Here is a 72,089-nt window from a genome sequence, read left to right on the forward strand (position 1 = left end):
CCAGAGTAAGTGGCAAAGTGAAGAAAGCAACTTTTAGGTCCAGAACAGAGTACCAGGTGTTCTCAGGATTTGGCACTGTTGGGTATAGACTCAGAACTCATTTATTAACCTCTCCAAGATCCTGTACAGAGCGATAGTTATTTGTCCCTGGCATCAGTGACTAGAAGCAAGGGCATGTTCCAGGGAGAGACACAAGGAATGAGAATATCATTGTCTCTTAGCCTCTGCATGTGGACTTTAAATCTCTTTCTGGGCCTGCAGGCTTATCAGGCATTGCCACAAGCAGAAGGGGCATGCTTGGGGTAAGAGCTCCATCAGAAGGGGGACTTGGCTGACTGCTAGCCCTGGAGGATTGTCTTCTGCCCAGACTTCTGGAATCTCCTGATTCCATTTGCCCAACAGTTTTAACTCTAAGTCAGTTGTGAGGACTCAGGTACGCTGGACAAATTTCCCAGTAGACGGTAATTTTTTTAGTTTTAAAAGACCTTTGGTGCTATCTCTATCAACTGGCTGAGGGGCATTTTTTTTAAAACTCTCAAACCTTTGTAATCTTTTTTCTAACACGTGGGGCCGACTGAGTTGTAAAGAGAACAACTGGCAATACTAGGGAAACCTCCTTACCTGTGGATATCCAATCGGCTTGGGACAAATGGACAACGTGGTTTTGGCATTCCATATCAGAGAGCAGGCTTTATCTGGATGGCACACCACCTTTTGTCCCAGGGTGCCACCTGGCAGGCCATCATTTTACTGAAATTACATACTTAACAAAAAGAAGCTTTTTCATAGGTAACAAAATTGTGCCATATAATCTCCCAGATGTCCACAGCACATGTAAGAACTTATATCTTATCTCTATTATCATCTATAATCTCATATTAATGGAAACACTTTGCAGCAAAGGTTTAGAATCTTATAAATAAATCTATCAAAACTGATCCAATACTGTCAAACTTTGAACACATTTACTTCTTGTCAAACCTGTTGTCTTCAGTACTATAAACCAAGACAAAATTTATATCATCTCGAGCTTTCTATAACTTACAATATACCTCCAAGTTTTATCTTTATATTTTGGCATAGCCAGACATTTTTACTTGAAGACAAACCATTTTCTCTGTCCCTCCTTTTTACTATCACCAGTCAATTACCTTTTTTCTCGCTTCTCAGACAACATTAAAACTCTCAACAAAACCCTTGAAATCACCTTCTAGTAGTCTAAAACATATTTAATTATTTTATGTCTTTTTATCAAATTGAAATGCTGGGTTTTTTTAAACTATAACCTTTTAACTGGCTCAATTACAGTATGACCTGGTTTTTACTTAGTAAAGTTGATATGATTCTTAAAAACCATAAATATACACATATATGTGCACATATGTTTACTTTTTAACCAGAAAGAAAAATACTCCTTTTAAAAGGCATGCCGAGGTTGCAAGCAATCAATTGAAGACTTACATATTAAACAAGGCGCTACAACATTAAAGACACAAACAAAGGGTGCTTCTTGCACAGTTTGGTGAGCTAAAGGAAATAATTTTTCTTATTATCTGAATCTAATAAGCCATATGGATCCTGCAACAGAAATGGGCAACAAGCCCCTAAGTTAGTAACAAATCCAAACAGGCAAACAATTTTAAAGAACAAAAACAGTGCACATCAATATCTAAATCCCTTTGTCCATTCTGGGCTCGTAGAAGGGGTTCCTAGGAGAGAATGTTCTGTTAGATTTGGGGTAACCAAAAGGAGAACAATTAGAACAAATGGACAAACAAACAGACATACAAGACGAGACAAGCTGCAGCAAAATGGCCTTTGCTCAAAAATTAGTCAAATTTTGGGATCTGGAGGAATTAACAAATTAACCAACAGAGTGGTTCCCCACCAGGGGCAGAGTCACAAATGGCAAAAACCAATTGACTCTGTCCTCGGGAGGTTTCACTCCCCAAATTAAGGGCGTCCCCTTCCAAACGGAGCGGTTCCCCACCCGGGGCAGAGTCACAAATGGACAGAATTTGTCCGACAAACCAACTGGCTCTGTCCTCGGGTGGTTCCCGCTCCCAAATTGAGGGCGTCCCCTCAAAATTACAAATTGACCACGGCCCAAACAAAACCTCCAGCGCACTTACTTTCAAATGTTCAGAAATGAGTCTGGGGTCTTGCTTCCATCCAGGGCGAGCCCCCAACTGTTGTAACTTGAGCCCCGGTATAAAATCTAAGGAGGCAAGAGACTGAAAATTTAGTGGCAAAGGCTTTATTTCCAGGCCTGGTGACCAGTCTCCGGGAGCCAATTTGGAGACTGTGTCTGAGACTGAAGGGAGGACTTTAAAAAGAGGCTGGAGGAAAAGGCAGGGGGAGAAAGAAACAAAGAAACCTGCAGAGCCATCAAACTTGTTGACCCAAGTCTGGAAACTGTATTGTTGTCTACTTAGCTCTGACAATCTAGGGAGTTTCTGGTGTTTTTTAAAATTACTCCCATCCTGCAGACTGACATTATCTCAGAGTGGCACGTCTGCAGCAATATTTGGAGAAGAAAGTGGAGAGTTAATTATCTCAGGACAGCTTGTCTTTGCTTGTGAGTGCGAAGGGGTCACGAGTTATGAGACGCTGGAACTTAAGTTTTACAAAGGTCTGATATCTAACTCATTTGATGCATACAGAACAAAAGGAAAGCACTGATTGGGGTTTGGGCCATAGTATTACCCGGTAATTTCTTTAAGCTAAGCAGTTCTTAAAATTGGAGCAGGCTCATTTTATGACAGATCATCACCGGGTCGGGGAGAGGTCACCAGAAACCCAAATTCTTTATGGCCTAGATAGATAGGTGAGGGGAGAGGGAGGCAATAAGGCATCATACAGAACAGAAAATGGCGGCGATTATGTGTCAGGGTCAGGGTAAAGGGTTAAACTCATACCTAAATCTCTCTGCACACAAGCAGGTTACCTTAAACAAATGTAAATTAATTGTCATTCTAGTCTTTTTTAGCTCTTTAGCAGAGAATATAGGTGCCTAGCAGTGATTAACAACCCTTGTTAGCTTGTTTTAGCACAGCTTCTGTAGTTTGTAGAGAGCAACAATGGTTAACATATCAATTAGGTGAGATTCTTACAATTCTTTACAGAGGAGAGTGTTGCTCAACAGATCAATTAGGTCACTTAACATATCAGTTAGGGAAAAAGGATAAAACAAACACATTTAGTAAGCCACTTTACAGGTTTGCTATAATACACATATAAGGAAGCTATTTTCTTAGAGTACAACACCATATAGCCATGCACTTTTAAAATTTGTTTTTGTTTTTGTTTTAAATTTGTTTTTTTTTAATTTTTGGCACATGGTCTAAATAATTTACTCAATTCCCCAGGTTGGGATTAAACTTGTGATCCTCCTTCCTTAGCCTCCCAGAGTGCTGAGAGTACAGGTACAGGCTATCTTTACTTAGAAATTAACAATAGTTATGTTTGTTTATGTGATAAAATGTACTTTTGATCTATGGCTCCTTTGTAGAAAGACACAATCTAATATATCTACCACCTTCCTAATCTAAATTCTACCACAGTGACTGGGAGTACAAATCCCATTGTTTAGCAGTTTTGACTGTCCTTCTTATTAAATATAATCATCATACAGTTTAGCAGAGAATTGAAAATTTCAACTCCTCCATGACTGGGATTTTCTATTCTTGGGTGAACATCCTTCTTTCCCCATCCCTCATGGAACTGATCATTTTTAAAGTCAAAGTGCCCAAGAAAGGTGTGAAGGTTCAAGCTACTTGGGGCACACAGCTCTTCAGAAAGACCAGGCAATGTTATTCTGCAGCTCCTCACATTGCTCCCAGTTTTTTTTGTTTTTTGTTTGTTTGTTTGTTTGTTTTTCCTTAACAGAATTCTGGGAATTGAATGCAGGGCTGTCTTAGCTACTTTTTACTGTTTGCTGAGAAAACATACCCGATGCCAAAAGTTGGGAAAGGAATTGTTTATTTCTTAAGATTTTTGGAGGTTTCAGTCCATACTTCATTGGCTCCAAGGAAGGCTGTAATGGTGGGGCTGCAGTTCACGGTGGCTGCAAACAGCAAGGACAAAACAGGCAAATGAGCAAGACAGGCCTTCTTCCTGCCATTACATCATATCCTGGCTCCAACCCTAGACCAGTGTAGCACTCACACCCCTAACTCAAGTGCTAAACAATGAACCAATCACAAATGCATAATATAAATGCATGAGGCCTGGGTGCCACAGACATAAACCATGACATTCCACCCCTGGACCCCAGGACTCATGTACATCCTTTATACAAAAAGCATTTGGTCCATCTCTAAGACTTGGCAAAGTCCTATCAGTTTCAGCATTGCTGAAAAGTCCAGGTCCCAATTCTCCTCCAAGATCTATGGCAAACTCTTAACTGTAACCCCTTGTACAAACAAAACAAGGTTAAACATTTCTGAAATACAAAGGCACAACATAAACATTACCATTCAAAATGTTACAAGCAGGGCAATATAAAGCATTGGAAACAAAGCAAGTCCAACATCCAGCAGAGAAAACATTAAGTCCTAGAGTGTCATGCTCAGCATTTGAAGCAATCTGACTTCAAGCTCCAAAAGGTTTGGATGATTTCACCCCCATGGCACTTCCCGGGATATCAGCTCCTGAAGCTTCTCTCTTATACCCTCTCTGCTCAGTTCTTGCAGCTTTCCTTGGATGATACACTCCCCTGGATTTTGCAAACTTTTAGGCTCTCCACTGTACATTTGGCTTCACCATTACATCTTTATGAACTGCCCTCTCAGGGACACACTGCTTGGCCTCGCAGGCCCTTTGCAATGGAGGTGGAAGGCATTTTACCTCAGAATTTGTACATTTTCCTTGCACATAAAATCATCACCAGGTGGATGCTGCTGCCAAGGTTTGCTGCCAGCTGGAGCAGTAGCCAGCCTTTTCTCTCTCTTGTCTGTAGGGGTTGATTGCTTGGATCATTGAGCTCTGTGAATCTGATTTTGAAGAAAAGCTTCTCTATGTTGCCACCATTCTGGAACCTCATATGACCTCTGTTGCCATTTTGGAGCATGGTGCTCTTCAGCTTTCTCCTCTAAGCAAATTTGCTTTTGTAGTTTTGAAGCTGCAAAGGCTGAGGACCTTATGCTTCCCATGGCCATCTCTCTTATCTCTCTATTTCTCCTCAGCAATCAAAGTCTCAAACCTGTCTTTACAATCCATAGCTTTCCTAGAATTTTCCTTCTGATCAAATTCACAGAATTGTATATTATCCTGCTCAGCTATTTGCTCTTGATTTGCAGCATAAAACTGCCTAAAAGCCCCAACAATAGCCATGCCACAGCCTCAAATTTCCATTTGACTGCTTTGAAATTTCCTTTTCCAGATTAATCAGTTCATTGCCCTTTCTCAGGCAAAGTCACTGCGCATGAGCAAAATGCAGACAAACTTTGTGCTAAGCCAGAACATTCACTGTGTGGAGTCCAAGAACCAATGTAGTCTTTCTCAGAGGAAACTTCTCAAGCCTGGTCTTTAGCATCAGGCTTTCTATCAGCCTTCTGGTCTCCTGACCTCTGACCAGAATCTCATCTACAGAACAGCCTAAGCTACTCCAGCTTTATGAATCCAGCGACATGTCCCACCCTTTCCAAACTCTACCCATGAGCCATTTCCAAAGCCTCGCAAAAACATGGTCAGGTATAGTCACAGCAAATGTCCCCACTCCTAGCTAGCTATATCTGTGTTAGTTAGGGTTTTACTAGAGAAAACCAGTATAACACAAGATATACAGATGTAAAAGAAGTAACAAGATTGGCTTAAGATGGTCAGCCACAGTCAGATGAGGAAGCTTGCAGAAGGTGTTTACACACTGGAGACTGAAGGATTCAATCCAAAGTCTGGGGTTCACCCCAGCGTCTCATGCAAGTCCATACCTGTAGGGTGATGGGTCTTTGACAGAAGGCCAAAGGCTCTAAGATGAAAGGCTGAAGAGTCTATGGTGGAAAGCTGAAGAGTCTGTACTGGAAGCCAGGAGACAACCTCCAATCCAAAGGTGAAGAATGGAGCTTCTCCCAAGAATGGAATGCATTTGTCTTTCCTCCTTCCTTTTTATGCCTCCAGGTGATGAGCCACCCTAGGGTGGGTCTTCTTCATCCTTGGGTGTAGAGCTGTTAAACCCATTTATTTAATCTTCTAAATGTCTCAGATTGACACAGCCATTCAACCACTATATTCTTTAAAAGAAATCTTGAAAAGCTATGTAGCTCTTTGTGTGGGACAAACCTCTGGTCTTAGCTCTGACAGGTCCAGGGACCCCTGTGTAGAGTTCTGATGGGAACTGAGGGATGGCACTCTGTTCTGCCCCCTTGATCTCTGAAGTGCTGTTTAGCACCTGCCTTAAAACCGGTCATGGGATAGGCACACATAATACCCATGGAATGTATGCTTGCATAAATCAGCATTAGGAGTCTGGGTGTTTTCTGCATTTGTGGATCATGTGTGGTGATTCTTTTTTGAATTACATGAGTTTGTCATATGTCTCACAAAATAGACACATGAGACCTCTTTTATACCTGTAATACAAACCATATATCTGCATACTTCTTTAAGGAAAGATTTTCTGTTGTGGTTTCTACATTAATCTTGCTTCAGTTTTTAAAGCAGAATCAGCCCTGCCTATTTCCCTTCTATCACTGAAATTAGGGAAAATCTTTTCCAACATAGAAATATGAGTGGACCCACAATGTCTCTACATTTTCCCTGTAGACTGTCTATCTGGGGTTTTTTTCTTCTAACAAAGGGCAATAGCCGCCAGTCTCCTCCAGTAACATTTGGCCAAACAGAATCTGATGCAGTTACATGAAAGATCCAGAGTAGCATATCACAGTGAGAGAAAGGTCAGAGGTAGGTGGGGACTAGCAGGAGAGTACCAGAGTATGGATGGGTTCAACACTGAGCAGAAAGCTGGAACTTGACAAATGTGAAGATTCTACAAATTGATGATGTGTTTAGGTGCTACTGAACTGAACGTGTTGAAACTAGGGAAATCTTACGTTTTGATTAATATTATCTTAAAATTTGGAGTTGGAGCTCAGAATATCTACTGTGAAGCCAGCAGCAGCCGCAGCTCTAGAATTCATGATGACAGGGTACCTGGCCATAGTTTTCACATTGATCCTAGAGCATGTGAGGTCCCTGGAGGTGGAGCTGGCACAAGACCTGCAAGGAGAACATGAGCTCAGTCAGGTTCCAGCCCTGCATCAGCAAAAGGAGAAAAGTTCACCAACTATCCTTGTTCCTTGCAGGCCCCAAAAGGTCCCAGGCCCTGTCCGAGACAACTGTGTGCAAAAATCCAGCCCAGCAAAGCTTCCCATTCTGCCCCACCCCTACTCATTTCTACATGCTTCAGAGTTGCCAGAGGCCCCAAGTCTGGGGGTCTTTCTCTGTGTAAATTGCCCTGTGCCCTCCCCAGAGACCGACAGACTCAGGGCACTGTCGTTCTCAGATTCAGTGAGCTCAGATTGGTCTGACACAGCCAGGATACTTTGAGCAGGGTGTCCCATGTCTCTCAGCAGCACCTGCTAGGAGAAAAAAGGAAGGGTCTGTTCCATGGAGGACAGAAGTAAGCAGTGCAGGTCTGGCCTGCTTCTCAACTGCCCACCCGGAAATCCTGTGGAGCTGGAAACCAGACTCCTGTTCCAACTGCAGAGAGCCCAGCCCCAGCATTTTCTTTGTCTTCTTTAAGACTGGTCCAGGCAGCCCTCACCTGCTTACAGAAGTCTCTGGATAGTGCTGTGACCTCCTGCCCTCCACTATTCAGGGAAGCCTGAAGCATATCTCCCTTTTGAGCCCTCATTGCATGTTCTCTCAGTGAGAAAGAGACTGGAGTCTGCAGTGTTACTCTACTCATGGGTACTCTACAGGGTGCTGCTCTATAACTATCTGAGAAGTGAGTGGACAGAGGGAGTGCATCCTGCCTAACTTTCCTCCATCTTCAATTCATATACTGATGCATCACCCCATTCTGTGTACCTTCCAGGGAATCCCTTTTCCCTATTATATGTTCACATGCACAGAGGCCACAAACTTAGGCACATTCACTCTAACGAGGATAGTACATGGTGTGCTCTCCAGGGTGATTGTGTGGCCTGAATAACATGAAATCACAAGACAGCAGTGGTTATTTCTGCACTGGTCATTACATCATGGTCAGTGCCTGCAAAATTGATGATTAAAGGCAACAATCATCTCCCTTTATGATGTCTGTTTGGAGCAGGTCCTCTGATTTCCCCAAGAGATTCCTGCTTGGGGTACCATAGAAGCCCATGGAGTGGGCTTCACAAAAAAACAGCACAGCTTCATCCAAGTGACTGGCCTCTGGCAGGAGGCAAAACTTGCCCATGAGTAAAGAAAAAAACAACAGTAGAGCCAGGGTCCCAGCTCTGTGGAGGAAGACCTAGCTTTAGACCTCACTTTACACTCAGATTTACTCTATAAATCTAGACAAAATACCATTCTTCTCAGGGCCTTCCAAGGATGTCCCCGGCACTACAGAGGTCATCCTGGCATCTGCTTGCTAAGGACTTCATCAGTGGTGTTTGATGATGTTCGTAAAACCTGTGGGCTGGTGTCATGTGCACCAGAGGTGAAATCCAGAAAGGGCTGGTATGGAGGTGAATACCTTGCATGCAGACCTAGCTCCTGCTGTGTGGTGGTGGAAATGACAATCACCTTCTGGACCTGTTTTCCTGGAGGTATCATGAAGGGGTGGAAGTTCATCAGTTCAGCCATCCTTATGTTCCCTAAGCATCACAATTTCTTTTATGCATTGTTGTTGTGGCCTTGAGTCAGGACCTTACACAGCAAGCACTGTGGATGGAGATGCACCCCCAAATCTACTGGCATTGTTTCTAGATTTATACCTGTGTGAGTCACCACAGCCATGACTTGGGCTCTTGCTCAATAGCTGAGAGCTCGACTTCTGATGGCCACATTCTGAGTAAAACTTGCCTTGTTCCTTTAAGTATGGATCTCAGTTATTATTATTATTATTATTATTATTATTATTATTAATTAGCATTAGCAGTGCTGAAAGTGAGCCCAGGGCCCCAAGCATGGTAAGCAAGTGCTCTACCCGGAACTTTCTCCCCAACCCCTCAGGCTTCACCAACAGAATATGGCAGATGGCATGTGATGTGACCTCTAAGGTCCACACATAAATAACTGTCACCAACCTCCTGCTGGTTCCCTCTTGTGTTCTTTCCTGCATTCTGAAATTTTGTCTTTCATTTTGTTTGTTTGTTTGTTTGTTTGGTTTTTATCACTCTCTGGATCTCTGGCTTTGGGATGTCACTGCTATCTATGAAGCTTCTCTGATGAGAGTCAAGGAGCCTTGAGTGACAAAAAGGAAAACAGGCAGAGGAGACACCAGGCATTTGTCCTGAGTCCTGCTTATAAGCAAGGGACAGAGCCTCAGAGCAGATCCTGCTACAGTGATGTCTCCACTGAGTCTATAGCTCAGTTCAGTAAGCTGTTACGGTAGCAGCTTCAACAAAGTCTCCTGGATTCCTTATGCACAGCACATTTGTAGTTTGTTTTTTCTTTCAGCTGATATTTGATATTTATATTTCAGTTCTCAGTTATTGGGAACAAAGTTGATGTGACTATCTTGTAAAATTCTCTGTATTAAGTAGAGAGCAGTGGATGCACAGAATAGTAAGCTAGACAAATGTGTTACTCATAAATTAACTGATAAAATGATGTCTGAAGTGAATGTACCACTAGCAAGGCAGAAGGAATCTCCTTCCTGCACTTCCTCACCAACACCAGTGTGTTTTGACCTAAAAGATAAAGTTTGCTCTTCAGTGCTCTTCCAAGATAATCACTGGTAACTCCTTGTGGGATGAACATTCACTCACTTGGTAAACTGAGAATGATAGGAAACATGTCTGAGTTTATTTTTAGTCTAGTTGTGTTCCTGGGTGAAATATTTTCTCCAATTCTCTTGCCTGTGTTTTCCATAATTTGAAATTGACTACTGTTGTGTTTCCTATTCTTTTATGGCATATAAGGAAGTGTTTCTCAGATACATCATCCAAATATTTTATGTCATTCTATCAATTGGACTTTTATTTTATTTTATTTTATTTTTATATCAGGAATCAATCTCCGGACCTCGCACTTGTCAGGCAGGTGCTTGTGCCACCAAGCTATTTCTCAAGCTGTCTTTTTAGTCTTGTAACAAGCCTTTTATGGAGCATTTCATAATTTCAATGAAACCTAATTTATCATTTTTTTGTTCTGTTATGGATCATGTTTATAGTGTTGCTCATTGGAATTTTCTACCTATCCCTGGAGTAACCCAATTTGTTCCCATAGTAATGTGTATTTGTTATTTACACATTCTTGGGGTGTGATACCCAATTCCACAACTAAAAGTCAGAAGGTTTGTATGGGCTGTCAGTGGTGTTAGTCCAGGTTTGACTTCAGGGCAGGCACTACCTAGTAGAAGTGGTAGAGATGGAAATATGTTGACCTAATGGCACAGAAGCAAGGTAGGAAGTGAGGCACCAGGAGGGAGGGTGATACTCATTTTCCCTCCTCAACCCCAAACCCACCTCCCAGAAGAGCGACATTAACAACTCCATCCCAGGAACTCTCCATGGGATAAACCCATGGAGAAACATAGAACCCCTATGATAAATTCACCCTCTACATACAAGAGCCTTTGAGTGAAAATTTAAATCTAAACCATAATCATTACTGTAGACTTATGTTTTGGTTCTGCTCCTTGATCCTTTCTCATTTTTCAGTTAATCCTGATATGGTAAGAGATAAGGGTAAAAAACCTCCTTTGTATGTGGCTCTCTATGGACCATACACACATCTGACATGTGTACAGATACACTTATCATGGAAGCTGCTCTTCTTCCACCGAAATGCTGTGGAATTTTCAAGAAAGTCAATTGCCACATATGTGTAGTACCATGTTTTGTCCTTTCACCTATCATAACTGTTTCTTTTTAAAAATATTTAGATTTTATTTTGAAGAGAATAAAACCAAGCAAGATAAAGCAGAATAAAGGCAATGAGAACAAACTAGTGTAAGTGACACAAGACTTCAAAACAATAGGAAATCAATTAAGTTGCCTTAATGCCTCTTATCTTCTTATCTGCAGATACCTTCAGACATGGTAAAAATCAAACAGAGAAGAATAGAACCAATAAAAACAAAACAAAGAGTGCAATAAAGGACTTCAAAACAAGGCAAGAGTAAATCCAAAAAGGCTACCATAATGTATCTTGTTATTTTTGAAATAGCTGCCCATGCCTTCCAATGTAAGAAAATCCAACAAAATGAAATAAAATAAAACCCAACCAAACAAAATAATGGAAGTAATACAGGGCTTCAATACATGAGAATATGGAATTTAACTATGGTACCACTTTCACAAGGAGAGGCCCCATAGATGTCACACTGCGTATCCTTATCCTCTGAGTAGATAATCAGACCACTGGCCCTACACCTGTAAAGTCAGTGAAACACCAAACACCACAGGGATCCAAATGCAATTCACCTCATTAGATCTCATCACAGCCTGTGTTTCTCCAGATTGGCCAGTCCCTTACTGGTGGTGGTGGTTGTGGAGTGGCTGGCTCTTCTTGTTTCTCATCACACATGCCAGAAGGGACGGAAGTCTGGCTGTCTCCTCACTGGTGGCAGATACTTGCACATGGAAAGTTTTGCCCAGAGGACTTGCTTCTTGGTGAATTCTTTTTCTCTTCCCCCACAGTTCCATGAGTGGCATTGACTCATGGGAAAACCATGGGGTCTGAAGGTCTGCTCCTTTATCCCCTATGGTGGCAGTGTCCTGTGCACAGCACTTGTTTACAGGGAAGGTTTGCTTCCTGTTGATTTCTTGTTCTCTTTCCCCACAGTCTGCAAATGGTGGTGACTCATGGTCTTGCTGTGCCCCTGGTGGTGGTGTCCCACACATAGTGCTCGTTCCCAGGGATGGCTAGCTTCTTGGTGAAATCTTTCATTACTGTTCCTCGAATATAAACAATTTCTCCAAATCTCTTTTCAGTTGCTCTTAGAAACTGGCTACCTGTTTTATGACCTCAGCATTATACCATACATATCTAAGTATGGCTGAAATAGATTTTGTAGATCTCTATATGTTGGGTAAAACTGGGATTATTTCCTACAACCACACAGAGTAAAATGAGATAGAAAACCTGCATATATATTATGCAGCCTAATGATCTCAGATTCATGCTGCTTTATACCACAAATAGTTTCGCACAGAGGGCCTGGAGAGTGCGGTGTGCATGTGAGGGAAGAAATCCTCAAACATCTTTCAGGGAATGTGAGGAAAGAAAACCAAAGAAAAACAAAGGAGCAGGGCCCACATACTTCATGGTCTTCCGAATGCAATCAAGATGGCAAACCTAGTTTACCCGCCCTTTGAAGATTGGGTGCCAGAATGCAGTGTTTCACAAATTCAGGCACATTAAATAGCTGATTGATCTAGGGTTTAGGTCAGAAGGTGCTGCCATGTCAGCTGAGATGGCATCATGAGAGGGACCCTGTGTGGCAGACATCTGGGCTGAGTACAAGGAGAACACAGACAGGGCACCTTAGTAGAAATTAGAGTCCTGGCCATCTAGACGGCTGTGTGTTTAGCCAAAGTAGGCACCATCTGAGACCTGAGCAGAGGTATTGAGCTCTCAGATGAGCAGAGAAGGCCCTGCACAGGAAAGAATGCCTGGTAATGGCCAGTAATATGGGGCAAACAATAATGATACTTACCTGATGTGTTGCTACTGTGGGCTTTGCATGCTTTGTGATCTCTGGGGACCTCACCTGGAAAACCCCCCTTCAGCCTCACAACCCAGACGAGTGCCATAGTCAGCAAGATGAAGGGAGTATCCCCTTGGAGACTCTGTAAACAGCACCTCACAAGGGAAAACCCCATGGGTTGTAGACAGGCTTCACCGGGGCTCCTGCTGTCAACCATAGGTATCTTTTTGGTGGTGCTGGAGGCCCTTGAGACTGGAAAGTGATCCATCTGACACTCTGGGACATGTTGAAGGCCTTAGAAATGATAGACATGCAAATGCCATGGAGGACTTGGAATCATAGCTGGCTCCTAAAAAATCACACTGCATGACGCAGGGAGCACCGCCTCTTCCTGAGGTTAAGGCCCTATGACCTGAACAATCCCTATGTGAGTTCCTTGATATTGCAGGAGAGGCCTACTACTTGACAGAAGGTGCAATACAAGGAACCCCCAGCTCAAGGAGGGGTACTCTACCTGTAACACATGTATGCAGTGTACATGGCCAGGAAACATGGAAACTGGTGAAACAATTGAAGCAAAAGTTGAGTGAAACTGTCCCAGTATGGCTATTACAGATGTGGGACAATTGGCCTAATAACACAAGGTTGAGCTCACAGGAGGTGTTGCAAAGATTATCCCAGCCAGCAATGCCACTAAGTGACAAGTTCTACAGAACTTGCACAGGGCAGCCTGTGAACAGATAAGCAGACTTTGATAAACTGGTTGATGGCAGCGGCCTGGGATCAGAGATACCAGGCCATCAAGGTGCTGATTTGGAGGTCATGGTTACACCACAGGGACTGGGGCCTCTTATGCACAATGGCTGGGGTTGGGAACCAAGGAGCATAACTGGATGCAGCCCCTCTGTATTCAACAGGCAAATACAGAATTGGGGCATCCCACTGTGGAATAGGGACCACTTGAGCTTGCAGACATATATCATTGATAAATGATAGAAACACTTGGGGTGGCAATCACTCACCATCGATTGGCTAACTGTAGAAGCCTAATAGGTCAATGAGCTTCCTATGAATATGGGCCATGAGCGGCCTATAAATATCAGACACTGACCAGGGCACTACACCTGAGGATTTCCACATATCTAGGACACTATTAAACCCATCATCACAGACACATCGCCCTATTGGGACACTGTACTATAGGTGCCGCCATCATCAACAGGTGCCGCAATACTCTACAGGAGGCCTGGTTGTTTTATCTGGTGGCTGTGTTGCTACCAGGACCAAGTGTTATAGACCCAGCCCTCCAGCTTGAAACTGTTGGTAACGCAGGACCAAGGCCCTAAACCTCACTTGCCAGGCTTTGATGTTGCTCATGGATAAATTTCTGAAATGCTAAAACACATGACCCTAGCTTTGCTAACCTTCAGCTTTGCATCTGAAGGAGGTACTTGGGCCCTCTTGCATGTAGAATGTGAAATGGATATCCCTAATCACCAGGGGCAGGAACAAGAAGCCTTGCAAGAAATGCATGTGGAGTTCTCTGCCCAAGGGAACAGTAGGATGTACTCATCAAGTACTGAGAATCTTTGGGATCCACCTGGCTCTAGATGGCCATAAGCCACACTGTGGTTGCATTAGTAGTATTAATCAGTTATCTTTATTGCTACCGTGGTCTTTGTGTGCATGAGTCCACCTGATGGGTCGCTTACAATAAGCATAATTTCCCAACCTTTGAGGGTGTGGGATGTGGGAAACCATTTCACACTGCTTCAAACTCAGAGGGTTGGATGACCTGTAAGGATATGTCCTGAACATTTACCATTAGCGCACCATTGTCACAGTTATATAAGCAGTAGTTAGCATAGACAACCATGTATGCACTCAGACTTGTGACAGTACACAATAATGTAATGCCTGAAAATGGCTGATATATATGGGCTGGATAATAAAGATGCTTGTTTATTGATGCTGCTAATGATGGTTGCATGTTGTTTCTTCTCCATGGCAATTTCACCTGCCAAAATATACCACTTTACCTCCCCAACTCTGAGAAAATTTCATTCCCCAGACACAGGGAACTTCAATAACCAACCAACACATAGGCCTGTTCCCTGTCCCCAGGCACTCATCACATCCTAAAACCCAAATCCCTGGTGGGCACAATTATAGAGAAGAGACTGAGTTTCATTCTTTTGCCCTGGTGTCATTTCCTAAGCCCTGCAATGTACATTTGCATCAATTCCATACCAGCCCTGTGCCCTGCAGGTCACTGAGTGTCTCAGGTGTTCTGACCTGGACTGGAACATGGTTCTCTAAGCAGCAGATGTGTGGTTCCCCAGCTTGCTGCTCTGTTCATAGTCTGAGAGGAGTCATTCCCGGGCTAAAGACCCAGGGCAATAGCATCTCTTGGCCCCACTTTGACACATAGCAGCCAAGTAACTGGGAATGTTGCCTCCCTTACTTCCTGAGCCTGACGAGAATCACTTGAACTGGTACAGTGGCACATGGCAAGCTGAAGCACAGGATTAGTACTGGGAAACATGGAAAAATCCAAGTCCCCGTGTGTGGTTCCCCAAGTGGAAGCTGAGCACCGTGTGTGGCAATTTGAGACCTCTGACTATGGAGCACTCCAGCGGTGATGTAATGTGTGAGTCCCTGTGTGATACATGAGTAACCTGGATACGTGGGGAAACAAATGCAGATGCTGCTGTCTGGTTGAATCTAAGTAGACACAGTACCTTTGAAATGACTCAGAGCATGGGCAAAATGGAATCAGGCCAAGGACAAAGGCTGGGTGAACCAGATCATGAAGCAGGGCCTTCAGATCTGGACCACACATTGAAAAGCAGTTAAGTAAGGGAGCCCCAGCCCAACTGCATCTGGGGACAAATTCCTACACACTGGGGCCATGCATCTCTGTCCTGTCCCAAGACCAGATGACTGTTTTTAAGGCTTGGCAGTATAGTCAGCATGTTAGTGGCATGTCTCTGGGATGTATAGCACCTGGACAGGAGATGGGCTCAAGGCCTGCCTGTGTAAAATGCACACATGGAATTTGCCTCTGTCCCACTGGCTCTCCCTCAGGTGTGCTGGTCTAGAACAATGGAATGAGTTCTTTTTGTCTGGCCAGCTAGTTGCCAGACTGCCGCTGTGTTCCCACCTTTATGCCCTCTGGCTACACAGTCACAGCACCTAGGACCTGGGTCCAGGTGTTCAGTGAGGCTTTAAATGAGTGTGGTGGGTAAGGCAAGTATCTGTGCAATCAACAGTGGGCTGGCTGAGTTTGAGTGGCTGCAGAGTGGGGAGAGAACCCCATGTATTTCATTCACCACCACATTGATTCTGGGGTCATAAAGTAGAGAGCAGGGATCCTTCCTGTCAGCTGTTGCTTTTTACATCTTCTTTCCTTCCCATGACCACTTACTGGGAGGCTGTGTAGATGTGACAGTGCCGGATAATGTATATTGAAGGCCTTGTTAAGCATCTCCACCCAGACTGCCTGGCAGTAGCTCAGACATGGAACCTCAGTGGGAGAGAACTAGGGAGGGAGGTGGAGAAGGACCAAGGGCTTTCTCCTGGAGACAGCAATTATAGAGAGGCAGGGGGCTCAGTTGACTGTCTCTGTCAGAGCCACATTTGAGGCTGTATCCTGAGGCCAGAGAGGACACAGCAGATTTGATCACTTTGTTAGAAATCAGGGGTCTGGCAAAGCTACCAAGGCAGGGCTTGGGGGCCAGACTGAGGGCTCCTCCAGAAGATTTACCTGTTTGTTTTTCAGTTTCTGTTCCATGACTTAATCATCAACAGCTATTGGCAGTGTGGGTTCACTTGTCTCCCCAAGAGGGAGCTGCTTCTGGGGATCTTGGGCAGTCAGGACAAAGTGAGATCTCTATGTGTTTCTGTTAGGTTATGCAGAGAGAAAAGTATAAAAGTACATGTTCCTGTGATAGGAAGATTGGCCCCTGAAATTCCATTAGTGAGGTCTTAGTTTGAGGACAGCTGATGCTTTGTTCTGGAGCTTGCTTCTGCCTGAAGGACTCCTTGCCAGCCAGTAGAGCATCTGTTTCCTGTGAAATTAATTTTTCATTAGTTACTCTTTTTTTCCCCATATGTCAGAAGTGGGTCTCTTTTCTGTGCATTTTGTATATAATTTATAATATATTCTTATTAGTGCCTATTTATAGTACATACTGATTACATTGATGATGGACACATGGTCCATTAAATGTGCCAAGTTCAAACTTGGCCCTGCCTGGTACATTATGGTGCAATACATCAACCAGTCACTGTTACCATATTTGCTTGCATTGAGCACCCATTTTCAGTCACCAGCCATTGCCAGCATAAAGCCCTGATCAACCTGTATTATCCTATTTTATAGTGACACAAAAGTTGGGAGCTTGCAGGATTTGGCAAATGGAGGGTGTTTGTGTGCTGTGTGGAGGGAGCCCAGGGCAGGCTGGTTGAAGTCATGAACTCAGGATGTGCGAGGACATTGATGAGATGGTTCCTACAGTGTTGGTGGGCACAGACTCAGCACAAGGAGCAGTCTGAAGCCCCTACCCCTTGTGCATACTATTTGAGAATGGAGGGAGGGCAGGGCTCACTGTGAGAGGTTTATTGTGTATCACCTTCCCAGCTCACCTTGATGAATGGTGGCAAATCATGTGGGGTGTCTGACTCTAAGAGTCCAGTGTGGTAAGGAGCTCAGTGCAGAGCCTGTGTCATACATGAAGGATGGGTGGCCCTGAAAGAAAAATCACTCAGTTGACACAAGTACAGAAAGTTATTAACATCTCACAGAATGACCCCTGGGTACAGGTTAGAGAGAGAGATGAATCAACCACGTTCTGATGGTGCCACACCATAGCAGTAGATTTAGTGTTTTTTTTAATGCCTAGTGAACCTGATTGAGGTGTGGAGTCTCTGTAATTCCTATACTCTGCCAGACTAGGGCAAGAGGGTCACACACTGGAGCTAGAACTCAGCAATTTAGGTGGACAGTGAGACCAAGTGTCAAATTTAAGAATCAAAAAGTAAAAAGGGATGGAATGTAGCTCTGTGAGAAGTCCCTCAGTGCACCCTCCTGTAAAAATAGGAAATTTATACACCTGTAAAGAAACTGATTCAAAACAATGCTACAACTTCCATGAGGGAATATTGAACCAAACTTCCCCCAGTGTTCAGAATGTTCTGAGATTTTGTATTTGTAACAGAAATGCCATCAAAATGTAGAGAATGTTCATCCATCTGTAAGAAGCAGAGGCTGGGTGGTGCCATGCTGTTCAGTTGTCTGCTGAGATGTCACAGGGATGCACTGTCTTCATGGAAACACAGGAGCTGGTAGAGCTGCATTTGTCAGAAGTCACCATGGAGCTCTGTGCCCAGACACTGCGTATCTTCAGATCCCAAGGACAGGAACAAGTCCTAACCCAGCTCCTATAACTGAGACCTAGAAACATCACTGCTAGGACACCAACTCAAACAGTGACATTTCCAAAGTTGACTGTTTCTTATGGGATAGAAGATGACAGTACTGTGTACCCAGCTAATACATGTAATCCCTGAGGAGCTGTTCCATACACACACTCCCCACCTAATGGCTTAAACACCTGGCCTGACCCTAAAATGAGACAAGAGGAAGAGCACCTGGGAGAAAGGCCACTGTTCCTGAATGGAACAACAGTCACTATGTTGTTTCTTTTATTATTCACTCACATTGTGTTGTATATTTAACTGTAATTCTGGTCCAATTAATTGGTTAATTAATTGAATATGTGAAAGACTAATCAAGGACATTTATCTAGCTTGTGATTTGTAACAAAAAACAATATTAAGCAGTCACATCCAGCATCCTCTGGTTGAAGAGAAACTTGAATGCATTGATGTGAAAAATGTAGCAGAGGTAAATTCTGAGGACATAAGATGAATGGTGGCTGGGATACAGCAGTAGGGGAAAGAAAACAAAACTGCTATGTTTACAATATTAACAAAAATGTGGTAGAAATGGACAGTGGTGAAATTTGCACAACATTGAGCATGCACAGAATGAACCAAAGTGATTATTTTGAGCAACACTGAAATCTTAAACTTTATTTATATTGGTTGTATCACTGAAATATCTCTGGGAAATAAGGGTAGCAGTGAACACAATAATAGGTAAATCTGGAAGAGAGAGGAATGGCAGTTGTGGGTCAAGAGCTGCCTGCAGGTAGAACTCAAGAGATGACTCCTGCTTGGGAGGAACCAGGAGGTCCAGCTCTGCAGCTGGTGGACAAGGGAATCCTGGTGCCTGCTCTTGCTGTGGGGTCAGAGCAGGTGAGGGAGCTGCACGAGGAGCTGGCACGAGCTCTGAAGGTTCATCTTCTGCATAGGCTGAGACTGCTCCTGTTAGTTTTAGGAGGAGAAAAGATCACCAACTGTCCATGAACTTCTCGGGGCAAAACTGTCCCACTGCTTGGCAGAGGCAGCCATGTGCACCAACACAACCCCAGCAAAGCCTCCCAGATGCATCTCCACACTGACTGCTGAGTGTCTCATGCTCCTGGGTCACCCAGCATCTGTGTGCATGCCTGAGTTCCAAGACCCATCTCCTCCCCAGAAGCCCACCGCCACTCCACTGGGCTCCTTACCTTTGGACTCAGGCTTGGTGGCCTCAGGAGGCTCCAACTGGTTCCAGAGAAGCTCACCCTGGTGATCCCCATGAGTGCAGAGTTGCAGTGCAGAGTCAAGCACAAAAGAGGTGGACCTGGGGCTGAGAGGTAGGAAGCAGAGTGAGATGCCTGGCCTTTCCACTCACACTTCACGTGCAGCTCACCCATAGTGAATGGTGCATGGGCCTTGTGCCCAGTCTATATAGTGTCCAACTACTTCCTCTTCCACCCAAAGTGGGGGCAGTGTTGGCCCAAGGAGCCATGAGAGGCTGAATGGGAAGGAGACCTTTGTTAATTGTATCACACATCTGCCTTCCTCAGGGAAGCCTGACACAGCCTCTCCATGCCCCTCCATAATGCAGCTCAGCTTGGTGAAGGCAGAGACTGCTATCTGCTGTGTCTTTGCACTAAAGAGCTCAGGAATCCTGTTCCATGAACATCTGAGAAGTGAGGGTTCAGTCTATATCTGTCCTTCCACTCTGCAGTCTCTAGCTCTGGCAGCGATGTGTTGCCCAGTTCTCTTTGTCTCTGTAGAACTACTCGTCCATTGTCTGTATCCACATCTAGGGAAGCTGGGACACAAAACATTTCCCTTGGTGTGAGTCATACCTGTTCTGCTGCCAAGGTTGACTTTGTGGCCTCCAAAGAACATTGAAACTCAGCAAGGAAGTGGTTGCACCTGCTCTGATTACTGGATCATGATCAATATTAAGAAAAGTATCTGCACACAGTGTGTCTTTATGTACCTTTGTGGGTTGATGACACGTACCTGCTCTTCCATGACATCTGACAGCCATGGATGCTCTGCCATACCCAATATTTCTTGTTCTGAACACACCCTGAACTCCATAGAGTGACTCTCCATTCTCTTTTCCAATGAACAGAGCAGCTTCCCCCAAGTAGGGGTCAATGAGAGGTTGGAAAGTCATCCTTGGGAATCAACACTGCCTCTGAAGAAGTTTTCAAGGGGCCAAGGTCACAGCTAACCACTTGCTGTGGAGCCCCCATTTCACTTTCCTTGACCCTACAGTCTTGATCCACTCATAACCCCAGAATCAGTACTGAAAACTGAAGTTTTCATGGCCAGGACCTGAATCTGCAGGTGGCCACGTCCCACAGAATTGCTAAGGTAAGAACTAACCTTCCCAGCATTGGGGCCTGTGGGGTGGAGATTTTGGCCCTAGAGGAGTCCAGGGAGGAGAGTCCAGTCCTGGAACAGCTGTTCAGTAAACCCGGCTCCAGAGGCTCCTTCAAGCTGTGAGGCCCATCTGCCTGTACCGTGCTTGCTGTACAGACCTCTGCTAGATTTTCTGCAGGCTGACTTCCAATCTGTGATGAGATATTGGGGAAACATGGAATTGGTGTCCTGCACATGGCTTCTCAGCAGGCTTTGGGGTTGAAGCATAACCCACACTCCAAATGGTCCACAGAGGCTCATGGTACTGGGGCTACAGGGGGCCCAGCAGAAACGGGACGTCATATTAGCGGTTACATTTCACAGGGGATACTAAGGAATTCTACCATGCTCAGATCACCTTGATAAAGGAGAGGCTGAATAGAACTCTATGCAGGAACAAAACCTATGAGTCCTAAGACAGCCTCCCATTTTAGAGGTGAGAAAATGAGGCTCATTCTGGATATCCATGTCCATTAATGAGGCCCCACAGAATGTTCCCCAGGTTTCTGATGAAAAGTCCCCAGGAAGGAATTAAGTTCCTCTTCCATCGCCATGGAAGGTGAGCAGCTGTGTTCAGTGCCCTGTTCTGGAATTCATTTAGCCCAGAAGCTCCTGCAACAGGAACTGAGGTGCATGGAAAAATTCTGCGAGACAAGTGCCAGAGAATGAATAGAATAGCATGGACCTGACATTTGAGGTGAGCACATCTCTGGTGAGATCACGTTGTGTAAGAGTAGAAAGACACCAGCTAATGGGCCATGGACTGCGCCCCAGAACTGACAATGAAGTGCAGTGGCAGAACTAAATCATGAAAGAAATGGAGTCACTTTGTGCCTATGTCCCCATTCTCCTGCTCCCACCAATTTGTGAACAAGGTAGTTTGCCTGTGATAAGGTAGAGGCTGGGTAGAGAGGATATGGCAGTTGAGGACCTGCAGTCCAGACTCCCTGGAAGCAGGACCATGGGCCTAGTCTTTGCTGAGCCTTGGAGGATGGTACTGAAAGGGTAATCTGACCCCAAGATCCTCTCTGTCATTTGTGGGTCCCTATAGTCCTTTCTGCCCACACACCTTGCACCCAAGCCAGCACCTGTTGCACCTTCTAGAGTCTGGAGCAGGACCATGGCACCCAGGGCTCAGCAAGCAGCTCGAAATCAATTTTATTTTCCTCTAAGACAGACAGCTGTGTCCCATATTTCTACCCAAGTGGACAGGAGATGACTGCAGACTGTGGATAAATGTGGGCACTGCCCTTTTCCTCCTGCCAGCCCGGTCCTGGCTGGGAATGTGACAGTGGCCCTGGCTCACAGCTTCCCAGCCCCTGCTCCTGCCTAGAAGTGTCTGCCCTCAGTGCCTGTCCTCAGAACCCCACACACTGATGCCCTAGGGCAGGTGTTATGCAGGGGGACTCACAGTGGTGGCCAGGCCTGAATGTTCCTGTCCGGTCTCAGTGTCTCTGAGAGCCTAGCGACAGCTATCCTGGGCTCCCTCTTGTCTCTGGGAGCATGAGGGATGGAGACAGTGAGCCATGTCCTTTGCTGCCCTTGTCAGTTGGACATTTCCCAGCAATCATCCTGAAGCCTCTGGGACGAGTGAACCATTTTTTCAGTCTTTCCCATGTCATCCCCCGATGAAGGGGACCTCAAGACCTGAGAAAACAGCACAACATGTTCCCTGTTCACTCTCTACAGCCAACTGTCTGTGAAGGTCTGTCTTCACCAGACCAAGGTGTCTGGTGACCTGAGCCTTCAGCGTTCTGTTTGGACCTGTCACTAAGGAAGTGAGGTCATGCACTGGGGTCCACAGTTGGGCCTCCCTCTCTGATGCCCCTTTTCTTTTTATTATGGAACAAATCTGTGTCCTCCTTAGAAACAGCAAGTTAAAGAACTAGAAAACTGTGTGTGGCTTTAGGCTTTGCTGTACTTTTTAGATTTTAATGCAACAAACCTGTAGATACTTCAGATGTGGCAGGCTGGGTGCCAAGCACACATTTCCATCCAAAGGGTCCATCATCTCTGAAAATGAGGGACTCAGTATCTTCACATACAGATCTGTCAGATGGTGACTTTTTTTCCTGGGATTATGTTAGTTTAATTTCAATTCCAAAAGTGAGCATGCAGATGTTCCCAGAATATCCATAATAATGTTCCTTGAATATTTTATGTTATAGCCCCCGTAGGCCCAAAGGAGCAGGATTCATAGCAAGTTTTACTCGCATGTGCCTATGAATGATTACTTATTCATCCTTAGATTTTGAACTCAGCCACACACTGGAGTGCTCCATAATTGACATCCTGTGAGGGGGAGAGCAGGTGGTGAGTGCAAGGGGAGGCTTTGCAGGGCCGTGAACATCATCACCCCGTGCTGATGAAGGACACATGCCCATCACTACTGAGGAACTTGTTTCTTAGCCACTGCTGTCACTTCCTGTCCTCCCATCCCAAACCAACCATGGGCTTTGTGTTCCTGCTGCGTAGTTTGCCTTTCCTAGAGGTGATGGCGCTGAGCCTGTTCAGTTGCAATGCTATTTGGTTGGTGTCCTTCAAACAGTGTCTCCTTGCTGGGCTCCCCCTTTGCTGCCACCACATGCTATTATGGGGCTGAACCAACCAAGTGTGCATTGTTCATGCAGCAGTCACTCATTTGCTGATGGCCATTTGTTCTGTTTCTGGGTCAACCCTTGAAAGCAAGCTGCCACAGCCATTCTTCTACATGAGCTTAAGTGTATACAGAAATGTATTTTAAGGAAAAAGTTCTTAGATGTGAAATTACTGCATCAGATTGCTGGTTTATAGCTAACAGAAATTCTTAAAGTATCTTTGGAAGCAGTTGTTTTGAGCAGAGTTAGGTGGTTGCTTTTTCTTTTGTTTTGTTTTATTATGCTACACTATGCTATGCTCTGTTATGTTGAATTATGTTATGTGTGAGTGAGGATTTTGAAACTCCTTCAGTGTGTTTTCAGTGTTTTTTGATTTGATTTTTTGTAACCAACCTGAGAAAATAAAAGAATACCACATAACTCTTAATAATTTTGTTCTGGGGTAATTTAAAAAGGAAAACACTTTCAGGGATATTGCTGCACACATGGAATTCCAATATTCAGAAGGCTGAGGCAGTAAGATTGTTGTGAGTTTGAGATCATCCTGGGCTACAAGGTAAGATCAAGGCCAGCCTGAATTGCATAACAGCACCCTGTCTAAAAAAAAAAAAAAAAGAAAGAAAAGAAAAAGAAAGGAAGGAAAGGAAAGGAAGGAACAAAGACAGAAAGAGAAAATAAATAAGTTAAAAATGAAAAGTCAAAAATCTGTCAATTGAGAAATCAAATCTTTGTGAGGTTTTCTTGCACATGTACTTCAGTCAACAGACCTAGCATAAAGTTTACCATCATGTAGACAGTGATGGGCTGCCAGGTTTGCATTGTTTAAAGTTTTTTAATGTTTTACTGAGATGACTCCAAATATGCTACTGAATACACCCTCTTAGGATTTTTGTAGCTCATTAGGAAGATAATTTTACCACTTTTTTAATCCTAAATTTATATTTAGAACAAGAATTTGTTCAAGGGGTTACTATTTTTTTGAAATAATAGTAAAAACCATACAAAATTTTTTGACTCTATGAAAAGGTAAAAATAATTATAGACTAATAGTTGTTAATGTACCTTGCACCATGATTTCTGAGTGATCGATATTTTCACACATTTATAAAATTTTTTTGTTTTTTTACAAATTTAATCAAATGGTCTCACTAATTTTCTAAGTTTCCCAGGATAGGCTTAAATCTTTCCTCCTTCTTTCTCACCCTCTCAGAGTACCAGGATTACAGGTACACATTATCCTGAGATGGCAATTGTTTCCAATTTTGTGAGTTCACTGAATAAAATGTTTGGCTTTGCTTTGCTTCTCGTACACTTTGGAGAATGAGTTGATCTAGTTAAGCAATCTACCACCTTCGTAGCCTGCAGTTTCTTTCACAATGAGTAGGACTGAAAATCCCATTAACACTGTTAGTAGATTCTCAGATTTTCTAACTGTGGTCAGCATGTGCTTCACAAGATCACTCCAAATCCCTTCTGCCCTGGGACAGAGGCTTGGTGTCTTTGAAGCACATTCTCTTTCTCTCTGACACCTCATGGAATTTGATGATTGTTTGAAGTCAAATCCCAAGAAAAGTGTGAAGGTTAAGGCTACTTGGGGCACACAGCCCTCCAGAAGTCCAGGCCAGCATAAAACATTATTTTCTCTCCCATCCTACTTTCCAAGCTTTATTTATTTTTTTGCATTCAATTTCTAGGGATTGAATACATAGCTTTGAACTTATCTCCATTGCTTTCTACTTTTAAAACTCTTCTTATTTTGAGACAGTTTCTAACAAAGTAATTAAATTACTGAGGGTACCCTTGAATTTGTGATGTTCCTACCTCAGCCTCCCAGACTGCTAGCATTACAAGCCACAGCATCAGACCTGGTCTCGTGATACTGTTGTTAAAAATTCAATGACTGAGCAAAGAATGGTGAAAATGCCTGCAAAGCCTGCACTCAGGAGGCTGAGGCAGCAGGACTCCTGGGAGTTCCAGACAAGCCTGCAACACACTCTGAGTTCAGCTCAGGGCAGAGGTACACAGATAGACCCTGACCAGAAAACAAAAAGATAAATCAAAAGGAAAAGAAAAATAAAAGGAAGAAGAAAGAAAAGGAAAGGAAAGGAGAAGCAAAACAAAATTCCTGGTGACTGTATGTGTTGGTTGTATCTAAACTGGCCGTCTTAATCTGCAGCCCTGTGCTTACAGTATAAGACCTTTTTGACTGCTGTCACTTTATAATATACCTCAAAACCAAGTATTTTGATGCCCCTAGCTTTAATGTTCTTTCCATGGCTTTAGGCTGGCTTTTTGTATTTCCCTGTGAATTTTCATGTTGTTTTTTCCATTTCTAGGAAAATAACATTGATATTTTGACAGCAATGGCATTGAAACACCTCGTTGCTCTGGGTAGCACGTACATTATAACAACATTAACCCTTCCCATCCGTCATCACAGTCTGTCTTTTCTTCTCTTACTGCAGCTTCACTTATTTAATCAATTTCTACAATTTTCAAATAATAGGTGAGTGATTTTGAGCTGGGGTTCCTCTTGAATTTTGTGGCCATCAGCATAAGGAAGCAATGTTTTAGACCACCATCTTTTGGTCTGCTCTGAAAAATGCATCTGAGTGTATTTCCTACCTTGTAGAACATCTGCTAGTATCACATCCAGGTCAAGCATACATATATATATATATATATATATATATATATATATATATATTCTTGACTTTCTTTTCCTAAACTCTTCACAAACAACTATATATGATGCTGATTTAAATATGCCAGGGCGACAGCATAACATTAAAGTAGTTTCAGTCTCTTAATTAGAACATCTCTTTGCTAAATCTCAGATGTTATGTTCCAGTTTTTCATAAGAAGACTCAAAGTTAAAACCTTTTATTAGTAAAAACAGTGAGAGTGAGGAAAATGCATCCTCAGTATGAGCAGAGTCACGGGCCAACAAGGGTAAATTCTCTGTGACAACTGGCAGAGAAAGAAATGGAGCAGGTACAAGTCAAGAGGTACACAGGAGACCAGCAGTCACAGGAAGAGCTGAAGAATGGGTCTCCTTTTGTGAGCTGAAAGGGAGAATGACCATGCTAACACCTTGATTTCTGATTTTGAGTTCCCAGCCCTTTAAAGAACACATTTCTGCTGTTTTAAACCATTTGGTTTTGTTACTTTAAGCTATCCCTGGGAAGCTAATATAACAATTCACTGTGTGTTAAGCACTGTACTGAGTACTGCAGTTGATAGTAGAAAGTAGCAAAGACCCTTCAGTGGTAGAGACAGACCTGTTCTCCTCTGTCCTTGGTGTGAAGAGAAGGCTCCTTTTCCCAGGCAGTGCATGATCAGGCATCGTAGCTCAACCCCCACTCCATCTCCCTGTCAGATTTTGCACTTTGACTTCCCTCCACCACATTTGCACTTAAAGATCTGGAAAACCTGAAGACTTTTGGGTCACCACACAGGCCATGGTGCTCAGTGCCTGTGCTGAATCACAATTACAGTGGTCAGGTACACACCTGCACACCTATTTTCCCTCTAGGTTGTGAGGACCAGATGTCATGGGTTACTGTTATAACCTAAGGCCCCCTAACTATCACGCAGTAAGGTCTGTTCTGTATAAACCCACCTGCTGCTTCCCCTCCCCTTCTCCCTTCAAATCTAACTAGGTTAAGTTTTAACTTCCTAAAGGCCATAAAATAAAGGCCTGAGGTAATAGCTCATGACAACCCGGGTCTTCCCTACCTGGTAGCCCGTCACAAATTGTGTTAATTGCATTCGATTGTAATAGCTTCACTTGTATCATAGCAATACCTGTGTGTTCCTTTTCCCTCTGAGTAAGGGATTGATATGTTAATCAATGCTCTCCTCTGTAAAGAATTGTAAAATCTTACCTAATTGATATGTTAACCATTGTTTCCCTCTACAAATAACAGTTGTAGTGCTAAAGAAAGGTAACTAAGGTTGTTAATTGCTGTTAGACTTCTCTATTCTTTGCTAAGAAAAACAAGATTTCTTCTTATCTAAACTTGCTAGTATGCAGGGGGACTTGCAATTGCTGTTTCTGCTTTGTAGTGCATCACACCCCCATCCCCTTCCTTACATTGTGTGACCAGCAGCTGTTTGTGGATTTACAAGAAAAAAGACCTGACTTTTAGCTGAGAGGTGCGCAGTTTCCAAATTGGCTCCTGGAGGCAGTGTCATCAGGCCTGGAAACAAAGCCTTTGCTTGCTAAATTTTAATTTCTTGATTCCTTGGATTTTATACCAGAGTCTGAGTAATCACATTTGGGGGCTCAGTCCAGGAATGGAGCAAGACCCCAGACCCATTTCTGAACATCTGAAAGTAAGTACTCTGGAGGGTTTGTTTGGCCCACGGTCAATTTGTAATTTGTAGGGGATGCCCTCAATTTGGCAGTGGGAACCTGTCAAGGACAGAGTCAATTTGTTTTTGGACAAACTCTGTCCGTCTGTGACTCTGCCCTGGGTGGAGAACCACTCCGTTAGGAAGGGGACACCCTTAATTTGGGGAGTGAAACCTCCTGAGGACAGAGTCAATTGGTTTTTGCCATTTGTGACTCTGCCCTGGGTGGGGAACTGCTCTGTTGGTTAATTTGTTAATTCCTCCAGATTCCAAAATTTGACTAATTTTTGAGCAAAGGCCATTTTGCTGCAGCTTGTCTTTTCTTGTATGTCTGTTTGTGTGTCCATTTGTTCTAATTGTTCTCCTTTTGATTACCCCAAATCTAACAGATTATTCTCTCCTAGGAACCCCTTCTAGGAGCCCAAAATGGACAAAGGGATTTAGATACTTATATTCACAGTTTTTGTACTTTAGAATTGTTTGCCTATTTAAATTTGTTACTAACTTAGGGGCTTGTTGCCCATTTCAGTTGTAGGATCCATATGGCTTACTAGATTCAAGGTTCATAATAAGAAAAATTATTTCCTTTAGCTCACCAAACTATGCATGAAGTGCCCTTTGTTTGTGTCTTTAATGTTGTGCCACCTTGTTTAATATGTAAGTCTTCAATTGATTGCTTGAAACCTCAGCATGCCTTTTAAAAGGAGTATTTTTCTTTCTGGTTAAAATGTAAACATATGTGCACATATACATGTATCTTTATGGTTTTTAAAAATCATATCAACTTTACCAAGGAAAAACCAGGTTGTACTATATTTGAGCCAGTTAAAAGGTTACAGTTTTGTTTTTAAAATACAGCATTTTTATGTGGTAAAAAGACATAAAATAATTAAGTATGTTTTAGACTACTAAAAGGTGACTTCAAGGGTTTTGTTAAGAGTTTTGATGTTGATTCCAGGAGAACATGGCAGACAGATAGCAGCAGCTACGGAGTCTCTCTGAATGACCCAGCTTAGAATTCAGGGGTGGTGTGGAGTAAGGAATCATAAGCAAGTGGAGATATGCCCTGCTGACTCAAGAACAAACTGGGCTGAGAGAAACCAACTTGAAAAGCAATCCTGGTGCTATAACAGGAACAGAAAAGCCTTAGTGTGGAAGCTGGAGCCCGCGGCATTGGAAGCCATGATTTGGGTTTCCTGCCACATGGTGGCTGCGTCTACATCGGCTCGACAGGGAGAGAGATGTGCGGAAGCTCTGAGAATGGGAATTGGTGAACAGAGTTGAAAACAAGATGGCCGGGGAGCTGTGCATTGACTTGAAGTGAGGTGATTGAGAGAAACTCACAGTCTTCCACAGTTTAGGAGACTCCAAAAGAGGACATTCTGGGACTGGGCAGACTTGCGGGAACAGGGTGCTGCAGTGACTTCAGTCACGTATCCCCCTCTCAAGCGAGATTGGTGAGAAGTGCGTAGCCTACGTGATGCTGCTGGCTGAGACCCAGAAGGGTAGCACAACCCAGATCCCAGAGCCTGAGGGTGACGCAGAGGGGCGGGCCCTGCATAGGCTGCCTGGTCTGCAACATCCTGGTGTGCTGTGGTGGGCAGGAACACCTAGCTGGTGCAATTAAATCAGACTGTGGCTGACAGGGAAGGAAGCTGGGCCTCCTATATACGCTTGCATATATAAGGAACAAAGAATATGGGAAGAGGCAGCAACAAGAAAGGCCCTTCGGCCCCCAATCCTGAGAAACAGGCAATAGCAGACACCGCACCAATAGACATAAAGCACCATCTAGAGAGACTCATAGATGAGTTCAGGAATGAATTTATTAATGACCTGAAGCTAGAAATAAGCAGAATAGTTAGAGAAATGCAAAGCACCACCCAAGAAAAAACAGATGGTGGAATGGAAGAACAGAAAAAGAGGGGAGAATTGTTTGATGGAGAAAATAGAGAAAGCATAGAATATGTGAATTAGGTACAAAGAGACTACCAGGAAACTAAAAACTCTATCAAAAACAGGCATAACAGCTTGAAAGAAACTAAGGACATACTATCTGAACTGGAGGGCAGATTTGTAATATGGGAGAATGAAATGAAAAACTTCTTAAAAGTAACAAAGAAACAAACAACAATAATACAAAGAATAGAAGATGATAAGAGGATCCATAACTTAAGAATTAAGAACATAAAAGAAGAAGTAGGGACACAAACAAATGAACTACAAAAGCTACTCACAGAAATAATCCAGGAGAATTTTCCTAATTTAGCAAAATGTAAAGATACTCAGATGTGTGAAGCAATACAGGACCCCAGCCACCTACAACCCAAACAGAGCAACACCCAGGCATATAATAATTAAAATTCCAGAAATTCAATACAAGAACAGAATATTAAAAGCTGTCAGAGACAAGAAACCGACCATTTACAAGGTAACACCCATCAGAATTACAGCAGATTTCTCTGCACAAACCATCAAATCACGAAGAGCATGGGGAGAAATAATTCAAGCTTTGAAAGATAATAATCTCCAGCCAAGATTGATATATCCTGCACAACTATCCCTGGAAATTCATGGAAAAACAAGGTGCTTCAAGGATGAAGAGGAACTAGGGGAATATGCGACCACCAATTCAACTCTACAGGGAATACTGCAGGATATTCTAAAAAAGAAAAATACAAAGAATCCAGAAATAGTGGCAGAGAGGCCACAATGAATGGAGCAGAGAACAAAATGAAGAAGACAAACTGACAACTAATGACATAAAAAGAGCTCAACAGAAATGAGGCAGAGAAGATTGGATGATAGGAACAGCTATTTTGGAGAAAATGATGTCTTAATAGGTAATACTGACTTAGTATCATCTTGTTTTGAAGTCTCATCAAGCTTTTGTTCTTCTGTCTCCATTGGTCTAAACAGGTTGTATCTTATTAGATTTTATTATGTATGATAGTATAAGCAAAAACTTTTAAAGACAAGGAGATTATACAGAAACCATTGTTCATTTTCTGTTAGTTGATTCTATATACACTTTAATGTTGTCATTCTCTTAAATGGTTTTACATTGTTTTGATATATTTGATGTTACAGTATACGAAGTTATACTCAAAGATTTCAAGGAAAGAGACAATATGGTAACTACTTTTATGTCAGGATTATCTTGTGGTGAAACACTGTTCTGCTTAAATGGTTATGTTTTGATCTGTGCTGTTTTGCTGTTATGCCCTCTTTTATCTCAATCTCCACTTCATTATTTACTTTTTTATTTTTATCCTTTTAAATAAGGGAAAATAAATAAAAATAGCAGGATATATTATAGTAACCCACTTTGACTTTCCATTAGCTTGACTTAAAGCCCTGTATTACTCTAACCATCTTGTTTTTGACTGATGTCCCCCTATTCTGTTTTGCTTGATAGTACCAGGTTCGAAAGTTTAGGCAACAGCTGTGAAGATAGTGAGATTCATTATGATGCCCATTCTCGTTGACTATTATCTACTTTTGAAAACCTATAATGTCTCCAATGTTTTGGTTTTGTTGGTTTTGTTCTTTATTGTTTGCTCAATTTTATTATAACTGATGATATAGGCAATTCTATTAGAGATAGCTGGAGGCATTATGGTAACTATTGTTGATCACTTTGTATTATGCTTTTGCATTATCTATTATGTCCACCCTTTTGATTTGATTGACTCTGTTCTGTTATGTCACGTTTGGTTCTACTTCATTCCAAAAAAGCAATAAGAACTGTGGGAGCAACAGAACCCAAAATGTGTAATTGTCATTGTACAAAAGAGAGGAAAAGAAAGTGCATGTATATTTAAGTTTATAAGATAGATAATGATATCACTGAGTTTTGTTGGATCATTGAACAGAACTGTTTGCAGTCTCACTGTTGGAATGTCCACTTTACAAGCTTTAATTTTGTGACTTGAACAATTATTTCTAAGATGACAATATGTAATCCATTAACTAGTGATTTCCTACTGTTTATTTTTTTCTGTAAATCTGTATAACTTGTACCCTTTCTCTGTTTTTTTTTCTCCTTAAATAAAATTAAAAAAAAGAGTTTTGATGTTGTCTGAGAAATGAGAAGAAAGGTAATTGACTGGTAGTAGTAAAAAGAAGGACAAAAAAAAGTGTTTTGTCTTCAAGTAAAAATGACTGGCTGTGCCAGAATGTGGAAAAAGATAAATGTTTAACTTTAGGGGTATACTGTAAGTTGTAGAAAGCTCAAGAGGATGTGAATTTTATTTGTCTTGGTTTATAGTACTGCAAATAACAGGTTTGACAAGAAGTAAATGTGTTCAGAATTTGACAGTGTTAGATCAGTTTTGCTAAAAGTATTCATAAGATTGTACTTTGCTGCAAAATGTTTCCATTAAAATGAGATTATAGGTGATACTAGAGATAAGATACAAGTTCTTGCATGTGCTGTGAACATCTGGGAGATTATGTAGCACAATTTTGTTACCTATGCAAAAGCTCTTTTTGTTAAGGATATAATTTCAGTAAAATGTTGGCCTGTCACATGACATCCTAGGAAAAAGCGGTATGCCATCCAAATGAAGCCAGCTCTCTGATCTGGAATGCCAAAACCATGTTCTCCTTTTGTCCCACTCCGATTGGACATCCAGAAGTAAGGAGGTTTCTGCAATATTGCCAGTTGTTCTCTTTGCAACTCAGTCAGCCCCACATGTTAGACAAGAATTGCAAAGGTTTCAGAGGTTTGAGGGAATGCCCCTCAGCCACTTAACAGAGATAGCACAAAAGGTCTTTAAGAACTGAGAAAATTTACAAGAAGCTACCAACAAAAAGATAACCAAGGTGTTAGAATTGCTCTATGAGAAAATTTTTTTTAAAAAAACAGACGAGAATTTCTGGGGGTAGTTGGATGCTGCAGGCTAAATTTTACTAAAAAGCTTGCCTCTATATGACTCCCATAAGGGAGAAACTCAAAACTCACTGAACTGGACTGATGAATGTGAACAGGCCTTCCAGCAGCTCAAGTGGGCATTGACAGAGGCCCCAGCCCTGGGACCCCCTGATTTTACCAAGCCATTCACCTTGTTCATAGATAAAGTCAGGGGCATTTCCAATGGAGTCCTAACACAGGACATTGGCCCTTGGAAGAAGTCTATAGCCTACCTCTCCAAAAGACCTGATCCAGTGACAGGAGTATGGCCCCCTTGCCTAAGGATGCTAGCTACTGTGACAGTGTTACTTAAGGAGGCAAAGAAACTCACTTTGGGCAAGTGATTTCTGTGGTAACCTCTCACAGTTTAGAGACTCTTATCAAAACCCCTCCTGAAAAAAAGGCTCTCAAATGCCAGAATTCTACTGTCAAGCCCTGTTTCTAGACCCAGAGTCAGTGATATTCAAGACTTCTTCAGGTTTAAATCCAGCCACCCTTATGCCTGATGATGATTGGAAGGAACAAAGGACACCTCTCCATGAGTGGGCTGACATCCTCGAACTGCAGCAGAACCTACAGGCTGATCTTACCGACCAGCTTTTGGGAAATGCCAACAACTATTTCATCACTGGAAGCAGCTTCATCCAGAACAGCAAACGAGTGTCTGGGGCAGCAGTGACCACCAAAAAGAAGGTACTCTGGGTTAAGTGGATAGAGCCTGGCACCTCTGCCCAAAAAGTGGAGCTTGTTGCTTTGGCTGATAGGCTAATACTAGCCACAGGAAAGAGGGTAAACATTTTTTTACTGACAGTAGATATGCCTTTGCTACTGTACATATACTTGGAGCCATCTATCAAGAGCGAGGTCTCTTAACCTCAGCTGGGACTAAGATTAAAAATGCTCCACAGATTCTAGACTTGCTGGCAGATGTCTGGCTGCCTCAATGAGTTGCTATTATTCATTACAAGGCTCACCAGACAGGAGATGACATTGTCACCTTAGAAAACAGTTTGGCAGATCAAGCCACTCGAAAAATAGCAACCACATCAGAGGGGCCAACCAAGAAAGTAACTGCTCTGATGCTAGTCCCTCTGACCTTGGCAAAGCCAATCTACACAAATAAAGAACGACAGTTATCATCTCAACTTGGAGTCACCTGATAAAAAAGTACTGTTACTGGAGGCACTGGGGTGGGAGCTGTTACACTGGGCTCACCAGAGTACTCGTTTAGAGAAAACTAAACTTGTAGAATTGTTCAGAACTTGGTTTTTTATTCCAAAACTCTGCAAACTGACCACCTCTTTGAGCTCCAGATGCCCACAGTGATTGTTAGTCAACTCAACCAAGAGCTTTATGCTGGAGACCACCCGACATTGAAGAATTGTTCCAGGAGAACATTGGAAGGTAGACATCATGGCATGGTAAAGCCTGATTTACAGGGGTACCGCTATCTCTTGGTATTAATAAACACATTTACTGGCTGGGTAGAGGCTTTCCCTACTAAGTCTGAGTCAGCCTTAGTGTTAGTTAAAAGGCTATTGCATGAGATCATACATTGATTTGGCCTCCCACTATCAATGGGGTCTGATAATGACCTAGCTTTCATAGCCCATGTCACCCAAAAGTTAGACCAGGCATTAAAGATTAATTAAAACTCCATTGCGCCTATCAGCCATAAAGCTCAAGGCAAGTAGGACGTATGAACCAAAGTCTCAAGGACATTTTAGCTAAGCTGTCTTCGAAAACTGGCGATAATTGGGTGAGTCTTCTTGCCTTTGCATTAAGAGCTAGATGTAACCCATATGTTTCTAGAATTTCCCCCTTTAAAGCCATGTTTGGGAGGCCCCCGCCAGTGGTTCCAAGATTGTCAGAAGACAAATTAGCTGAAATTACTAACCGAGATCTTAAGTCCCTGCAGACACTCCAACCTGTGTTGGCCTGGATCCACCAGCTGTTTAGACAAAAACACCTGGACCTGCCTTCAGAGACGCCTATCAAGGCCCCAAGGACTCCAGTCTTGGTTCGATGTCACCACCGTGACTCCCTCGAACCCCCCTGGGAAGGACCTTTCACCGTGGTGCTCAGTACCCACACTGCCATTAAGGTAGCAGGAAAAACTGCGTGGAATCATTACACTCATGTAAAGCCACTGGAAACAGTGGACAACGAGGGACATACACAGTGGACTACACAGCAGACTGGTAACCCCTTAAAGTTAAAAATTGACTAAAGCATAGTTAGATTATGCTGGTCGTGTACTGTTTTAGCTTCCTTGCTTTGATTTTAATAACATTGATGCCGACCTAGCACGGAGGGTAACCTAGCTTTGGTCCCCCTGTAAGCAAAGAACAATTGTTAAAATCTCCTGTGAGGAGCTCCTGTGATTGTGGAGGGGGCTATATTACTAAAAGTGAAGACACCAACTGGGGGGAGAATTGTATACATACAGTCTTCAGACAGATTGTGGGGACAAGTTAACATTCCTTGTTGCTATACCCTTAGTTACAGGGTGTTTGACTAAAAAGTGGATGTGTATGTTAAAGCACCACGTGATACCTAACAAAGGCAGCCAGCAAGGGCCATGCCCTCCAAATTGTTCTTAGTATTCAGAAACGCATTCCTCCTGCTATGACTCTGTACAAGAATGTATAGGCATAGATAGCAAAACTTACTTCACTGCTGAGCTTATGAGCACAAGGACTGGAAGAGTTAGAGGTGATTGGTCCACCAATCCAACAGTGATAGGAAGTTCAAGGTATGGCCAAGCCTTATGTCTCAGCATGGTTGGTAAATCAGGGTGCTGGAGCAGGGTGGCCCCTATACATGTGTCTGATAGGGGTGGGCCACAAGATAAGATCAGAAAACTCTGGTGGTTGAGGAACGAGTCAAGCTACTAATAAAAATAAGGTGCCTAAATCATGGGGAGTTGGTCAGGATGCAAACTTCTGATATTCTAGAGGCCACTCATAAAGACTTAAATGCTTCCAACCCAACTTTGGCTGAAGAATTGCTGGTTATGCATGACACAGGGCTCCCCCATGCCCCTTGCCATCCCCAGCAGTGTTTCTCTGGCTACACTGGAGAAAAACAAGATTACTTAAATTGTAGTGCTGGCCCCCCCTTTAGAGTACAACCAGTAGGCATCAAGGACTCTCTCTGACTCCAAGGAGGTTTTCATAATGATACTTCCAACATTGACATGGGTTTCAAACTAATTGGAGTTCCATAATTAACCCGACTACCTCCCTTTATCCCACCAAAGGACAAGTATTTATTTGTGGATGAAATTTGGCCTATACTTTCCTCCTAACTAACTGGACAGGGATACGTGTAACAGCTGTCCTGTTGCCAGATATATATATCCTACCCGGGGATGAGCCTGTCACCATCCTAGTTTAGATTACATCACAGGCCACTTAAAGAGGGTAATTCAATTTATTCCTTATTGGTAGGTCGAAAAATATCAGGAGCCTTAGATATGGGGGCAGCAGGAGTAGGGCTTTCTGTGCAAATTTCCAATCAGATGTTAGTGATGTGCAGGCATTATCTAGTACCATTGAGGTCATTCAAGACCAAATAGACTCATTGGCTAAAGTAGTTCTCCAAAACAGAAGGGGACTAGATCTCCTAACAGCAGAACAAGTAGAGATCTGTGTGGCATTGCAGGAACGATGCTGCTTTTAATTGAATCCTTAGCTAAATTAGCTTTCCAAAATAGCAGAGGGCTAGACCTCCTTTTAGCTGAAAAAGGAGGACTATGCTTGGCTTTAGGAGAGCAATGCTGCCTGTATGCTAATAAATCTGAGGTGGTAAAACAAAATTTAGCTGAACACCAAAAAGGCATACAAAAAAAAAAGAGAGAGAAAGACTAAGGCAAGAAACTCTGAGATGGGCAGAACAAATGTTCTCCTTCCCATCATGGATGACAAACATAATAGCGACCATAGCCGGTCCTCTTGTTATAATTCTAGTGTTAGTTACTTTAGGTCCCTAGATAGTAAATAGGCTAACTACATATATCAGGTGTAAGATACAGAGCATAAAAGTAAGGATGGTTAAACAAAAAACATATAAACTTGTCCCCCGAGACTTTAGGTCAAAGATTTGACCTCAGTCACAACATCAGAGGGGAATGTTATAACCTAAGGCCCCCTAACTATCACGCAGTAAGGTCTGTTCTGTATAAGCCCACCTGCTGCTTCCCCTCCCCTTCTCCCTTCAAATCTAACTAGGTTAAGTTTTAACTTCCTAAAGGCCATAAAACAAAGGCCTGAGGTAATAGCTCATGACAACCCGGGTCTTCCCTACCTGGTAGCCCGTCACAAATTGTGTTAATTGCATTCGATTGTAATACCTTCACTTGTATCATAGCAATACCTGTGTGTTCCTTTTCCCTCTGAGTAAAGGATTGATATGTTAATCAATGCTCTCCTCTGTAAAGAATTGTAAAATCTTACCTAATTGATATGTTAACCATTGTTTCCCTCTACAAATAACAGTTGTAGTGCTAAAGAAAGGTAACTAAGGTTGTTAATTGCTGTTAGACTTCTCTATTCTTTGCTAAGAAAAATAAGATTTCTTCTTATCTAAACTTGCTAGTATGCAGGGAGACTTGCAATTGCCGTTTCTGCTTTGTAGTGCATCACACCCCCATCCCCTTCCTTACATTGTGTGACCAGCAGCTATTTGTGTATTTACAAGATAAAAGACCTGACTTTTAGCTGTGAGGTGCACAGTCTCCAAATTGGCTCCTGGAGGCTGTGTCATCAGGCCTGGAAATAAATCCTTTGCTTCCCAAATTTTAATTTCTTGCTTCCTTGGATTTTATACCAGGGTCCAAGTTGTCACAGTTACTAAGCCGAGGGCCTGGCACATGCTATGCAAGAGCTCTGACACTGAGCGATGTGCCCAACACTATCAGGGATTTTTAACATCACTTGTATTACTTAGCAAGGGGCCTGACACAAGTGCCTAACTACTACTGAAGAAAAAGGTTAAAGACAAATTTAAGTGACATGCTACTACATGCCTGGTGACCCAGCTGTTCAGAAACCTGAGGCAGGAATATCATTCCAGCTTATGAGTTTAAGGCTTGCCTCTCAAAAAACAACAAATCTCAAATAAGCACAAGAGATGGCTGTGAGATCATGAATATACTCCATGGCATGGGAAATACATAGACAATATCAGTTAATAGGGCAGAAAGATGTATAACCTCAATTCCACTAGGTATATAGCCCCAGCCCCAGAACCCGTAATTGCTCCAAAAGAGCAATTATCTGAAATTGATCAACCGGTGAGTAGAAAAGACCAGCCAGGAGAAGGGACAAATCAAGGTGAGAACCACAGAGCCATGAGAACAAATCCATGTAATGACTTGTGGATGGATCAGTGTGTAAAACTCACAAATATAAAGATAAGTGAAAAAGTCAGACCCTCAAAAAGCACAAACTGTAAGAGCACACATGTGGGTATAAAGGCATATACATATGTATAACTAATAAAAACAGGGCAAATTAATCTCTGGATAGGATTTATCATGGGGGAAGAGAGGAGAAGCAGCATAAAAGAGCACAAGAGGTAGATGGTCATTTCTTTTATGAAAATTCCTTGAATTCAACATTTTTCTTTATTATTCTTTGTTACCAAAGCTTCACTTTCCTTGTGCCCTTTCTACAAAACTTCTCAATATTGACTCCCTTCTCCCTCTCCACCTCCTGGCCATTCTGTGAACTACAACGCTATGCTAGAGACAGCTTCTGACGCAACTGGGCTGGGTGAGAGGGATGCTGGTTCATACTTCGTGCAGAAGACAAAGCCATCCAACCAGCCAAGCCCTTTCAGTGTGCAAACATCTCTGTAAGGTCCTTCTGCACACACCATCTCTCAGACTCTAAACCCACATGTGCACTCACATGGATTCGGATAAAGTCATCAACCTAGTCACCTCCCTATGGTCACCATCTCTCCTAGGCACCCAAAATCTCACCGATATGTGTAGCTCAAAGTCATTAAATGATAAGATGTCTTTCTCACATCCCACTTCTTAAAAAAAAAAAACCTATACTGTTGGGAAAACAAATGTATTTAATATACCATGAGGTTAGCAATCTCTAATTTCAATGCTGTATACAAACCTTTGCATGTATTTACTTATTCTATTTTTAAGGCAAAATTTCAATTTTTAACAGATGTATACAGAATTCTTGTCAATTCTGTATTGACAAGAATTAAAAAACATCTCTAGAAATTTAATAAATTTAGGAAACATTGTTAATGACTATATATAAAGACTTATTACCCAATACAATTGTACCTCATTTATGTAGTAACAAAACATTTATTTAATAAATTCCAGTTAATATAGATCAAGTTTTAATTTCAGGACCAACTTTAAGAGATGTTGAAATATTTCATCGCTTTGTTTAACATTTAGATGTACATTGTGTGGCAAAGAGCACCTGTTATTTTTCTATGCACTAAATGTATGCAGCCTTAACTCTGTACCTGAAATTCTCCTTAGCTTAAAAATATTGTCCTGAGATGGGGACAGAACAACCAACCACCAAAGCAGTAAGCAGCTGCTCCCACGATTTTTCTTGCCTTGGTTCATTCATTAAGTTGCCACAGTCCTCTGGGCCCCTTTGGGCCCTGTATGTGTTGTCAAGAAATTCTCACAATATGGGGACTATCCTGAGAGAGGCAGGTGCCACTGTGAGGGGTTTAACTGTGGAGGAATGAGAATTCACACACACCTGGGAAAATTAGGGATGTACAGCTGCAGAGCAGGGTCAGGTCAGGGAGCTGACAACAGTAAGAGTAAGCAGCAGATGGACGGCAGCTGCTTCCTCACCCAGCCTAATGGGATGCTTGCAGAGGACAGGCCAGGCTGGAAAGGCATGAGCTGAGGGATGGTTGAGGATGAGGAGCCAATCGGATATGAAAGGAGAGCAGATATCAGGAATGGAGGCTTCAGCCAACTGACTTAGCAGGATACTTGCTAAATTTGGACAATGCAGATATGAACACAGAAGCCAAAAATGAACTCAGAGTGAGGAAAATGAAATAAATATAGATTAAAAATTTAAAAAACCCTGAGATTGCACCTCACCCTGAAAAGAATGTCTATGTCAAGAAATCAACAAATAAGAAATGCTAGACGGGCTGTGGGGAAAAAGGAACCTTTTCCACTGATGGTGGGAGCATAGACTGGTGAATCCACTGTGGAAATCAGTGTGGAGATTCCTCAAAAAACTAAGATTGCTGGTACCATTTGAACCAGATGTGGGTAATAGATTAACTTAAACTAGATTAACTTCTGGTCACCCCAGGGACTTTGTCTATACTAGGCCATATGACTGTTTGTTCTGGAGAAAGTCTTACACATGCATTGTGTTTAAGGTAATGAATGCAGAACCTGGAGTCTCAGTGGAATGCTGCTGGCACAGCATGACCTGCTTTGATAAGATGTGTGCCAAGGCCTCATAGAGCCAGAGATCATGCCTGGGAAAGTTAAACAATTAGTTACCACTTATCTGACCTTAATTACTGTGCTGACATCCACTTCTGTTCTTCTTAAAGAAAAGACTTTAATAAAAAGCCAGAGAGAACTGTACTTGGGGCTCAGTCCTAGAGGCTGCTGCCCCTCCCTCATCCCATAACTTGGTCTCTTGTTTACTTTTCATCACCACACCTTGTTTTTGGGAACTGTCTCATCATAGAAACCAACAATAGCTATTCCTCTTCTGTATTCCCAGAAGAATTAAAAGCATCACACCACAGCACTATATGTGAGCCCATGTTCATAGTACACTATTTATGATAGCCAGACATTGGAAACAACATGAATGCCCATCAATTGAAGAATAAACAAAAACATGTTGCATTTTTATATAATAGAGTAGTACTCAGCCATAAAAAGAATTAACTTGAGAACTGTATAAGTAAATGGATGCAACTAGAGACCATACTCGTAAAGGAAATAAATCAGGCTTACAAGTATATGTAGATGATAGCTAACAAACATACTACTGATATTTTTGAGTTCACTGAAGAGAAAGGTTTGTGCTAATATTGTTCAGACAACTAAATGCAGACATCTTAAATTCTGAGTCACTAATTTAAAGATAGCAATATGTAATGTATTAACCATTGTTACATCAATCATGGTAACATCTATCATGTTTTGAAATTTTGTTATATGTTTTCTTCTTTAAAATTAAAAAAAAGAAAAGTATAGGTTGAAAGGAAACCCCTCCAAATCACAATTTTAAAATTGCCTGTACAGAAAACAACTTCATTGGGCTGGGGATTTACCTCAGCGGCATAAACGCCTGCCTTGCTAGTGCACAATTTTCAGGATACAAATGTATCCAAAGTTACAGTGTCTTTTTTCCCTTCCAAGAAATTTACTCAAAAAAAATTCAATGTCTTAAAGATAAAACAAGGCCTAGAACTGGGCCTTCTCTTGCCTTTACCTAGAAAATGGGCCATCGCCTGTCACCTGTAAGTTGAGCCCCTGCTTTCTATAGATTCACAAAACCACAGATTTCCATCCCTCAAAACCTAGACCATAATGGAAGCCTCCAGCCCTAGACCATAATGTGCCTCATTCTCTGAGCACCTGCACTCTGTTCTGACTGCAAGTATCTTTGATTCTGCCTACTAAATTTACCTGTGCCTCTCACAGAGATACACAGCAATTCTCCTCCATGACAAGACAAGGAAACTGTGCACCAGGCCCAGGATGATTGGAGGTCCCCATCTCCTCTTTGTGGAGACTCGTCAGACCCTGTCAGGGGACCAAAGGATCCTGACTAGGGTTTGGACAAGGAGGGAATAGTTGTCAGACAGAATTGCAAATGACACTTGTCACTACCCCCTAGAAGCCTTAAGAGTCAGGGCTGTGAAAGAAAATAAAATGAAATCAGGAAAGCTAAGATATTCTGAAGTAAGTCAGGAAATGGCTCCAGGAGAGTACACAAACCTGCTGCAGGTTAAACTGCATAATGTTCCCTAGACTTAGAGGACAACTGAAGCTTTTCATGTCCTCCTGCAACACCTCTCACCCAGGAAGATCCTTGTTAACTAACAGTCAGATGCATGTGTGACAAGGAACTCTGAGGGACAATTACAATCCAAACCATCACACATACAAACAAAAAGCATTTCTCATGTGTGTGTCCCTCAGGGGCCAACAGTGGTGTCTAACTCACATTGCCTGCACTTCCTTCCCCTCAGTGGGACACTGTCTTTCTTACTGCAGAGCAAAAAGAATTTTTACTAATTAGTCAGTGGTAACTACAAAAAACAGAAGTCAAAATAAATAGTACATGGGAAACCCTGTTGCAATTCAGGTGCACCCCCGCAAAGCAACTAAATAAGCAGATGCTGTGAGGTTTGTTGTAGGGGATTCCCACAGTGTTATTTTCAGAGACAGCTCCCTGACTAGGCAGACACCTGAGTGTTAAAGGCTTGGTTATCACCCTGTGGCACCACTGGGAGGGGTGGACCTTTAGGAAATGGAGCCTAGTGAGAGGAAGTTAGGCCATTAGGGGTGTTCTCTGGAAGGCAATGAGGGACTATCAGGATCCCAGACGTACCCCCCTGCCAGTTTCTCTAATTCCTAGCCACTAAACCTTGAGCAGTTTTGCTCTGCCATGAGTCAGCCTTGCCCAAGGTCCAAAGCAAAAAGGCCAAGTGACCATGAACTGAAACCCTGATGCCACAGGCCACAATAAGCCTGTATTCCTTGAAATTGCTTATCTCAGGTATCTCACCATAGGAGTGGAGAGCTAAGACAGTGAGTGCTAAGATTTGGCCAACAGAGAAAACTTGATTGCTCTTCACAGTGCTGGCTCCCTAAATGAGTCAGCCCTTGTGCATCAGCTCTGCCAGTTTCCTGAGATCAAGAAAAGGCCTGTTTTTCTCAGCCTCTGTTTTCCCTGGCTGCCTGCTGGTACTGAATAGGACCCAGCTGTTCCTTCCATGAACTGACCTTGCTAGGGTTTGTGGGCAGAGGGACTCCTTGAGGGCTTTCACCCCTGGCCTCCAGGGAGAGTCCACTTCATCTGGTGAAATCTTTTTACAGATGATCCTGGCTTATGATTGTTTCAAAGGACTTAATTCATTTTTGATATTTTTGCGGTGCTGAAGCTGAAACTCAGGGTCTTGCCCATATTAATTCAGTGTTCCTAACCTCTGAGCCCCAGACAATAAAGATCTTGATTTTTATTTCAGACCTAAAATTTTTTATTATACCCAAAACTTTTGAAAGTCCTGAAAAATCAAAAACATATGTATTTATTTAAATGTCCACAAAATGTATATTTATGGATAGATTTAGTGTTCATAAAATTTTAACACAACAAAAAACATGTAGCTTAGCTTTTTTCATTTTGCAAGAAGTCTCCATAAAAGCAACATACAAGGTAATTGCTTAGAAACCACAGTGGCTCTTAAATTGAATGAATCACTTGTAACCAAGTGATTAAGGAATTGATATGATAAATGCAGCAAAGAGCTATATTTTCTGCATGGGGGGTATGTTTGATACATTTAATAAATAATGTGAAGTACAGTGTCTAAAGGCTATATGTGAAGCAAGGTCTTTACACTGTTTGTGGGCCTTTGTGAGACATGGGTTGGTGACTTTCCTGTCTCTAATGAAGTTGCCAAGTAGCCCCCAATGTCTGTGTTCTCTTTCTCTTTAGAAACAGAGCTCTGAAATGATGATTCTTGAAGTGCGATATCCAGACTATAGCATAGCATCAACATGGGTCTTCTTTTATGAACATCAGTGCTCGTGTTTCACTCCAACCCTATTGAAACAGGAATCTGACAATGGGCCCAGAACTGCATTTTAACAATTTTTAAAAACATAAACACAGTGCTTCTAATTCATACAACACTTCCTCCAGTTGTTCCACCACTGCTGTTATTCTCATGGGGCAACAATGAGCACAGGAAAAGACTTCATTTCCCAGCATCCTTTGCTGCAAAGTGTGGTCATGGAAGTAATTTTGGCAAAGGAGAGGGAAGTGGAAGTTACTGGAAACCCCCTGGAAATGAAGAAATGCCTCTCTGGACTTCTTCTCAGGATGCTGGGCTGGAATGGTCACTCACCATGATGTCCTCACAAGAGCAGAACAGATGCCAGCCCTATATCCTGAACCTCTAGCATTATGAACTGAATAAACTCTGTTTCCTCTGAAGTATCCAGATCCAGATATTTCATTACAGTAATGCAACATAGACTAATACAGAGGGAGTGAGGTGGGACAGGTGAGGTGACGACTGACAGGTCCACAGGGTCCAGTATGCAGGGCACATGGTGTGTTTTTCAGACAAGGAAGGTTTTTAAAATAAGCTTTATAGAGTGATGATTTATATGTCATAAATTGTGATCCCTCTATAGACACTATCCTGCTATTTAAGACTAAAAAACTTTAAATCACTGAAAATTTTCCCTGATTGTTTGCAGGTGTAGGCAGCTCTACTTTCTGCCTGCATATATTAAATTTAGGTTTTCTATAATCTCATATAAAGGGGTTGCAGAATGTTTATACAGTGATTTCTGTCATTCACACAATGGTTTTTAGAAGAATACATGAGTCAAATTTTATTTTATTAATATGTTACAATTTGTTCATCCATTTCTTAGGACATAGTACAAGGACATTTGAACTATGTCTGATTTTTGGTGACAATATTTAAAACTGCTATGAATATTGACATATAAAGTTTGTTGATAGTTAATGTTTTCATTTCTTTAGCATAAGTGTCTAGGAGAGGTTTGCTGGATTGTACTGTAAGTGTAGATTTGATTTGATAGAAAATCACAGAATTGCTTTCCAAAGTTTACTGCTTCAAATTCCCAATGACCATCTATGTGAATTCTCATCCCTTCACTTCTTTACCAACAGTATTGTTGCTTGTTAGATGTCTGTTATTGTGACAAAATGCCTGGGACATTCAATTGAAAAAGCAGGTGATTTGGGCTCATGGTTTTACTCTCTGGTCACTTGACTCTTGCTTTGGGCCTGTGGTAGCACAGCACATCATTGTAGGAATACAATGGAAAAAAACCTGTTCATGTTATGGCCACTGGGATGCAAAGGGAGAAAGAAAAAGAGGAAATGACAGGGTCCTATTTTCCTTCAAGGGCACGTCTCAGTGATCTAACTTGCTCCTATGGGCTTGACCTCCTAAATGTTCCACCACCTTCTAGTAGTAGCATGGACTGCAGACCACAGTTCTAACACAGAGGGAATACAGTTCATGAACAATAGTACCAATACACATGCTCAGTAGTAAATCACTGAGCATTAATTTACATTCTGCTGAAGACTAGTAATAGTAAGCAGTTTTCACTGGCTGGGAATTGTTGGTTCTTCACATGCATAATTGGAAAGTGAAGTCATCAGGAAGCAAGGCCCAGGGCCCCTGTCTTCAGTCTTTGCTAGCAGAGGTTTTCAGTGCATGAAGAAGAAATACTCTGTAAGTTTATAGCCAGGAACTCTGCTTCTCAGACAGTTGTAGGGCAGGTAGAGGAGGAGATTGGTCGGCTCCAGACTCCAGCTCAGGATGAGGTATTTAAAGGCTCAAGCAAGAGGAACATGATTTGGGGTTGTTGGTGATGATTCCAGCTTAGGGTCTGGGAGATGAGGGTCTCTGGCAGGGAAGGAGACCCAGCAGCCTTGTGCTGGGAGCAGTGCTGCCTTGATTGAACTTTCTGGGCTGCTGCTGTGACTCAACAGTACCCAGAATAGCTGCAAGGAAGAGCAATCATTGTGTGTGGCATATCTCAACTTCACTGTGGCTTTGGTTCATTGCCAGGTGCCATAAATTCATGGTTCAAGGCTGGTTCCCAACATTCTTCCACTAGGTCTGTGGCACTAACTTACTCATAGATGAGGAAACTGAGGGTCAGGGAAGGTCAGCAACTTCTGAAGTATTATAGCCAAAGATGCTGACACTTTTATCATCATTATAATCAATGTCATATTGTCGAAACTACTTTAAAGCAGAGAAATTTTTAAAAATTACATTTCTAATACTAAGCATATTTCTAACACTGTTCAAGGATGAAACCAGGAGACACAGCCCATTCACATGGTTAGAAAGCTACAGACTTAATGAACCTAGATGCTCTGGGTGCCAATTACAAGATAGGAGTAACTCAGCCAGGAAGAAATGTTTCTCTTAGTTCCAAGCCTCCGAGAGTAATCACTTCAAGGACACCTCTGCCCAGTCTCAACCAATGATAGATTTTTTCTCTGTGTTGCACAATAGTAACCTCATTTAGTTGCTGTTTCTGAAAGAGTAAATTCTGCCTACAACTTAGCGACCAAAAAAATGTGTAACCAACATAGGTATTATGCCATCTCCCTTTTGACTTTCCTTTTGGAAACACAGATAAGTTATTGGAAAATTCCAGTCAGTGCTGATGATTTGGAACTGAGATTCCTGTCAGTCCACTAGTGTAATAAAGCTGTCTTCTAAAGTCCCTGTGGTACCGTGTTTCCATTTGGTCTGGTGCTGAATCCCACATCAATATAAAATAATCATATTATTGATAAACTTAGAAAATAAATGTTATACAACTGCTTGTAAATACTGGTCATGTGTAGTACAGTTTACAAGGTAATAAATCAGCATTTTGTTAACTGATTTGCAGTGGCTGGCCCATTGGGTTGTCTTCGGAAGTGAGAGCATTCTGGTTCCTGGTGCAATATATGAAGTAAGCTCTAAGCCCTGGCATATATGAAGTATTCAATATCTGATGGGTGGGGGAGAAAAGATGATATTCATGTGGCAGTTTGGCCACCATACGAAGGGACTGTTTGATTTGGACAAGTAATTTTAAAAAACTGAGAAACATTGACCATCAACTCAGGTAACATAAAAACTTAGTGGTGCCAAGGTTGATGAGAAAACAGGGATATTGTGGTGAGAATATAAATTAATTCAAAATGCCTAGGTAACCAGATTGGAAATGGTCACACCCTCTTGGCCCAACAAACTTAATTCTAGAAACTTATGATGAGGAAATAATTGGTTAATTATACCAAACAGGTTGTACAAAGTACCCAGATTTAGGGATTAGTTTTAAAAAACTAAGAACACAGAACACAGTAGTCCTAAGTGTGGCTAACAGAAAATAGTTGTTCAACTGCGCATAAGGTAAAACTCACTTGGCTGTCATAACAGCTCCATGAAGTAACTGCCATGATTGTTCCCATTTCCTCGATGAGAAAACAGGTCTAGAAGACTTAAGGAACTCGTTCTGGTCACACAGCTGAAGAGAAGCAGAGAAATGAAGTGGGCCCGGCCACTGTTACCTAAATTTGTGCTCTTTGTCCACTGTTCACATAATGATGTTTATACCAGAATGTGAAGATTGTGTCCCACCGAAATGAGAAATGAAACCACAGATGGAAGAGTTAGGTTGTAAGCAAATTTCCTGAAAAGATAATTATCTAGCAAGTAAAGAATATGGTGAGGAACCACAGCAGATTTCAGCAATCCCCAGGGAGTCTGCTGACACCTGAGGATGTGAACTTGCTGTCTAGCACAGGTGCAATGCAGGATACACTTAGGTAACAATGACTTAGCATGAGATGACCACACACGTGCGGGTGAGGCCAGCATGCAAGAATGTAAACATAACAACATATACATAGGCTGGATGATAAAGACACAATTGTTCTCTCTGCTGCTGCCTGCTGCTGCTGCTGTGCTGATGTCTGCCTCCATGCTGTATTTGGGGACCTCACAAACAATTTACACCTTAGCCTCCTACACACTGAAAGATATAAAGGCAAGGAAGTAAAGTGCCAACCAGTAAGGAGGGGGTTCTGAGTAGGGGAACCATGAGGGAGTCTTTGTCTAGAAGTTGTTAATGGGTTTTGAAAAGAGCTACCCTATGGAAGATTACCTACTTTTCAGAGTCCAATCTATGTAGTGTTGTGGGGAATCACTCAGACTGCTTCACAGATCAGGGATGTCTAAAGACAACTGAGGAATGACACTACTTATTTGCATAGGCACACAGTGGGCTACAGTTATATAACCATGACTTAGCATAGGTGAACTCCCATGCACTGGTTAGAGCACTACAAATGAATGTAAATATGAGATAACAACCTGTGTAAGAATTATGCACCATAAACAGCGGTTCTTTGCTTTGCTCCATGCTGCCTACACTGTTATTGATGTCTTGAACATTTACATTCTCTAACCTTGGGACCTCACCCATGAAAATCTTCCTTGGGTCCTCAAAGCAGGCCAACAAATTTTCACACAGTGCCCATGCAAATCCCATGTACCCTCCAGCCAATGGCCTGCCTGATCATTCTCTGGAAAGGTCCCAAACAGCTGAAGGACAGACAGAAGATATTTTTGTAAGGTCCCTGGATGGTCACAACTCAGCATGCACCATTTTGGACTTGCTAACTCCATTTTGGGCTGCTGTCCTTAATGCCTGGTAGAACCCAAAGTTCTATTTCACTGATTCCTGTTACAGTGATGCAAACTTAAATCAGTTACCCTGGAACCATGTCTACAATAAATTGTTAACAGGAAAAGAGAGGCTAAAAATGTATGAACAATATTTACCTCTCTACATAGAAAAATGGCAAACATTTCTACATTTTTCCTTGTTTGTTTCTTTTGTGAAATGTGTAAATATTATCATGATTACCAAAAGATTAATTTATGTAGAAAAAGAGAAACAAAAACTAGAGGAGGGGAAAAGTATTCAATGATGAAACTTTCAAAACCCCCAATGTGAGGTAACCTAATTTAGGGCTCTGCTGCTTCCCACTGCAGGACAAGCCATTGTCCTCTTCTTTTCCTTAGGGAAAGATGAAAGCCTTGTTCTTCATCCTTGATGGCCACAGATGTAAGGGTGAAGAAGCACTTGCAAAAGACTTTTCTTTGGCCACCTCTGACTCATGAACTCCATCAAAATGCTATTTCTCACCTCCAGTCTCTACAACTGCTAACATAAGTGATAGTTTTTCAGGGAGAAAACTAACTGTGGAAAAGCAACAGGATCTGGTCAAGGTCATTTCTGCAGTAGGAGAGTCAGCATGCAGTCCCTGGTGTCTGATAGCCACCTCCTTGCCATCTGAAGGCAGGGAATCATTCTGCTAAAGTACATTGCTTGGAAAAAAAACTTCTATCAAATGATAGCAAGATTCTTAGCCTTGGGCCTCTTGATTCATGTTGCACATGCAAGAGTGTGAGCCTTGAATATGTCCAGTGATGTTTTCCCAGAAATCTAGGCACTCCTATCACATGAAAACTAGCAAAGAGATAAGGGATTAGCAAGGGAATTAGCAATGTATGCATTAGCATGTAACTGCCCACATGCTTTAAATTTTATTAAATCTGTTTTAAAATTGTAATTATTGACACATACTAGTTGTACAGAGTAAGGAGATTCATTATATTTTTGTATTTGCATATATTTGTGCATCAGTCAAGTTCATCCACCCCTCTCCTACCTTCTCCCTCTCCCCTAAAGCTCCTCCCATGTCTGTGTAGTCCCTCTTCTATTTTTTTTAAGTTTCCACATATGAGAGAAAACATGCAATATTTTTCTGTATCTGAATTATTTTGTTTAACATATATCCTCCATTTCCATGCATTTTTCTGCATATGACCAGATTTTATTCCTCTTTATGGTTGAGTAGAATGTGACTGTGCACATGTGCCCATGTGCATGCCGTGTTTGCTTTGTCCGTTGACCAACTGACAGATATGTAGACTGATTGCTTGCCATGGTTATTGTGAATAGTGCATCTCTTGCTCCTTTCTTGCTCATTAGCCATTGTTGTATAACAAAGCATTCCCAAACTCAGTGCCTTATTGCAAAATTTTATAATTATTACTCAATTTTTTGGTTTGACTATACTCAGTTGGGTAGTTCTTGATTACAGTAGACTGTCATGGAACTTCATTCAGCTTGCAGTTCTAACTGCAGTTCCCTGGTGAGTCATTGGGCTGGACATCCACTACGGTATATTCCCATGGCCTAACCTCCAGGAATAAAAAAGGGAGAGCTGGAATGTATCTTGAGGTAGAGGACTTGCCTAGCATAAAGGAGGTCCTGAGTTACATGCCCAGCATAAGATTGTGTAATGGCTTACAATTAATTTCTGAGACCAAAGAGTAAATGAAAACTGGATAGAGGAGCATTATTTGCTATAATAAAGCAAAAAGAAATGACAAGCTTAGTGCCAGCAGAGCAGAAAACTGATGAGACCTCATTTCAATGCAGAGCCTTAGAAGTAGTGAAATTCTGTGTGATACAAATCTAAAAATGTGAGCTATTGCTTACTTTCTTTCTGTCAACAAAACCACACTATTCTTGTGTCAGGCACTGAGTTGGGTACTGAGAAACAGCAATTACAAGTTGTCTTAGTTACTTTTCTATGGTTGTTCAGACAAAATAACTGACACCCAACATGAAACAAGGAAAGGTTTATTTCTTACAGGTTGGAGGCTTCAGTCCATACTCAGTTGGCTCCAAGGTTAAGTGACATGCCTGAGGGCAGTAGTTTGTGGTGGCTACAAACATCAGGCATGAACAACAAAAGAGAAACACAAGCCTTCCTTCCTCAGGAACACTGTACGCTGTCTTCACCCTTGGCAGGTGTAGTACTCATACAACCAATCTGAATGCTAGAAAACAACAAATCAGAAATCATAGATATAATCACATTCATGATGACATGAGGCTTGAGAGTTACTGAGATTAACCATGACAAAGAGCCTGCAGTCATACTCTCATCATGAAGTCTACAGTCTATTGAGGTGGAGGGATGAGCATTCCTAATCTGAAACCTGAAGTCTGAAATGCTTCAAAGTCTGGATCTTTTGAGTACTGATACAGTGCCAAAAGTGAAAAATTCTACAACAAGAAATTTTGTTTCAAACACAAAATATTTTTTCATTGAGATTATTGGTATATTTTAGGTGTAAATAATGATCACGTAAACTGTGGGAAATTTGTACCATACATTAAAACCTTGAATGTGTTATTCTCCAGACCCCTAACTTTGCTTCAACTCCCTTCCCTTCCTTTTTTATGAAAGTTTTGTTGGCTTCTTTTTTCATCAATTGTTTCTTTTCTCTTCCTTCTTTTCTCCCTCCTACATGCCTAATTCTTCATTTCATTAGAAAATGTTCACAATATCTATATTATTTTAGTGCTTATCTACATTTTCAGGTTCCCACACCAGAGAAACAACACAATACACATGTCAAACACAAAATTATGAAAAGTATTGTATAAAATTAAGTTCAGGTTATAAGTATGAAGTATATGTGAACCATAAATAAATTTCATATTTAAACTTGTGTTCCATCCTCAAGATAACTTATAATGTATATGCAAATATTCCAACAAATAAAAAATATAGAAATTCCAAACACGTCTGGTCACAATCATGTTGTATAGGGGACACTGAATTTGTAGATGTTTAATTAAAAACCTCAAGGAAGAAGTACAAGGGGTGATCAAAATATACAGCTAATACTTAAATTTTTTAGATGTACTACAATAGTGATATGTAGCAATTAACCATTCTTAAAAAGCACCTATTTAGACAAATAAATTAAATAAAATACACATCCTCACTTCAAAAACACTTTTCCATTTGTTCTTGCAATTTCTGAAGCAGTTTGGAAGTCCTCTTTTGCGAGTGTCTTTAGATTTTGGAATAAACATTATAGTTAGTGCTGCTGCTTAGTGCCATCCAATGGAAAGGAAGGCTCATAAATACATTATAGTGTGTCCTCATCCACCTGATTCACCAGATCTGGACCCCTGTGACTCCTCTGAAAATCAAAATGACCATGAAAGATGAATATTTTAATTTGATTCAATACATTGAGGCAGCCACAACAGCACAACTAAAGATACTCATAAGAGGACTTCCACAACTGTTTCAAAGAAAATGGCAAAATGATGGAATAAGTGCATTCAAATGAAGGAGGAACTTGGTGTAGGGTTGCATACATGTAAACTCAGCACTTGGGAGGCTGAAGCAATAAAATCTTTGACTTTGAGACTAGATTGAGCAACACAGTGAGTTCAAGGCCAGCATGAATTCCATAGCAAAACCCTGTCTGACAAAACCAAAACCCAACAAACAAAGAACACCTAGCTGATCATTTCAGCACAATTTTGTGTCTGTGTGTAGATTACTGACTCACTGAAGATGGAAGACCTTCCCTGTGTGTGGTGGGCAACCAATAGTCCTGCATCCTGGAGGCAGGGAAAGGAGAAAGTCTGGCTTCTGCCCCTTCAGAAGAGTTCAAATCCTTGCCATCGCCTTAGGTATCCATTTCCAGGATCCTAGCACAGATTCTTCTGCTCCCTGCCAGAGACTCTCCAGGGACTCTGCAGTGAGCTCCAGGCCTCAGACTTGTGATTGGAGTTTTTCCATCTCCACGGAGCACCTGACCCTTTTGTGCTCTTCTCCACCTGACTCTGCAGATGGCCATGTTAAGCCTAATTTGCAAATCCTTTATATCACACACACACACACACACATAAACACACACACACACACACACACAGAGAGAGAGAGAGAGAGAGAGAGAAATTGAATCTGATCCTATAGTGAACCCTGACAAAAACTGCCTCCACCTAGCTGTGCAACCTTCCATGAACAGTTTTTTGCATCACTCATGTGAAAAATCCAAAGCGGAACTGCAGTGGTGCCGTGCTAAGTATGGATTAGTTAACAGAGGTGTTGGTGTAAGGCCTGCTGGGTTAAAATTCTGTCCACTGCTTTGTAATTGTAAAAGGTATTTATTTTTGGTGTCTGGGCTCACACAGCAATGAAAACGAAGATAATTCCTAACTCACATTCTTGTAAAAATTAACATATGTAAAGCGCCTCAAAGAGGCCCTGGCCTGACATGAAGCTTGTTAGTACGTTATATTAACATGTAAACATACGTTTAAGATATGAAAACATCAGACAATGGATTCCAGAAGGACTCATTTCTCTGTATTAAAAGAAGGTCAGCAGCGTAAGTAACAATGATATCTGAGTTCTTGCTATATGCTAGGAGCCATGGGAAGAGCTCTGCAGGGTTTTCATTGGATCTTCACAGCAGTGCCAAGAGAGGAATATTGCCATTGATCATGGTTTGTTTTTTGAATGGAAAAAAATCCAAAGTATTTCAAAACAAAATAATAGGAGAATGACAGTAGTGGAAAGTGAGGCTCCAAGAAGAGAAGCAGTGGGCCCAAGGTTTCAGAGCTACAAGATTTGAGTCCAGACACCTATAAATTCCAAGTCTGGGACTCAGTCCACTCCTCTGCTTCCTGTCATAGTGGGCCTGGGGCTCAGAGTCTCCCAGAAGCCTCATCAGAGACCTCCACTGGCAGCCACACCCTGCTTCAGCGGGACCCTAACCCCAATTGCCACGCCCACTGCCTCATTCTTGCTCCACTGACAGGCTTGGCGCCTGCTTTGTCCCAACTTCTAGCCCTGCCCCTTACCCTTCCCTCACACCCTTCGCCCCACCCCCTTCCAGGACCAAAGGTTCTGCTGCCCCGCCCCACACCCGGCGGGCCACGCCCACGGACGGCCTGAGTATGAGCCTCTGCATCCCAGCTCAGATCTGCCCGCGCCCGGCCTCGCCCTCGCAGTGCATGCCGGTCTTGTGCTTGGAGTCACCATTTTGTCGCTAGAGATGCTGTCTGAAGACAAGTGCTCTCTTCCTTCAGCGGCCGAGGCTGCATGGGGGCCTGAGCTGCGGTCTGGGCCAGGTAGGCTGGTGGGAGCTGGCAGCGAGCAGCGGCGTGGCCCGGTGGCCCCCACGTTAGTGGGTGCAGATGCCAGGGCAGGGAGTCCTTATGGCGGGGTCACGGGCCGGGGCGCTGGGGGCACGTGCTGGGAGTGACCCGGCCTCTGCCCGCAGGGCCCCTCTCTCCCTTCCTCCCTCCTCTCCGTTGGGGGTCGGCACAGCCAGGCTACTGGAAGCCCAGCCCTGGTGTGGGACCTGCGGGAGGCAGCTTGGGGTCTCACATGGCCTCTGCTGTCAGTGAGCCTGGCCATGCTGAGCCGCGGATATTTACCCCCAAAATGATGATTTCATTCCACTAGGAGCTCCTCCCTGCAGAAACCGAGAGAGGACTGAGATGTTACAGTAAGATAGCAGTTATTATTCTTCCTGCACATGCTGTTGCTCCAATCCGTTTCATTGATAAGGGGCTTTCTGCTTCTTTTAATATTGGTGCTACTTGGGTGTTTAGGTTTTGTGAAGAGTCTGAATGCGGCATGGGGCTTTGAGGCATGAGGAAGTGTGATTCCACAATTTAAGTCCACAAAAATAATGCACACATGTTGTTGAACCCTGCTGCAGAATACCCTTCTTGTCCCTATTCTGTTGTATCTGACCATTACACCCCAGTTCTGCTCACATCATTTATATATTTGCATAGTGTTGAATATTTATATTATATGCATAGGTAGAGTGTACTTAGTTATCCTGTTACTGACCATGTACACAAGTCTAGTTCCTCTTAGAAAACTTTCATTGAACATGTATCGTTTTTTCTTGGGATAAATTCCAGAATTTGGAAATACTAAGTCAAAGTTCTCTGCTCTTTCCCTGCCACTTGATATGAATTGGTGCCTAAACAAGACACGTTTACATCTTTCAAAATCTAGGTATTTGCCCAAATTTCTTGGCAAATTTGGAGTTCAGCAAGAGGTTGAGTCATTTTCTGTGCAGGCTGAGAGACAGGCCAAAAAACCTACTGTTGGACTTTGTTTTTAAGTCATGTACCATATTCATCTTTTTGTTTTGATTCATTCCATTATTTTTTTTGTTTCATTTTATTCTCATAAAATAAAAATGAAATAAAAAATATTTTATTGCTGGCATGGTGGTACATGCTTGTAATCCCAGCACTCTGGAGGGTTAGACAGGAGGATCACAGTGAATGCCAGCCTAGCCTGAAATACTTGCTGAGTTCAAGATCAGGCTGCAGTACATAACAGGACCTTGTCTCAGAATGAAATAAACAACCCCCTTTTCCTCTTTTCTTATTTTAATGTACCATAAGTAGATACTAATAAAGAAAATATGAAAACACTTTTATAAATAAAGTTTTCATGCAGTTTGTATACTATGAAACTATATAGTATGCTTTATACATTATAGCACACTTTATATAAATTTATATACTGCAAACTGCGTAGTATGCAACTATGAAATTTTTTAGCCGGGCGTGGTGGCTCACACCTGTAATCCCAGCACTCAGGAGGCTGAGGTGGGAGAATCCTTGCAAATTTGAAACCAGCCAGGGCTAAAAAGTGAGCTCAAGGCCAGCCTAAAGTGCATAGCAAGACCACATCTCAAAAAGACCAAAAAAAAAAAAAAAAAGAAAGAAAGAAAGAAAGAAAGAGAGAAAGGTTTCATACTATGCATTTTATGTACTATGCTCAGGGATGCCAGGGATTTCTGCATGAGGTATATGTCCCTGCACTTTTAAAATTTGTTCTTATTTGTTTGTTTTTTGAGACAATATCTAAATAATTTACTCAATTCCCCAGGTTTGGTTTAACCTGGTGCTCCTTCTTCCTTACCTCCCAGAGTTCTGGGAGTACAGGTACAGGCTGTCTTTACTTACAAATTCACAATAATTATGTATGTTTATGGGATAAAATGTGCTTTTGATCTATGGCTCCTTTGTGGAAAGAATCAATCTAGTTAATGTACCTACCATCTTAGAAACCTACAAATTCTTTCACAGTGACTGGGACTGCAAATCCCATTGTTTAGGAGTTTTGAAATGTATCCTTCTTAGTTAACTGTAGTCACCATACAGTTTAGTAGAGAACTGAAAATTTCTTGTCCACCATGACTGAGATGTTGTATTTTTGGGTGAACATCCTCCTTTCCCCATCCCTCTTGGAAATGATCATTTTTTAAAGTAAGAGCGCTCAAGAATTGTGTGGAGGCTAAAGGTACTTGGGGCACACTGCTCTTCAGAAAGACCAGGCAGGAGTACTCTGTAGCCCTTCACCTTGCTCCAAATTTTTGTTTGTTTGTTTGTTTTTCCTTAACTGAATTCTAGGAATTAGATGCAGGGCTGTCTTAGTTATTTTTACTGGTTGCTGAGACAAAAATCCTGATGCAAAGATTTGGGAAAGGAAAGGTTTATTTCTTATAGTTTGTGGAGGTTTCAGTCCATACTCAGTTGGCTCCAAGGTAGGGTGGCATGGCAGGGCCGCAGTTCATGGCAGCTGCAAACAGCAAGGATGAAACAGGCAAAAGCACCAGTCACAACTTCTTCCTTCCATTACATCACATCCTGGCTCTACCCCTAGGCCAGTGTAGCACTCACACCCCCAGTGCAAGCCCTAAACAATGAACCAATCACAAATGCATAATGTAAAGACATGATGCCTGGGGGCCACAGACATAAGCTATGACAAGGGACTTGCACTTAACTACACTAACTTCTGTTTTTAAAATTCTTTTTTATTTTTAGCCAGGGTCACCATAAGTAACTACACTGCTGAGACACCATTCTTACACACAGATTCTTACAGGTCTATGTGTGGATGCACATTGATGTCAGAGACATTTCCCTTTCAAAACTGAGATACTTGTTCTCACATCCATGTATTATTTCATGATCAGATTCCTTGGCTTCTTTCCCTGTGGACCCAGGGAGACCAATCTCAGCATCCCTGCAGCTTTCCCTGTTTCCTGTGACCCACACTGGTACCACACACCCTTTACATGGAAGAGAGGGATGGTCCCAGTTCCTTTCTGCTTCAAATAGCTGTGAATCAAACTCTTTCAAGGAAATCATACAAAGTTGTGCAGCTCTCTGTAAGGGATAAACGTCTGTTGTTAACCCTGCCAGGTCCAGGGACAAATGTGTGTAGCACTCTGATGTGAGTTGACAGACAGGTCTCTGCTCTGCCCCCCCCCATATTCTCCCCAGTGCTATTCAGCACCTGCCTTAAAACCTGCCATCATGTGGAGACTCAGCACATCGAAGGGATGTGTGCCTGCATGAATCAGCTTTGAAGGCTCAGTGGTTTCTGCATTTGTTGCCCAAATGTGGTGATTCTGTTTTTTTTTATTTAAAGAGAAAAACAAAACAAAACAGTAAGAGAGTACAAGTAATACAGAATTTCAAGAAAAGTACAGTAAGAAATCACTAGTTAATAGATTACATATTGTCATCTCATTAACAGTTGTCCAGATTACAAAATTAAAGCATACAAAGTGGACATTAATAGAGTGAAGTTGTAGACAGTTCTGTTCAATGATCCAACAAAAACTCAGTAATATGGTTTTCTATTCTATACACTAAAATATACATACAGATATATCCTTTAGATCACATTGTTTTCCTCTTTTTTTTATGATAACAATTACACATTTGGGGTTTTATCATTTCCAAAGTTCTTATAACTTTTTCTTTGAAGAGGAAAAAATAAAAATAAAAACATAACAAATGAAACAAAACAAAACAAAAAATCCCAACGTGACAAAGCAAAACAGAGTCAGTTAGAAGAGGAGGATGGACATAGTATATAATGCAAAAGAGAATACCAGGTGATCAACACTGGTTACCATTATGCCTCTTGCTATCTTAAAAAGAGTTGCCTGTATCATCTGTTATAGTAGATTTGAACAAAACTGTACATAACAAGGCCAATAAGACCCACATTGGAGACCTTACAGGACTTTCAAAGAAAATAATAGTCAAACCATAATGAGCATCATAGAATATCTTGTGGCCTTCAAAGTGGTTGCCCACCCTCAAACTTGATGCTATTAAGCAAAACAGAATGTAGAAAAATCAGTCAGGACAAGATGTGGAGAACAATACAGGGGTTCAAATCAGTTAATAAGAATAGAGTTACTGTAATATATCCTGCTATTTTAAATTTAGTTTTCCCTTAAAAATAATAAGAAATTAATTGTTTTTTAAAAAGGGAGATTGAGATAAAAGAGGACATATCAATAGAACAACACAGGTCAGAACTGAACAATTTAAGCATCATTGTGTTTCACCACCAGATAGCCTGACATAATAGTTGTTACCATAGTGTCTCTTTCCTTGACATATTTGAGCATAACTTTGTTTACTATAGCATCAAACTTATCAAGGCAGTGTGAAATCATTCAAGAGAATGATAGTATTGCAGGGTATTTAGAACCAGCTAACAGAAACCGAACAATGGTTTCTATACTATCTCTTTGCCTTTAAAAATGTTTCTTTATACTATCGCACATATTAAAATATAATGTGATGCAACATGTTAAAACCAATGGAAACAGATGAACAACAACTTGATATGACTTCAAAACAGGATGATATTAAATCAGCACTAGCTATTACGCTGCCTAATTTTCTTCAAAATAGCTATTCATACTATCACAGACAATAAAATCAAACAACCTAGATTAAAATTATTCCAATTAATGAATGAAAACATTATATGGCTTCAAACCAATATGATGGGAATCATGATTACCATGAACTTTTATGTATTCTTATCATTTCTTACACTAGGGAAACTATTCGGTATTTATACATATGAGTGATTTGTTTCAATTATGAGTATGTTCTCAAGCTGCATCCATTTATTTATATCTCAATGTGATCATCCTTTATAGCTGAGTAGTACTTCATTGTATAGAAATACCACAAATTTTATCCATTCCTCAGTTGATGGACACTTAGGTAGTTTCCCAGATCTGGCTATTACAAATTGTGCTGCTAATAAACATGGGTGCAAATATGTCACTGTGGTATCATGCTTTCAGTTCTTCTGGGAATATGCCTAGAAGTGGCATAGCTGGGTCAAAAGGGGCTTTCAATCCCAACTTTCTGAGAAACATTCCCACTGACCTCCACAATGTTTGCATAAGTCTACACTCCTACCAACAGTACAGGAGAGTTCCTTTTTCCCCACAGCCTCTCCAACATTTGTTGTTGGTGGTTTTCTTGATCTTGGCCATTCTTTCAGGAGTGAGATGAAATCTCAGTGTGGTTTTAATTTACATTTCTCTAATGACTAATGATGATGAAGATTTTTAAATATATTTATTTGTTGTTTGTATTTCTTCATCTGAGAACTGTATATTCATTTCAGATGCCTATTTTTGGATTGAGTCTTTGAATATTGGGGGTCTGATTTTTTTTTAATTCATTATATGCTTTATAAAGAAGTCCTTCGTCTGAGGGACAGTTCACTAAGATTTTTTACCAGTTCATAGGTTTTCTTTTCACTATGTTAGAGATCTCTTTTTACGTGCAGAAACTTTTTAATAAGAGGTGATCCCACTTATTGACTCTGGGAAGTATTTCCCATGTGGTTTGAATCTTGTTTATGAATTCTCTACCTACTCTTATGTCTTCAAAGTTTTTACCCAATTTGTCTTCCAATAGATTTAGTGTTTATGTTTTAATATTTAGATCTTTGATCCTTTCAGATTTTATTTTAGTATATGGTGATAGGCATGGCTCTAGTTTTAGTTTTCGGCATATGGAGAGCCAGTTTTTCACCACCATTTATTAAAGAGACTGCCATACTTCCAGTGAACATGTTTGGGCCCTTTATCAAAGCTAAGTGGTTGAGTGTGTTTGTAGTTGTGTTTCTATCTTCAAATCTACCTTCAGCTCTGTTTTGATTCCAGTAGCATGTCGATTTTATTACAGTTCCTTTGTAGTATAACTTCAAGTCAGGGATTGTGATGCCTCCTGCCTTGCCTTTGCTGCTTAGAAATGTCCTTGCTATTCTAGGTCTCTTCTCACTCCAGATGAATTTTAGGAGTGATTTCTTGAGATCTATGAGGTATGTTGATGGTATATGTATCGGGCTTGCATTAACTCTGTATAACAGTTTTGGGAGAATGGCCATTTTCATAATATTTATTTTTCCTATCCATGAGCAAGGGATGTCTTTCCATTTTCTGAAATCATCTTCAATTTCATTTTTCAGTGTATAATTTTCCCTGTATAAGTCTTTCAATTCTTTTGTGAGAGTAATTCCTAAATATTTCATTTTTTGATTGCTAGTGTGAAGAGTGTGGCTTCTCTTTTTTTCTGTGACTTTGTTGTTTGTGTATAGGAATGTTATTGGTTTTTGAATATTGATTTTGTCTCCAGCCACATTGTTGAATTTATATATATATATATATATATATATATATATATATATATATATGAAATATCTAGGATTCTTTCAATGGAGTTTTGGGGGTCTTCTATGTAGAGTATCATGTCATCTGCAAATAACGATAAATTAACTTCTTCTTTTTCAATCTTTGCACCTTTTATTTCTCTCTCTTGTCTAATTGCTCTGGCTAGTATTTCCAGTACTATATTAAATAGGAGTGGTGAAAACAGACATCCTTGTCTTGTGCCTGATTTTAAAGTAAAGGCTTTCAAAGGCTTTTTGGCCATTTTATATGATACTGGCTGTTGGTTTGTCATAAATGGCCTTTATTATGTTGCAGTAAAGACCATCTATTCCAATTTTCTGCAAGGTTCTTATCATAAATTAATGTTGGACTTTATCAAAAGTTTTTCTGCATATATAGAAATGATCATGTGATTCTTACTTTTGACTCTTGATATGGTAGATTACATTTATTGATTTACGTATATTGAACCATTCCTGCATGCCTGGGATGAATCCCACTTGGTCATGGTGTATGATCTTCTTGATGATTTGCTGCATCCTATTTGTCAATATTTTATTGAGGATTTTTGCTTCTGTGTTCATTAGGGAGATTGGCCTGTAGTTCTCTTTTTCAGTTGGGTATTTCTAAGGTTTTGGTACTAGAGTAATATTTGATTCCAGGAATGACTTGGGAAGGATTGCTTCTCTTTCAATTTCATTGAATAGTTTGAGGAGTATCAACATTAGGTCTTCTTTTAATTCGTGTAGAATTCTGCAGTGAATGCATCTGGGCCTGGACTCTTCTTTGTGGGTAAGGATTAATTACATTTTCAATTTCATTAATAGAATTTGGGTTATTCAGCAGTTTTACTTCCTCTTGACCTAGCTTTTGTACTTCATATGCTTCTATGAATCTATGTTTTCTGTTTTATTAATCTTTGAGAGTAGAGGTTTTTGGGCTAGGATTTAGCTTGGCAGCATAAGCACCTGCCTTGCAAGCAGGCAGTTGTGAGTTCGATCCCTGGTACCGAAAAAAAAAAAAAAAGACAAAAAAAAATTAGAGTAGAGGTTTTAGAAACAGGTGTTGATGATCTTCTGTATTTCTATTGGGTCTCTAGTGATTTTGCCTTTTTCATTCCTTATTTCATGAATATGAGCTTTTTCTTATCTTTTTTTAATAAAGTGTCTAGGGGCTTATCGATTTTATTTATTCTTTCAAAGAACCAACTCTCTGATTCGTTGATTGTTTTGGATTGTTTTCTTAGTCTCTATTGCATTGATTTCTGCTCTAAATTACAAAATTTTTAATCTCTCACAGAATGAACTCATTCTCTATCTGGGGTTTTCTCTTCTATCAGAGGCAATAGCAGCCACTGTTGTCTAGTAAAATTTGAACAGAATCTGATAAAAGGTTATTAAAGACCCAGAGTATTAAATCACAGTGAGAAAAAGGTCAGACTTGGGTGGGTTATAGCAGGGGAGGATAGGGGTTTGGGTGGCTCCAAAACTTAGCAAAAATCTGGCACTCAACAAATGTGGAAATTGTACAAATTGATAATGTGCTTATATGTTACTGAATTTAACATAATGAAACTAATGGTATCTTAATTTTTAATTTAAATTGTACTAGAATTTAATGTTTGGAATTACAGACTTAGGAGTAGAAATATAAACTGAAAATAATACAAGAGCTACAAGGGGAGGGGAAGGGAAAGGCAGGTGCTTTGCAGGATTGGCCCTGAGTAGAGCTCAGGATGCTTGCTGTGGAGCCAGTAAAAGCCTCAGCTCTAGAATTCGTCAAGTCAGGGTTCATAGCCTTAGTTTTCACTTTGCTACCAAAGCTGGAGAGATCACTGGATATGGATCTACCATAAATTCTGCATGTGACACTTGAGCTCAGTTAGGTACTACCCTGTGTTAGCAGGAGAAAAATCACCAACTGTCCTTGTTCCTTGCAGGCTCTAGAACTTGCCAGTGTCTGTCACAGACAGTTCTGTGCACAAATCCACTCCAGGAAAGCTTCCTATTCTTTGACCCACTCACTTCTGCTTGCCTCAGTGTTGCTGGAGGTCACAAGTCTTGGAGTCTTTGTCTGTGTAAAATGTCCCTTGGACATCCCAGAGGCCCACAGACCCAGGCCAAACCCACCTGACTGCAGTTCTCATTTTCAGTGAGCTTAGGTTGTTTGAACTCAACTGGGCATCTTGTAGAGTGGGACATCAAACTCCTGTGCCTGTTGCAGAGATCCCAGCCCCAGGCTTTTCATTGCCTGGAATGCGACAGTGTTGGGCCAGGTTGTTCTCATGTGCTGACAGAAGTCCCTAATAGTGCTAGGACCACCTTTCCTCCATTCTTCAGGGAAGCCTGACATACACCTAACTTTACCACCCTTGTGGCCTGTTGTCTCTGTGAGGAGGAGTGGTTTCTGCAATGTTAATCTACTCATAGTCACTGTAGAGGGGTGCTGTATTATAAATATCTTCAAAGTGTTTGGACAGAGAGTAGGGGTCCTGCCTGCCTTTCCTCCATCTTCAGTGTATATAATGATGCATCACCCCATTCTATGTACCTTAGTGGGACTGTCCTTACCCTATTATGTGTTCACATGTACAGAGCACAGGAAGTTATGTGCATTCACAGTAATGTGGGTAGTACCTCATCTGCTCTGCAGAGTGACTGTGTGGCCTGCACAACATTAAAGCACAAGACAACAGGGTTTATGTTGAATCTGATCATTACATCTATCAGAGCCTAGTAAACTGATGATTAAAGGTACCCACCCACTCCCTCCATGATTTCTGTGTGGACCTGATTCCATAATATCTCACAGAGATTCCTGGTCAGGATAACATGGAAGCCCACAGAATGAATCTCTATTGTCCTTCACAATAAACAACAACTTCTTTACCTTCACAACAACTTCTACCAAGTGATGGATCCTTGGCAGGATGCTACGCTTTTCCAAGGCTAAGGAAATACAGCAGTGCTGGCAGGGTCTCACCTCTGAGGCAAAAGTCAGGGGTTTGGATTGAACTTGTCCTCCTGACTTCCTATGTAAACCTAGACATGACACCATGCCTCTCAGGACCTTCCCAATGTGTTCCTATGCTCTGTGGAGGTCATGCTGGCATCTACTACCTGGGAACATCATCAGTGGTGTGAGATAACATTTGTAAAATCTGTGGGCTGGTATCAAATTTACATAGAGCAGTGAACTAGAAGTGAAACATAGGGAGGGTTAAGATGGAGGTGGAATACAGTGCACACATTGCTGGATCCTGCTGTATGGCAGTAGAAATGAGACTTAAATCCTGGACATGTTTCCCTGGTGGCTTCAGGAGGGGGTGGAAGTGTGTCGATTCAGCCTTCCTTATTTTCCCTAAGCCTCTCAATTTCTTCTATGTATTGGTGCTGTAGCCTCAAATCAGGTCCTCACACAGACTAAGCAAGCATTATGGATGGAGCTACATCCCCATATCTATGTCCATAGCTCCTATATTCACACCTGTGTGAGCCACCAGGCCTATTGCCTGTGCTCCTGCTCAGTCACTGAAACCTCATCTTGTGATGGCTGTATCCTGAGTAGCCTGTTCCCTATATTATGGGCCTAGTTTTGTGGCTTATTATTATTATTATTAGTGTTATTATATTTAATTAGCAGTGCTGAAATTGAGCCCAGGGCCTCATGCATGTTAAGCACATGTTGTATCCTGAGCTCTCTCCTCAGTTCCTGACTCAGTCTTAAATAACTGGATATGGCAGAGGTTGTGTGTTGGTACTACTAAGGTTCACACAAAATAACTGTGACCAACCTTCTCATTTTTTCATTTGTTCTCCCCAGTATTGTGGGAGTTTTCGGGGGGGGGGGATCTCTGGCTCCAAATAAGTCACTCCTGTCTCTGCAGCTTCTTTGAGGACAGGCTGATGAATCTTGAATGACCAAAGAGAAAACAGAGAGAGGAGACATCAGGCTTTTGAGTCCTGCCTGTATGCAAGGGACAGAGCCCGAGAGCAAGTTCTGCCCTACTGGCGAGTTCACTGAGTATGTAGCTTTGTGCACCGAGCTACTAGGGTAGCAGCCCCAGCTAAGTCTCCTGGATTCATACACAGCAACTCTTGATAAAACAGCATATTATCTCTTGTATCAGATAGGTACAGACTGACCTGCCTTCTATCACACATGTGTCTTGTCATATTTTGCAAATGTGTGTAACGACTGGACAAAATTCGACCTCTCTAACTTTTTTCACCAATTAGTCATTCTGAGGTTATTGCTATGTTTTTAGCAGACTTTCAGTGCATGGCTTTCTGTGGTTTGTTTATTCATTCAGGTTTTACTGGATAATCACATTGTAGTTTTCAGTTTAAGGAAAACAATGGTGATGTGAATATCTTGTAAAATTCTCTTCATGACATAAAGAAGATTGGAGGCACAGAATGTTAAGGTAGTCATATGTGTTACTCTTAAATTAACTACCAAAATTATTTCTGAAGTGAATGTACCACTAGCCAGGCAGAAGGAGTCTCCTTCCTCCACTTCCCCACCAATATCAGTGTACTTTGATGTAAAAGACAAAGTCTGCTCTTCAAAACATGAGCATTGTTTCTCCTTGTGTGATGAATATTCACTTACTTGATTACTGATAATAATAAGAGACATGTACATACTGGGAATGGTCCATCTGACTCCCAAGGGAACGTTGAAGGCCTTCAGAAGTGATAGACACTTGGACCCAACAGAGGCCTTGGAATCACTGCTTGCTCCTGCATAAGTCACTCTGCATGACCCAGGGAACACTGTCTCCTTCTGAGGTTAAGGCCTAATGACCAGGATAGTCCCTGTGAGAGTTCTCTAGTATTTCATGATAGGCCGCTCCTTGAAAGAAGGTGGAGGTGGAAGAGCGTTTAACCTAAGAAGAGGGACTTGTGGGAATGCTCGTCTCTACCCATAATGCCCTGGAATATGAGACTTGGTGAAACAGTTGAAGCAAAATGTGAGTGAAATTGTCCCAACATGGGTTTTACAGCTATGGGAAAATGGTGCTGATAACACAAAGTTGAGCCCACAGAATGTGTCCCAAATTTATTCCAGCCAGCACTCCCTGTATGTGACAAGTTCTACAGAATGTGCAAATGACAGCCTGTGAGCAGAAAAGCACACTCTCATAAACTTGTTGATAGCAGCAGCCTGGGATCAGAGATGCCAGGCTAGCAAGGTGCTGATTTGTAGAACATGACTACACCACAGGGACTGGGTCCTGTTATGTACAATGTCTGGGGTTGGGTAACAGGGAACTAAGGAGCATAACTGGATGCAGCCCCATATTTTATACAACAGGTAAATTCAGCATTGGGGCACCCCACTGTGCAATGGATATGACTTGACCTGTGTAACTGTATCACCAAAAAATGATACAAACATTTGGGGTGGCATCAAGCTCATCAGGGTGGTGCCCACTGATTGGCTTACTGTGGAGGCCTGTTAGGTCTGTGTGAGCTAGGGATGACCATAACTATCCACCCAATGACTGTGACACTACTTGGATTTTCCCGTATATCCATGACACCATCAAACACATTATATTGGACATGCTGCAATATTGTGAAACAGTTCTATAAGTGACACAATACTCGACAGGTGCCACCATATTGTACAGGTGGCCTGGTGGATTTCTCTGGTAGCTGTGTTGCTACCAAGGGCAGGAATCATGGACCTCACCATCCAGATTGAAACCCTTGTCAATGCAGGGCCCAATCCATGAACCTCACTTGCTAGGCTTGGTGTTGCTCATGGATGAAACATCACAAATGTGAAAGTTGGTTTTGCAAAACCCCATGAGCCTTGATTTGTGAACCACAGCACAAGCAGGTACTTGTGCTGTCTTGCATGTAGAATCTGGCATTTATATCCCTTACCAACAGAGATAGGAACAAGAAGCCTTGCAAGAAATGGACGTGCACCAGAGACACCTGGACTACCACCACAGGCCACCGCTCTGACTAACAACATAGGACCCACTGGACAACCACTCAGGCCCACCCCATGAAGGAACTGCCCCACCTCCTGGACCTAGTATTGCCACTGAACTTTGACTCTAACCCTTTCTCCCAAAACCTTGGAATATAGTGGATTATCATGCTGGCTCAGTGAGAGACTCAGGAGCCCCTCATGCAAACAGAAGCCATCATCAGGCTCTAGTCAATGTGGTAAGTTTACCCCTAAAATAGAGGTCTGCAGTGGGTAAACAGGAGCAGACATGAGTCTCCCTCCAACGATAAGCCCTTGGAGAACCTGACAAGAGTGTCAGGAATCACCTTCTCCACACAGAGAATATTGGACAGGTTGAGGAGTGCCCCAATAAGGTCTCCCCCAAATGGAGCAAATTAAAAGAGCTTATAAGAAACTCAGTGACACAGTAGAGCATAGGCTGACATGAACATTATAGACAGGGAGATCTGGTGACCTGCAACAACCTGAAGACAGCAATAGCAGGAAGTAAGAGTTGACCTACATCAATATTTCTAGGCTAGTTACCCTGGGAAGAATATAGGACTCAAAAAACAGGCTCTGCAGGAGGAATTCAGGCGATTGGCTCTCCTCTTCATTTTAATACCCAGCAATTGCACAAACATCCCCCACACAGTAGGACCCTAAAGGTCAAACTATGTTGGGATTTAAAGACCAACTATGTACCCCAATTTTGAAAATGACAAGCAAATTGGCAAAGTGCATTCCCAAACATTAGTCAATCAGGAGCAATAACAGGCAACACTGAAACAGAGGATCTTAAAAGTTATACACCAAGAATCTCTCAAAAGAGAGCAACTGAAGTAAAGAAACAAGTCCATGAGTTCATAGCAGAAATCAAATTAGAAAGACTGTCTCATGTAGACACAGAAATACCAACTTATTAAACTAGTTGCTCAACACAGCTAAAGAAGAAATATTTTTTTTAAAAAAAACAGTAGCATGGGAAATTGAAACTTTGCATGAATAATGTAGAAAACAAGCAGAATCCATGAAACAAATGCAGAGATATCCAAGACAAAAAACTATTGAAAGCTGGCAAAACCATTTGAATGAAGCGGAGGATACATTGAGGACAGAGTTGAACATAGTAGTCATGATAGGGTTGAACTTTTAAAAACAACAAAGGAACATGAAGTGACAATTCAGTAGCTTCAAGACAATGCCAAGAGTAACATTGTAAGAGTAACCAGCATCAGTAAAGACACAGGAGATAATACTAATGACATAATTAAATTATTCACAGAAAGTAATAGCAGAAAATTTCCCAAATGTAAGAAAAGATATACAAATAAGTGAGGCACGGAAAATGTCAAACAGTCACAACCAACATAAATCTACACCCAGATATATAATAATTAAGATCCAAGACATACAGCATAAAAACCAAATACTGAAAGCTGTTAGAGAAAAGATACTACTCACCTATAAAGGAAAGCCTATTAGAATCACAGCAGAATTTTCAGCACATACCTTCACATTAAGAAGAGCTTGGAGTGAAGCATTTTAAGCCCTTTAAGAAAACAACTTTCAGCACAGACTAATGTATCCAGCAAAAATTTCATTCAGATTTAATGGAGAAACAAGACACTTCCAAGACAAAGTACAACTGAATCAATTCATGTTCATCAAACCAACCCTAGAAAGAATACTGAAAGACATGCAAGATATGGGTAAAAATGACCACAATCCCCAGAACAACAGAAAAAAACCACCAGGCCGGATAAGAAACTAAATAATGGAGAAAAAGCAGGAAACCAACAACAGGAGCACAATATAGCAAAGTCAAAGCAGTATATATTAGTAATACCCATAAAAGTAAATGGGCTCAATTCACCTATCAAAAGAAACAGGTTGACAGAATACATCAAGAAATAGGATCCCAGAGTATGTTGTATACAAGAAATACATCTGATTCAAAAAGAAACTGAGATTAAAAGTCAAAGCATGGAATAGAGTTTCCATGCACCAGGAACCCTGAAAAGAGCAGGGGTAGCTATTCTGTTTGCAGACAAAGTGAAGTTCAAACATATAATGATTAAAAGAGATAATGAAGGCCACTACAAACTTTTACATGGATAACTACAAGAAGAAGAACTAACAATTATAAATATATATATATGCACCAAATACAGGAGGACCCAATTATGTTAGACAAATACTAATGGACATGAAAAGCTAACACACAAGAGCACAATTGTAATAGGAGACCTTAACACCCCACTGTCACAAAGAGATAGATCAACTTAGACAAAAAGTCAGCAAAGAAATAACATAACTGAATCATATCTGTGCACGAATAGACTTAGTGCATGTTTACATAGTATTCCACCCAACCATATCTGAACATATATTCTTCCCAGCTGCACATGGGACATTCTACAAAATACACCATATACTATCCTATAAAACATTTTTAAGTAAATGCAAATGGAGCAAAATTATCTCATGCATATTATGGGACCATAGGGCACTAAAATTGGAAATCAATGGCAAAAATCCCTGAAAAACCTGCACAAATATATGGAAATTAAATAACAATCCTGAACAACCAGTGGGTTACAGATGAAATTAAACAAGAAATAAAACAATGTCTATAATACAATGAAAATGGAGAAACAACATACCATAACCTATGGGACACAATGAAAGCAGTCCTAAGTGGGAAATATATAGTAATAAGTAGTCACATCAAGAAAATGGAATGAACACAAATAAATAACCTAAGGCTATATCTCAATCTTCTAGAAAAGGAAGAGCAAGTCAAACCCAAAATTCATAGAATAGTGAAAATTATAAAGATTAGATCAGAAATTAATGAAATTGAAACCAAAAAATTACAAAGAATTAATGAATCAAAGAGCTGTTTTTTTTAGAAAATAAAATTGATAAACCTCTAGCCAAGCTTATCAAGAAAAAAAATCCACACAATATGGACTGAAAAGAGAGAAATTACTGTAGATCCCACGGAAATTCAAAACATCATGAACACCTACCTTGAAAATCTCTACTCACATAGGGTGCAAAATAGAGGAAATAGATTTGTAGAAATATGAACTATCAATGATCAATCAAAAAGATATAACAATTTTGAGTAACCAAATATCGGCTACATTAATCAAAAATGTGATAAAACTTACCAACAATAAAAGCCCATATCCCTCTGGATTCAGGGCTGAATTCCCTAAGAAATTCAGAGATCTGACTGTAACACTCCTTAAATTCTTCAATGAAATTGAAAGACAACAAATCCTCCCTAACTCATTCTTAGAAGCCAGTGTCATTCTCATTCCAAAGCCAGAGAGAGATCAAACTAAATAGCAGAACTATAGACTAATCTCACTAATGAACAATGATGCAAAGATTCTCGATACAATATAGGCAAATAGAATGCAACAAATCATCAAGAAGGTTATACAACATAATCAAGTAGGATTTATTCCAGGAATGCAGGGATGGTTCAACATGCACAAATCAATGAATGTGATACACCACATCATCAGAGCCAAAAATAAAAATAGCCTGATCATTGCAATGCAGGCATAAAAAGCTTTTGATAACATACAACATCTGTTCACGATAAAAACCCTACAGTAACTCAGAATATACACTATGTACCTCAAAGTCTAAAGACCATTTATTGCAAACCTACAGACAATGGTATTCTAAATAGACAAAAACTGAAAGCCTTCACACTAAAATCAGGAACAAGACACTGATGTCCACTGTCACCTCTTCTAGTCAATATAGTTCTGGAAATATTAGCCAGAGAAGTCAGACAGGAGGGAGAAATAAAAGGAATAAAAATAGGGAAAGAAGTTAAATTATCATTATTTGCTAACAACATGATACGCTACATAGAAGACCCCAAAATCTCAATTGAAACACTACTAGAGGAAACAAACAAATTCAGCAGCATAGCTGGATAGAAAGTCAACACTCACAAATTAATAACATCCCTGTACACACACACACACACACACACACACAAAAAAAAAACTCCATGAGAGAAAAGTTATGAAAATATCAGCTTTCACAATAGCTTCTAAAAAATGAAATACCTAGGAATCAACCTAACTAAAAATGTAAAGCACCTGTATGCTGAAAATTATACTACTCTGAAAATGGAGATTCAAGAGGATATTGGAAAATGGAAGGATATTTCTTGCTCTTGGTTAGGAAGAGCCAATATTGTGAAAATGGCCATACTTCCAAAACTGTTATACAGATTCAATGCAATCCCAATCAAAATATCATTAACACACCTTCATATCTAGAGAAAGTAATTCTGAAATTCATCTGGTAACCAAAGAAATCTGGAATAACAAAAGCATTTCTGGGAAACAACAGAGAGACAAGACTTATCTCAATTCTTGACTTGAAACTATACTACAAAGCCAGAATAACAGAATCAGCATGGTACTGGCAAAGAAATAGACCTGAGGATCAATGGAACAGATTAGAAGATGCAAACACTACTACAAAGACACAGGGCCACCTTAAGTTTGTCAAAGGGGCTAAATATGTTCACTGGAAAAACCTCTTTAATAAATGGTGTTAGAAAAATTGACATTACATGCTAAAGACTGAAACTAGACCCATACCTATCACCATACACTAAACTAAAGTCAAAGTGTTTCAAGGATCTTAATACTAAAAAAGAAACAAAAATCTACTGGAGGACATGGTAGATAGAAATCTTGGAGACATAGGAGTAGGCAGAGAATTCATTAATAAAACACAATCACAAAGAAAATACTTCAAAGAATCAACAACTGGGATCTCATATTACTGAAAAGTTTTTAGTCTTAAATAGAAATCAAATAAAGTGAAAAAACCCCACAGAGTCAGAAAGAATCTGGATAGATGACAAAGGAATTGTATGCAGAACATATAAAGAATTGAAAAATATCAAGCCCACAAATTCAAAGACCCTTTCCAAAAATGGGCATCAGAGGTAAGTAGACAGTTCTCAGATGAAGATATACAAGTGGCAAATAAATGCATGAAGAAATGTTCACCATCATTGGTCATTTGATAAATGCAAATGAAGACAGCACTGAGATTTCATCTTACTTGGGAAAGAATGACTGACATCAAGAAATCAACTGAAACAAATTTTGGCAGCATGAAGGGAAAAAGGAACACTTGTCCACTGTTGGTGGGAATGTAGACTGATAAAAGCACTGTGCAAATTAGTGTGGAAATTCCTCAAAATCTAAGATTGGATGTTCCATTCAATCCAGCTATTGCCCTTCTGGGTATTTTCCCAGAAAATTTGAAAAAAATTATTTCACAGTGATAATGTGCAACACAGTTGTGATAGCTAAATCTTGGAAACAACCAAAATGCCATCAACAACAAGTCGATGAAAAAATTGTATTTTTTCACAGTGGAATACCACTCAGCTATAGAAAAGATTGAGGCCTTTATAAGTAAATGAAACTAACTTGAGAATATCCTCTCTCATTGACTCTCTAGTGTAAAAAATAATAAAACTGACAAAGAATTGGGATCCAAAAAATTATAGTATATATTGTAAAAGTGAAAGCAAAGAAACATGCTCTAAATGATATAATCATACGAATAGTGTGTAAAATAGATGACCATATTGCTAAATTTCTGTTAGATCACTGAACAGAAGGGTTTGCACATCAACGATTCAGTATTTAGCTACTTTTTATGCTTTGATTTGTAACTTTAACAACTGTTTTTAAGATGACAATATGTAATGTATCAACTAGTAATTTTAGGAGTTAAGTTTTTTGAATTCTATATTTTACACTTTTTTGCTTTTTTGTATTTTGTTTTCTTTTAATTTTATTTTGTATCTTTAAATTAAAAATTTTTAAAAGATAAAACAAAATGAAATGGATGTGGAGTTTTGTGTCCTTAATGCTTTGCATCAAGACCTGCTCATGCAGTGGTGGGAATACTTGGGGTCCACCTGGCTCTGGGTGGCCATAAGCTGCATTGTGGCATGACTTGTGGTATTATTCTTTACATTTATTGTTGTCATGGTCTTTGTGTGCATGAATCCACCCTATAGGTCACTTACAATAATCACACTTTCCCTGACCTTTGAGGTGGTGGAATGTGGGAAACCACTGCACACTGCTTCAACACCAAAAGGTATGAGGACCTATGGGATCTGTCCCAACCAATTAGCATGGACATAGTTATATAAGCATGAGTTATATAAGTATAGTTATGTAAGCATCAGTTAACATAGACTGCCATGGATGTGCTCAGGCTTTTGACACTATGCAAGAATGTAATGCTTGATGATGACTGATATATACAGGCTGGATAATAAAGATGCTTGCGTACTGCTGTTGCTAATGTTGGCTCCATGTGGTTTCTTCTCTCT

This window comes from Cavia porcellus, unplaced genomic scaffold, assembly GCF_034190915.1.
Source record: "Cavia porcellus strain 051 isolate PalLab524CR breed Dunkin Hartley unplaced genomic scaffold, mCavPor4.1 scaffold_53, whole genome shotgun sequence".
In the NCBI taxonomy this organism is placed as follows: Eukaryota; Metazoa; Chordata; class Mammalia; order Rodentia; family Caviidae; genus Cavia; species Cavia porcellus.